General features: G+C 38.1%; 1 long non-coding RNA gene across 1 annotated transcript; it reads right to left on the bottom strand.

The window, feature by feature from the left end:
- Positions 1-46,159: 46,159 nt before the first annotated feature.
- On the bottom strand, positions 46,160-60,560 carry LOC125328213. The gene is made up of 5 exons (XR_007204593.1): positions 60,383-60,560; positions 58,319-58,407; positions 50,192-50,294; positions 49,273-49,457; positions 46,160-48,404 (listed from the first exon to the last, which is right to left on the bottom strand). It is a non-coding gene; the product is annotated as an uncharacterized LOC125328213 (long non-coding RNA).
- Between the last annotated feature and the right edge of the window lie 11,529 nt (positions 60,561-72,089).

Raw genomic sequence — 72,089 nt, 5'->3', positions numbered from 1 at the left:
CCTTCTAATAAACACAATGATGTAATGACGTATTTAACATTACTGGTTTTTGTTTGATTCCAAATAAATTGCCGATTTTTTTTTCTGCTGTGATACTAAAACAATTACCATTTTGAAAAAGGATAATTAATCTACAATTTTTTCACATTAGATCATATATCTCTAAAGAGTGCCCACAGATTTGATGGTCTTCAGCTGCTGTGTATTTATTTTTCATTTTTTCTGGTGCTGTACCACCCCATCAGTGCTGACATTTAAATGAGTGAGTATTCAACACAAATGTGATCGTTTGTGTAGCATCCAACGCAGCACCATACTGAGATGATTGCTTCTGGGAGCCATCCATGGGTTCCCGAATAGGGGGGAAAAGCCAGGCAAAATTTTATCAATTTACATTTTTCTGTGATTAATTTTTATGCAAATCAGGGCCCGACCGTGCTCCCATCTCACCTGAATCATGTGGATCATCAAAGACAAATTGAGCATCACTTATTTAAAAAATAGGCTTTAAACTACTCTACAGCTGTGTTGGAAAATGCTAAGAGCGGGGCATGAACTTTTCTAATGTAACAGGAATAGATAAGAAAATGCTTCTCTTTGCATTTTTGTCCACACTGTGATAAATATGAGTCTTAACAAAATCCTAAAAATTGTCTTTGTTTTATATTCCTTATGCCCTTGTAAACATTTGACTATGGGAATGCTACATAAGGGGATTCTTCCAATTTCAGAATAAAAACAAATGGGCTTGCAAAAAAACATTGCTTAGTGATGAAAAAAAAATTATATTGGTTAGCATGCTCAAAGTACAGATTTTATTTACATTTTTAGGTACAATTCAAGAAATCATCCAGTGGTATACTGCAGTGGTAAGGGCCTTACATAAACAATCTTCTAATGTTAAAGCTGTTAAGACACACAAGTAGGTAAGTTCTGTTTACAAATGAGCATGTTCTGCCTTATTGTACAGATCTCTGTGTATGTATCTACAGATAAAAATTGTATAAAATCAGGTATTTAGACTTCGTTAAACAACAGACTTTGAAAAGAAATTTAGGACGGGAAGGTTACACTGATGGGCATTTTATAATTATTGATACTAAGATTGAAATGTGTAAATGTGAAGAGCTACTCTTATTTACTTTTTAAAAAATTATGTTTATCTTCTTTTAGGAAAGGGACAAAAGTGTTTCTTTATGGCATTAAGGAATAAGGCAATACTGTCAGCCACAACTGTAATTTTGACAGCTGTAAGAGAGCTAACACTCAGGAATATGAACACTTGTGCCTCTAATTTTCACTTGAAATTTGTATCCAGGTGTAAGAACATGTTCTCACAGAAAGCATTCTCTTAATAAAGAAGCTGAATTTTGAAAAGGCAGTTTCAGAACACAGCTCTTCAGAGCTGTGTTCTGAAAATTGTAATATGTAATGTCAGTTCAGAGAGTCATTTTACAAGTCTTTCCACAAATCCATATCCTTAAAGCTAATCTCAGAGGAGTAAATGTAATGTGTAATAGAGAAAAGACAGTCTTTATCAGTTAGAGTTGGAAAAGCAGAGGTGTGAGTACCAGATGATCTTGTGGCATTGGAGCAAAGATGTCCCCTTATGAATTACACACATGAAAGCTGTGATTTTACAGGTTTGATTAACCCACAGCTTAATGAGGTACTTTTCATTAAGCTTCACAGCTGAATGTATATTACTGCACACCCAAATAGAATATACATTTGCAGACGTGACCAATTTCATGCTTAGCCCTTCCCCTGGAATCCTGTGAGTCTCATGTCACCTGTTAAACCCTAACATGTGAGGTCATAGCTGCAGCAAAGCCAACAAGGACCCCCATATTGGTCTCAACAAACCCAGACCTCTGCCTGGTCTCCAGCCTTCAGCCAAGACCTTCTGCTCCTAAATATCTCAGACAGATGTGACCCTTTGGGTTTGATGTCTATAAATTCATTCCTTGTCTCTCCCAGTTATGATTTTTGAGAACAACTGTATTGTGGCAAGTTTGGGGATACCTAACAGCTTGACTACATAAATGATACAATTCATCTATTCAGAAAAAGAATTGTGAAACCTAAAGTTTGAGGACTGAAGACAGTTAATTATAAAAAAACCACCAAACCTGACATTTCCCTGAAAAAATGGTGTTGAAGAAAATCAATTTATAAGAGAGCAAAACATGTTTAAAATATTACTAGATCAATTGACTTATATAGAATCCTCCTAAATGGAACCAAGTTTAAAATAGTTACTATTCTCTGTCTTTCAATGAGCTTTAGCATCTTCTGTAGAAAATACCCTCTATGATTGCATTAGTACAGAAATACAATAAGAGATCTATCAAGCCCTCCTTCTCTATGTGACAGGTTTCTATATATTACTCTGTCACAGATATCCATATAATTTCCTATAAGCTGTAGTCATCATGCCCTACCGGAATAGTTCTGCTATTATAATAAATAATATATAAAAAACTACTGTGTAACAGCTGACAATGAGGATTCTGAATCAGCTGAAAATGGTGAAAGTGATATCCTGGTGTTTAATTCCAAATACTTACCACAATAATCTTACGGGATATGAGAGGCATAAAGAGATTATTTTATGAGCCATGGGCTCATCTCATCTGAGGATGGAAAATACCAGTTGTTTAATAGCACATGGTCGCACAGGACATGTTTTAGGGCAAGGAATGAATGATTAAGAAAAACACAATATATGTGCATCACCGCTCCTCAAAGACCATGAGCTGGTACTTCCCTTGCTGTACGAAGGCAAACAGTGCTAAAAGCAACCAAAAATTAGCATTTGTAAAAAATAAATGCCTGTATTTGCAGTTACAATAAAATGTGGAGAACAGGAGGAGGCAAAAATCTTGTCATACTAATGATTTCAGCCTTAAAAAGAAGTACATATGTGTCCCTTAAATTCAAAATTTAAAACAAGCAAGACACATATGTAAAAAAGATATTACACATACATACATATATATATATATATGTAAACACCCATATACATAATTCCTATGCAGACACATTGGCTCACAAGGTCCCTTTTTCAGCAATCTAGGAAGCAGACAGGGAACTGCTAAAAGGTGCTTTAAGGCACCCCCAGAGCTGTCAGCGGAGGTGATTTCAATGTGTTCAGCTGCAGCTTAAAGTCAATTTCCCCTCTAAGGTAGCTCATCCCTTACAAACTGGCCCCCCTTGACTCAGAGTGATGCTCTCAGCTGCAGAATGGGCATGAGGGGGTGGCTGGAGTCCAGCTTTGAAAAATACACAAATTTTCTGAAAGTGCAAGACAGAGGTATTACTAAAAGTAATTAAAAAGAGCAAAAGAATAGGAAATTGTCAAGGCTACACTGATGCTGTGACACATCCCTCCTTCCAGAAGTCAGGTGGCAAGTTGCTCCATTTTTGCTGCTGAGGTACCAACCTTTGGCATTAGGCCCATGTTCTGAAACCACAATGCTCAGAGGGAAACATTGCATGGAAGGCAACAACAGACTTTGCTTTCTGGGTATGAGTGTAGTGACCCAGAAGCAGAGAACTGAACTTAAATGTCCTTAAAATATCTTTTACTGTGGTGGATGTGCAGAAAAGTATATTTTACTGAGTTTTCATGTGCAGAAAATAAAAATGGGTATCACAAAAAGGAAAGATTTTGAAACCAAGGTACAATATTTGTTGGAAAAAACCGAAATAATTTGGAAATGGAATGGTACGAATCAAGACCAAAAAAAAAAAAAAAAATTGCATGCAATTCTCAGTGAGGTATATATTTGGTGACACTATTTCTCCTTTTACTTATTTTCCTGAACCCTGCTTCTGTTACCTGGAGTCTTAAATGTTTATTTTTATGGAGTTCCTAATACTTGTCAGATATTATATTACCATAGGCTCAGCCAAGCAAGTGCCATGAAAATAATGAGAGATGGCTGCTGTTGACAGAACAAACTTGTCTAAGTTCTTTTGTACTGTCTAAATGACTTTTTCTGTTTGGTACCCACATTGTAAAATTATGAAAGAGGTCATCCTAATTCCATTCATAATTTTCTAATGAACTGGAGGAAAGTTTACTTTGAAACATTGTCTATCTCCATAAATTAAATCAGACATGTTTAGTTACAAAGAAAGAGCTCAAAGATTGCTCTATACAGCTTAGCTCTTTGAGTGATTACCTGCACAGAGATTCTTGCAGCAGAAGATAAGCAGTGACATACTGCTATTGGAGCTTTTCTGGGGTCAGGGATAACACAAAGGTTGGGGCATAAGCACGGAATGTTGTGGCAGGACACCTGGCAAGGGGATCTGTGAGGGACCCAACACTGCTCTGGCTCTGTAGCCAGAAGCCCACAGGATACCTTAAACCTACCTGGAACAACCCTGGGTTCCCACCTTTGGGCATTGTTATTATTCCTGCAGTGCCAAGCTGAAACAAAGAGACACACACAGCCTATTCCTCAGTCTAGCATGGATCCTTACTTACCTTACACCTTGCATCTTCTGTGCAAGGATACTGTATAAACACTGCTGGGGAGTAGAGCAAAGAGAACACGAATACTGAAAATAAAACTTACGTTGGTAGCCTCTGTTTACATAACAAGATAATTTACAAGCTGTCTCTATTACCTGGTTATGACAGTAACATATCCTGAGCTCCCTGAACTTCATGGAGATCTGCTATTGAAAGATACCCAGATGGATGCAGTGAGCATGTTGCAAAGACCAGCACACACCCTACCATAAGCTAAAACACGATTTTCAGATATATCTAGGATACAGTTCAGATTCTTTAGTTACCTGCACTTCAGCTGAGCTGACCTTTGCATTCTTGATGCAGTGCTTCCACAATCCCCCCCGTGAGGGTGTTTTGTCAAGTTCTCTGGATTCTGCAAATGCAGACTCACAGTTCAAGCTTAAAGGGATATTATTTAACATATGTCATTATTCATCACTTTCCTTACCTTCGATTAGAATGGGAATATTTTAAAGGACAACAAAGTATTCTTATCCCACCAAAGATGTGTCCAGAGAGGGGCAACAAGCCTCATGAAGGGTCTAGAAAACAAGTCTTATGAGGAGAGGCTGAGGGAGCAGGATTTGTTTAGTCTGGAGAAGAGGAGGCTCAGGGGGACATACAGCTGCCTGACAGGTCTCTCCTGCCGTGCCTGCAGTGAGAGGACCTGAGGAAATGGCCTTAGGCTGAGACAGGGGCGATTCAGATTCGGAATGAGAAAAAAGGTTTCACTGTCAGGGTGGTCAGGCATTGGAACAGGTTGCCCAGGGAGGTGGTGGAGTCTCCACCCCAGAGGTGTTCAAGAGGTGTCTGAACGTGGTGCTGGACAATGTGGTTTGGGGGTTAGAGTGGCAGGGCTGGGTGGATGGTTGGACAGGATAATCCTCTCTTCAAACAAGATCTCTTCCAACCTTGATGATTCTGTGATTCTATGAAGGATATCACACCAAAAGGGAATAGGTTCAAGAATAAAAAAGAGAAGCAGAAGATAACATGAAATATTTTTTTACTGATGAAACATTTGTTGATAACTGAGAAGAAATATCTTATTCTTCATTTCTTTACAATTTTCTTTAAAGAAATCACAGACTGACAGAATATCTGAGGTTGGAAGGGACCTCTGGATGTCATCTTGTCCAACTCCCCTGCTCGAGCAGGACCACCCAGAACCAGCTGCCCAGGATTGTGTCCAGATGGCTTCAGAATATATCCAAGGATGGAGAATCCAAGTTAAGAAATATGGACTTTGTTTCTTTCTAGCCTTTGATGAATCATTTAAAATAACTTTGCTTCAGGTTTCCCCTCTGTAAAAACAAAGTACTACCTTGATTTGTGAAGTCCTCTGCAGTTGTAGAGAGAAAAGTTCTGTTGAAAGCTAAATATTACTGTCAAAATATCAGGAGGATAAAATTAATATTCATAATCTGTCAGAAATATTTTCTTTGAAATGAAGGAGACAGATGTTAATAAGTAGCAGAGAGCCCTGTGCCTGTATTTAAAAATTGAGTGATACTGAGAAGCAATGTCAGAGGAAGTAGACATTTATATTTTTCTGCATATTTACTTCTAACTATAGTTCATATTTAATAATTTTGCCCAGAAATTACATATTATAAAATATTGGTGCAATAGATCTCTAAGGAAAGTCACATTAAGGGAAAAAAAATGAAAAGTGGGAGAATCATTTAATTAGTCCAGAGTAAACCACAGCAAAATGAGTTTTAATATTTCCTCTTTTTCCATTTAGCAAACTTAAGGGATGTCCTTACTACTGACACAGCACCCTTGAAGAGTAAGATGCCATGATGGTACAGCCTATTGCAGGAATTATATATGAATGGAGTTGTTTTTTAAATTGTTGATTGTTTATTTTCCCTGGGTTTGTTGTTGTTGTTGTTGTTGTTTTTTTGGGTTTTAAAAATATTATCTCCCTGTATTCCTCTTCTGCTTTGTCTGGTCTTAGATATGCTTTTTCACTCTCTGGTTTTTCAGTTCTGTTATCTCGACCCTTCTTTTAACTCAGTTCTTGCTAACTGATTTTGAGTTCAGGATGAACTTCTGAAACTTCTGAACCCGTTGAGGTTGAGCTTCCTAGAAACAAGCTACTCTAGAAGCAAGATCCAGAGAGGCAAATGTACTTATTACAGCCTGGCTGTTTGGAATCTTCTTTCTCTAGTCACAAACCACACCCGTCACACCACTCTGCTGCCAGTACCACGAGTCAGAACACAGCAAGAATTACAGAAGTGCAAATTAAAACTCTCCCAAGTTTCCCACTGACTTAAGGTGAGTCTTAGCTCCCACGTGGCTAAGGCACCTTTGAAAACACTCCTTGAGTCCTAAGGAACTTAGCAAACGTCACCCTAAAAGGAAATCAAAATTTTTCATTTTGTTATTCTTCTGTAACTAATGTAATCTGATACCTACACATCACCATCTAGAGATCTGTTTGTCTTCACTGCGGCACATCCAGACCCGCAATCACCTCCAAATATTAAGTGAAAAGGCTAAGTCAGCTCAGCTCTCAAATACAAAAATTAACACTGGATAATAGAGATATTTTTATGACACTTTAATCTGAGGAACTAATTTTTAAAATAATGCAGTTGCTCTAACATTATTATGCAAATCCAGTGGCATTTTGTTCCTTCAAATAAGAGTGAGAAAAAGGAAAACTACCCAAATGATGGGCCATGTAGGATTACTCTGATAAATCGAGGAAGTGTAGTATGGAAGAAATGTGATTTTTCTTTTTCGTGTCATAAACCTCATTGCTATTAATGATGAGGATAAGGCCTTTGAAATTCTGATATTTAAAGACTACCATAACAACATTTCCATCCATCAAGTCCCACTACTGATGGTGGTTGCTGCAGAAGAAATTCAACTACAAGCAACTAGAGAATGATTTTCCTCCCCATAAAATTTGCTGCCATCTTTATTAGTTAGGGGTGGTCTACACCTTGACTGATGATTTAGGTGTGTTACATCAACCTCCTGCTCACCTGTTTTATAAATTTTAAGAATTATCACAATGAACAGCTTTTTTTCTTGATAGGTTTTTACATTAAAAAAATATGGTGCTGAAAGAAATACAAATCTATAGCAACAGATCAAATCCTTCTAACAATCCAAAGTGTGTCTCCTGCTCTCCCACCAAACTACCACAAGCAACTCTGTTAATTGTGACACTGTATGAAAATCAAAATAAATCCCAGGGATACACCCACATACTTTCTAACTTTATACAGCTGTTATCTTAACACGTTAAGAAGGCATTCAAATATTCAAAGCTGTCTTTTCTTCTAGTTAGTTTTTTTTTAGGTTTGGTCCAAGAAGGCTTCTCTGAGTAGCATTCAGTGTAAGGAGAATGTGGTAGGTGCTTAAAGTATGCAAATTGTCAGACTGCTGGCAAAGCACACATGGGGCAAAGAAATCACCAGGGCAGGAGTCTAAGGAAGCATAATCACCAATTCTCTCCCGTGAATGCGGGCTCTATCAGATGTAAGAGCAGAAATACTGGGTATTCAGATTTCATATAGGGGTTAACTCTCCCAAAAATCTATGTCCTTGGTGTAATTTGAAAAAAGGACGTCAACACTTTATTCTCAGTAGCTAAAAAGCTATTTCCTCTTGAAAAAGAAGAACGACAAACACCAGCAAACTCTTTTGCAGTTTAAAAGCTCCTGTCTGTGCACATTACTCTTTCACAAAAAAAAAAAAAAAAATATATATATATATATTAAAAAAACCCTCTGTTTTGCTCTGTACACAAGGCTGCAACTAATTACAAGAAGAGACAGATGCTGAGTAGCCTTAAGGCTTTCCCTGCCACCACAGTGAGTCTGTGTGCTAGTCAACAAGCAGGTAGTGAGTGAACTCAAATGTTATCTGACAAGGCAGCAGATCCCATCACCTAGGGTTAGAATACAGACAAGCAACTCCGTGTTCAAAAGTAAAGACAGAAAAATTTCAAGCAGATTGTTTCTGACAGAAATCATATCACAGCCGCACTTTCTGACAAAGTCTCTGTGAATGAAACTATACACTTTCTGTTTTCCATCCTCCTCTTTAAGAAACAGCCAGGATTTCAAAGGTACATTGAAGGTGACAGCTCAATGCACAGTGCTTAGCAAGTGCTTCTATGCTTGCTTTCTCTTTGCAAGTATTAGGGGACCTCTACTGCTTATCTGTGGGGGAGCAGAAGAGTGCCCCACTTTTTCCTACCTCATTCTTTGTTTCCCAAACACTTCCAGCTTGCTCACAGATGTCAAATGTCAGTCTACAACATAAAATCCTGGCATGAAAAAAATTCACATGACTACTTGGAAGCTTTAAAGAAGTTGCACCACCCTAAAAAGGAAAGTTAACAAAAGGATAAAACCTGACTATAATTGCCAATACTGTTTGCCCTGAAAGACAAACAAAATCTCCTAGCTGAATCCTAGGAAAGAGTTGCTTATTAGCCTTGAAACAGAATTTTTTGCCCTTCCTTCACAATAAACATGATCTCCATACATTTTCGAGTGTTACAAATCTCTGCAAAGTAACAGATTTGAACAGTTTTCTTGCTTTCCACCAGAAAGGATTGAGTTCATCTAGATTGATTTGGCTGTTTCACTGTGAGTAATGTCAAAACAAGACAGGAGAAATACAGTGTTCAATGGAGCACAACAGATTTTATGTACATAGGTTCTAGCAGTGCTGTGGATTTTGACCTGCAAGCTGGGCATTTGCTCCCAACGGCCCGTGAAAACCCTCAGGGAAGTTTTTGGGCTCTAGTGACTAGCATTACAAATACCACTTTCTTTTGCTGAAGACGAGTATTTTCCAGCCTTAAAAATTAAATAGAGAATGTGAGGCACGCTTGCTTACCCCGTGGTATCATTAAGACACTGAGGGTGAATGAAGCATTTATTTCTAAATATTCCTTTCAGCAGAATGGGATGGGATATACACACTGCTAATTACCACGGGTGAGGGACAGAGGACTGTGAACAGAAGCAAGTAAAGAAGTACCAAACATTACAGACAGAACATGGTCACTGTGTTAAAGTTACTTTGGACTCCGGATTTCTTTTGCATTTCCATTCCTCCCACTAACATTTTTAGGAAAGACATTAAGGATTGTTTAATACTGTGAATTCTCAGAACTGATCTCTTCCTTTACATTACTAAAATGGCTATGGCAGCATATTTCACTTGAGATTATACTAGAAATCTAGTGGCATGGAATATAGAAAATATGTCTTGTTGGGTTCAGTCAATTTTATAATCAGTGCAGCACAGTGATTTCTGTGCAAGATACTGGCTTTAGCCATAATTACATTTACATGGCTTGGGATGACACCTTCCACAGTGGGATAATATGTAACTTACATAATACTCTAAATTACTCAAGTTTTGAGCAGTCTCTGACAGATACTTCTAGGTATTAGAGCCAATAGACCTATATTACCTGCAGTAATTCCCAATTATATAGTACTACATTAAATTTGGTTTATTAAGTCTTCATACCTCATCAGAGAATTTTTATCATAGGAGTGTTTTTCTGTCTTAAAGTATTTTACAGAAAATCAAATTCTTTGCTAGCAGTAATAATGTGTCCTTACAAGCCTAGCCAGCAAGACTGTGCTTACTCTGAGGAGGTTTATCCTACCAGGGCTGCTTTAGTCAGCTCCTCGCAAGGTAACGCCTCTGCTCACTGGTACAGTAACAGCAGTGTCACACAGTTTATGAACAATTTAAAAGCACTTAGACTTGGGGGCCAGTCATGCACATCATGTGTGGATTTGAGTGTCCTGCCTGAGGTTATGAAAGACCTACAGTCCACTTCTCTTTAAAAGAAGTCTGAAAAACCAAAACAAGAGAAAAAGCATGATTTGCAACAGCAGTGTATTCTACCAGCTTATTTCCCCGTTTCCTCTGACAAACTCTTTGGATCTCTGCTAGGGAAATCAACAAGAAACCTTGAGTTGTCTTTAAAAGGGATTGAGAAGAATAAAAACTTGACAGCTTTTGTAGTAGTAGAAAATGAACAAGAAAAATCAGACCTAAAAAAATTAACCAAAACCTTGATGGTTCCAGACCCCTGGTACCTCAAAGCTGATATAGAGTTTAATTCATCCAGGCAGACCCTGGATTTGAGAGCCCTTAGGCTTTGGACATTACTGCTTCAATGAATGGTTGGATGGCAGTATTAATAATAATAATAATAATAATAATAATCTTTCTCTAATCAAATGAGCTGCCTTGTCTCTGTGAAATCATTATATCATGAGTGCCTGAGCATCATGAGTTCTCCTTGATTAATGTGACCATCCAGGAAGGCAATGTTCACAGAAGGGTGAAAATTACAAGTGAAAATTACAAAGTGATTACTAAAGAAAATGACTAATATAACCAAGTGACTCAGTTACTCTGAGTTTGCTTCAGACTTGCAGTAGGATGAAAAGAAATTACTTCAAGCATTAGCTCTTTTTCCACTTTTTCATCCTGCTCCATGGAACAAAAGCTGTTAGTTCCTGCCTTCCCAGACACAGGACCAGTTGTTTTAAGAAGCACTGGGGAGCTGCACACAGAGAAGTCCTGATGTACTTGAGATATGGTCTCCACGAGTTTGGGAAGGGCTTTTAAAATTCTTCATGTAGCCTCATCACCACGCTTTGTGCCTGCATAAAATTCCAGCTACTTCAAGCACATTTTGATAGTAATCCTCCTTTACTTTCTTGATCTTTTGTCTGATGACCCAAAAGGCCTAAAAAGCCTAAAAGAAACTTTTTTGAATCTGTTGATACCAAATTATGTAGGTTTTCCAAAAATAGTCACATATAAAATTAAATTAAAACAATAAAATAAATTAAAATATCTGATGAAACAAGTGTTTATGGAAATGGCTTTGCATCTGGAAGTTTTCTGCCCCTCAGTAAGAAAGCATTGGGCAGAATGGTAGATACCTTCTATTAATAAATTATGGCTACTTTATGAAAATTATAAAGGAAATTATTTAAAACCAATTTGTAAGTGTGCAGAAAAAGATATGTATAGATTTTGGAGCATGACCTAGATGTTCCTGGAGGACTCCCTAGAAGTTGCCATTGCTGCATGCCACCCCTGCAGCAGGAGGGCTTTGCTGTAGCTATTGCATGACTCCACATGAAGGAGACACTGCACATCACTCAGTGCCCTACTCAGAAGTTAACATGCCTCTGGTGCTCTGAAAAAAAACCCCCACACTTTACTTCTAAAGTTAGAAATACTTTACTTAACAATCTGAGTTCCTAAACAACTGATTGGGGAATTCTGAGGAAACAGACCCTGTTGACAGTGAATTAAGGATAAGCAGCTGCCTGAATTCTCTCCCTGGATTGCCTAAGGGTCCAGAAGTCCTGTTGTCACACAAGCTATAAAGCAACAAGAGCAGCACAGGTACTCAGGAGAGCCTAAAATAAAATTTAAAAGTGTGTATGTACTCCAAGTGCATATCTGTGCATTGAGAACTTATTTAAGGATGGCACATGCCTTCTCAGAAATTATTCACTGAAGGTGTTGTCTCTGCAGATGAAAACATACACAAATTGTCTCTTAATTCGGTGATAAAGCCTTGTTGCACAGCACAGAATGGCCAATTTAATGTGCAGCCTACATAAGGAATTTTAATTATCCTAATTTGTGGAAAAAACAACCAAACCTGCACAATGGCAAAGAGTGTCTTTTTGTCCTGCTACAGATAACTAACTACTAGTTATGTTATAGGAATGATGAGTTATTTTAGTGTAGCTAATGAAAGAAACCAAGGAGGTTTGCTTTGTTTCTCTCTGCTGTTTCTAGGTAGCTGTTGCTAGTTAGTCCATACAGTTAAATGATTTTTTTGTGCATCAGGTGCTTACAAGGGCAGGAACTTTGCTTTGGTACACATTTGTAAAGTGCTGTGGGTACTTCTGGTCCTTTAAAGAATAAACAACACTAGTATGCTTCATTTAACATGTCTAAAAATATTTTTCCCCCAGGAACAGCATGCAGGCACTCTGTAACTGGCCACAAGGCCAATAAAGTGTGATGCACAGAGACATTGAGGGTTGTCTCTCTACATCTCACTGTCCATTGCAATGATCTCTGGCTCCTGCTTAAAGCCCTAACACACTGGGAACTGGCTATTCCAATAGTTAATAATCAGGGTTAGACTGGGACTATACACATCTTGACAAGGCAGTACTCATTTTGACATAAAGTAGCTATTGAACTTGCTTTTTTCCTCACTGAGGTCCTTTGCTAAAACAAAACAAACAAACAAAAATTGCTTTTTAGCCCTCAAGCTGGTAAATTAAAGAAAAATACATTGTTGTATAGAAAAGGCAAACAATCATACAGAAGGGTATGCTGTGTATAAAGTGTTTTTACACCCTTCTGACACAGCACATGCCAAAAAGCAGTATTGCTAAGCCATACCTTCCCCGGTTCCCCTTGCTTCCCCAGCACTGACATGATTTGCTGCTGCTGCCCGTGGTCTCCCCGGGGCACCCTCCATTGGCAGAGGCCGGCTGTTCCTTTCATGGGCACACCATTCCCTCTCTGGCCGCCCCTGCAGGACGTTTGATCATCATTGACAGTTGCCCTGCTGCTCTCAGAAACGCCAGGAGGGAGAGCTGAGGGGCAGAAAACTTCCAGATGCAAAGCCATTTCCATAAACGATGGCCACAAATCCTGCCTCTGCAGAAACCCACGAGCAGTGCAGCATTTACAGAGCTAACAGAGCTTCCGTGTGAGGAAACCAACATATGCTTGTTTATCAGCAATTTTGCATCTCAGTTGCTTTTGTTAGAAATTCCATTTACCTGGTCACTGCTTTTGGTTGGGAATTTTTGGTTTTGTTTGTTTGTTGGGTTTTTTTGTCTTTTTTTTAATATACACTTTTTAAGAGTTCTCCCTATTGAAACCACATGTTTTCTAGAAGAAATCTCCCTGCCAGTCAGATAGCACCTAGTCAGGTATTTGTAATGACTCAGGTCCCCTTACTTCTTCAGGAAACACTCTGAAAGAAAAATCCAACATATCTAAGATAGTGAATAGGAGTGCATAAAGATGTTTCAGTTACACAAGGTGCACCCCACCCCCCTGAGCCATACTTAGACCTCACAGTTATTCTTAAAGAGAGAAAAGGACAGAAAAATTTGGGTTGGTTTTGTCATGGGGTTTTTCCTTTGTTTCTTAGAGATCAAATGAGAAGGACCATCAGGAGGCTTCCCTGAAAGATCTTCAAAGCTGGACGTGGATTCTCCATGAGGAGCCACTCCATAGGAAATAGCAGGAAGTGTCTGCTTTGGATGCCTTGGAGTAAATCAGATATGCTCTACCCTATTGCTGCATCGTTTCAACTCATTTCCGATGGAATGGCACTTCTTTGCAATCTTGCCCTTAAAGGAGGCAAATCCCTACAGAATCCCTCAGAACAGCAGCCAGCAATGTGGAGGACAGAAGAGAGAAGTGCAATTAAGAGTGGTTTTACCAGGCTTTGGCAGTGGTGTTAGTCAAGCTACTGGATATTTATGGCAGCACAAAGGAGCCATAGGTAAACCATAATCCTGTGACACGTGTCCTGCAGGGTCAAACATGGATCTGCCTTGACTTTCTCAGGATTCTTGGGGACAAGGAAAAAGTCAGTCATGTTACAGATCCTATGGCCAATTCTTTTAGATAATATTTCCTGACCTCAGTTATTAATTCTTAAAAATATACCTAAACTATTCTATTAAGATGTATATTGACTGAATCAGTATCCAGGAGCATGCTGGGGACAATCTGTCCCATATACTAAGATTATTTGTTCACTGCTGTTTATTTTCCATAACTACCAATAATTTACCCATCAAACAGCAGATAAATATAACCATTTGTTTGAAATAAATATTATTTAAATTTTACACAACTTAACAGGAAAACAGTATAGGATTAAAACTATTTTCACTAACCTCCAAGAAGAACAGTTCAAGGCTTTTGGGTGTTTAATGAATTAGCTTTAGATTGTTGTTAAACATGATTTTTAGCCACACTAAAAATTGTTTCTTGGTAATAACAGGTTTTGGACAAAATGTGGGTTTTTTTCTTTTCTGCCTCTAATCAACTGTTATTTTGTTTCTCTTTTTCTCCCCAGCTGCTCATGTTATTACTTGCTTAATCTTTCCTGTTTCTCTTTCGATCTTCCCTCCCTCTCGGTGTTTCAATGCTAGATTTCAACTATTCTATTTGTAGTAGATTTCTCTAGGAGGTTTGTTTCAATTGTATTGCTAGGTTTTATGTACTTATTGTTGCTGTTTCAAATTAAAACAATCTTATCAAATCATGATTATTCCTGTTAGAGTGGTTTTTGGTTGGGGTTTTTTTGCATAAATATACATTAGATTAAAGTATGGCTGAACACAGCTTCATTTTACAGTATAGTATCTTTCTATTATATGATTACCACCTCAAGTAAACATACCATCAGCTCACCAAAATCAATATAGAGTTGGAATTTATATTTGAGAATTGCCTGGTAGCAAATAATTTTTCTCTCTCTGTAGAGTAAGTGGCAGATGATCTGCAGACTGGAAACCATATTCAAGTTAAGTGTTGGAATAAAAACTGCACAAGGTACATGATACAGCTTCTTTCTAGAAAATGTATTTCCTTCTGTAGCAGTAGGAAAATCCATTCAGTGACCAACCCTAGTGGTCTAGCAGAGCTTCTGTTGCTGGAACAGTTCCACAAGTGAAGTCAGACATGGACTAAAATGAAACAACCTGCAATTGCAATTGGAGTTATATGAATAACTATTTCCCATGCCGAATGTACTCTCTCAGATACATAAAACCCAACTGTTTCTGTAGAAATAATCTGATTTTCTGTTATGCTTCCATTGTATTTCGCCACATTCTTGTGATGACATATTCACTGAAGAGCCACTAGAACTTAACATATTTCAGTGGTAAAAATATCATCTTAGAGTATTTTTACATCAGTGAGAACAACAGGCACAAATGTCTGAACCTAGTTTGACTCTTTGTAGATTGGGGAGCTACACAGGGATGGAGAAAAAACCTGAGCAGCATTAAATTTGCCTCCTTACACTGATTTTATATTTGTATTTTAGCAAATAAAATTTCACCAAAGTAAGAATGTAGCTGAGATTTAAGTTTGCTCCACATCTGTTGTTTTTGTAGGCATTACTAAGAAAACTGATGAGCTTCCAGGACCATAAAGGTTTATCAATATCAACCTGGTAATTTCTCCATAAGGCTTTTCAGCTCTTTTTATTGAGTTCCTGTGACAACACAGAGAAACAAGAGTCTGTGAAAAGTTAGTCCCAAAAGTAGTCTTTAGTTACAGTGCCTTAAATTGACTAAAGATACAGTCTATATCTGCTGCAGCCAGACTGCATGAATGTTTAAAACTGCATTAAATGTTACGTGTCTATACACCAGTTCTACCCATCAATTCTTAGTGCAGAGGGATTCCCACGGACTCACACAGCAATAGAAGCAGTAGGAAAAACTGGTTGCCTAAAAAACCCAGCTTCAGTAGAGGAATCCCCTCGTGGTCTGCCATGGGGCTTCCTCCTCTGGGGAAACAAACTGCCATTATCCTACCTGGGATTCAAATCACAATCAGATTACACGCTCACTGTATGCAATGCTCAATTTTTTCTCCTCTGCAAGTATTTATAAGACACAGGGTACCCTTTACCAAAGAAGAGAACATGTAATGATAACATATTTATGAAACTTAAGTGGTTCAATTATTTTCATCCCAGTAGCTTTATGAGAGGTAGAAGTATGAAACTCCACGAAATGATATAACTCAGAGGAATTATTACAATGCTTGTGCATTACTACTAATTCCACCCTATTAGATGATACTATATCTTTTCATAATGAAGATTAAATGCAGCAGAAACCATATAATGGCAGAACTGCTGTAGATCAAATTGAGTCTACCATAAGAAAAATGATCACTGATCCCAAGACGTTACGGAATAGTAAACTTAAATTGTGCCGCTTTTCAAGTTTATGTGACTATGATTATTTAATTTTCCTTTGTGCGTGCTCAAGTATAGCTGTTATGCGACTACACATGAGAGAACCTGAAATTAATTTGTCTGTATAAGATCAGTGACTGTACAAATTCTTATGAAAACTAACATGCCATGACAATAGTAATTTTGATAAAATTACAGCAAGAACTGCAATTCTCTGCCATCTGGCTGTCTCATCATAACTACTTTGATGTGCTTTTTATTACTTATTTACTTACTTCAACTACTTTAGCAGTTGTTTCGGAGCTTAGAAACGTTAACTGCAGAACAGTATTAAAGAAACAGCATTGCCAAAGCTTAACATTAATTCCTTACAGAAGCTGAAAACAATCTACAATCATCTTTAATTAAAGCCCTAAAAATAATAGATCTACTCTATAATAGATCTAATTTATGAAGCAGACACGTTTTCTATTTCGTATTTTAAAATTCAAATATGTATCAGTTTTCAGACTAGTCTGATTAGTTTATTCAAAAGTCTGAATGAACTGCCAGACCCCTTTCATCTTCCTAAATAAAACCTTTTGATTGCTTTTGGAATTGAGTTACATGTTTACTTGATATATGAACACAATTAACAGACTAAAAGAGAAGTATATCTAGGTACATTTCTATAAATAAGGAACCCATTTACTTGAGGTCAGGGTATCAGTACTGTGCATTTCTAATTCAATCATATTTATTTCAAGGCAAATCATCTCTTTGCCGACTTCTTATGAATACTAACTAGCCACCATAATTTGTTTCCTTGATAAGGGGCGGAGAATGGTGGAGAAGGTCAAATATTGCCTTTATGTTACCACTGCAAATTTGTTTGCTTGGTAAAGGTCCTGATCTGAAAACAAAAAACTTTTGAAATTTTGTACTGTAATCTTTCAGATCAGATTTCTGAGATAAACCGTAGCACATCCAAAGCTCAAAGAATCTTTGCTTTTTTCCAGGAGATATGGATATTTTCCATATCCCTCAGAGAATTATTAGATCATAGTATGCAATATGGTTCCAAATGTGTGCACTCAAGGTATCATCTACTACATGATAATTTAGCACGCATGGATCTTATAGAAATGTTGAACTTCTGAAGCCCAAGGCTAAAAAAAAGATGTTACAGAGTACACAACTACCAAGAGTCACACCATGTGCCTGAGCGAGATATTCCAATGCTCCTTGAGTTCTGGTGGGCTTGGGCCCATTACCACTTTCCTGGGGAGCCTATTCTGGGCTGTGAGGGGCGAAATCCTGCCCCACAAAAGCCACCTCGAGCTAACCCACATCGGTCTGGTTTGGCTTTCACCCATGAACCTGTAAAGTTCACTTCCACTTTGAAGGGGTGGCCAAGCCCTCTCCTGGTGTAAAGTGCCAGCTCATTGGATTAATTGAGCTCAGGGAAACTGTAGGAATTAATGCCATGTTAGAGTTCAAGTCTGTATCTTGGGGTCAGGGTAAGGAACAAGAATGGTGGAACTCCCCTAATGATGCTGAACTCCACCTTCTGTGAGCTCTAAACTCACAGGGAATTGAATTTTAAAAAGAAAAAGAAAAAACAACAAAACCACCAAACACAACAGATAGAGCTGCCACCAGAAACTCCTTGCAGATGGCATAAAATAGCTTAACTACAATTCACTGGGAGCTAATTTCAGTCATTGCTAATACATGCTGGGTAGAAAATTAGTGTCAAACAACAAAATGGCATGATTTTTTAAAAGCATTTGGATTCAAATTTCAAATAATCTCTATTAACCAGCATTCAAGTTTCCAGATTCAAATCTCCCCCACAGAATTACACAGTACCAGCTATTCTTTCAGTTTTAACAAAAAAGACAGAGGATGTTGAACATTATTGTTAGATTGTAATAATTAGAGCAGTGAAACATATGGCTATATAATACAGACAGATATTTATGTAGTGACTGGACAGATACAGCATTTTGCTAATTGTTTGCTTATCTGAGTTGCTTTTCTCTGCTGCACAGAGTGGAATGTTTCTGCACAGTTTTTCCTTTTTTTCTGTATTTGATCCCTCCATAGATTTATTAGCAGAGACCTGCCTGAATAGGCCATGATACCAAAATTATGGAGACAGAACATGATATTCAGATTTGTTTCCCTGGGTCTGTTTACTTATTTTTGTAAAAAGCTTTTTTACTTTTTACTCCAAAAAGGCTATCAATTGCACCATAAATGGGTATATCAGACAATCTGCAGATTTATCTTGGAGACAAAAAATAGACTCGTTGCAAAAATACTTCTCAAAAGCACCAAAGCTACTGCTTTGGTAACACCATGTAGGAAGATTTAAGCAACACACCTGGATTATATTTTTATTGTGCTTTCAAACATCACAGGTTAATAACAAGTTGAAACAGGCAGTAATGGAGGTAGTCTGTACATCTAAGACATTAAACCAGAGGTTGCATCTGTATAGGGTTAAGATTGTAATACTGTTAATTCTACAGGGTTTCCAAAAGTTGAGAATTTTTTTTTTAATTAGAAGGCGAATAGTTTTTGGAAAGAATAATGGATTTATTTTTAAAAACATGTAGGTACTAGTAAGAGTCAAGCAGTTGGTTGCATAAAACTGGAGATAGGTATTTGACATTAAAAAAAAAAAATTTTGCTTTCTGTTACTGTAAAATTAGAGAGCTTTCTGATTTGCTTTGTACTAACCCACATTCCTAAACTTGACCTGTGTTTATAACAGACAGAATACATAACATGTACACAAAAAAATGCTAAATGCAGAGGCCAGTTAAAGGATCTAACAACAATTTAATCTGTAACTTGTTAAGACCTTTTGAATGTAATACATTCAACACTAATCTTTAAGGCCAGTATTGTTATTCCAATTAAAAGAGCATTCTCAAGTCCATGGTTTAAGTGAAATCTCTAGTGGGCTTTATATTTTCTTCCAAGCAAACTGCAGAAGGATAAATACTTGTTAGTTAGAAAGCCAAAAATGTGCTAACTCTAAATAAAATTATTTGTAAAGTGAGTTTTTGCTACGAAAATAATAATTACATGGCAAAACCGTCCAAACAATTGTTCTGGGACGAAACTATGACTTGGGAGATAATGGATAGAGCCAGCAGGGACTAAAATGTGCAGCATTTCCTGGTCATTTATTCACTGGAAGATTTGAAAATCAGTTTATTCATGGGAGAAAAATAACCTATTGCCACCAGTCCTTGATCATAAAACACATAGAACTTTAAACACTATGGGCAATATTGAAAAGAAATAAATGTGCATCTAATCAGCTTTGCCCTTCATAGCAGGTATCACTTTGGCAATCAGGAGCACACTGTGGATAGCAAAAATAATGGGAAGACAATGTTCTGAGTGGGGAAAAAAAAGCCTACACACTTTGCAAAATACACAGAAAGACTGTAACCACAGGTGGCTATTTTTGCTGACCTAAAACAATTCCCTGAAACGGTGGCTGTGATGCAGCCAGAACACGAAGGGCATGTTTTTATTTTAACTTATGCATTCTTCTGGAATCCTGAGGTCTGAGTAAACTGCACCATCCCAAATAACCCTTCAGGATGCAAAGGCAAGCTCACACTGACAATCCACAAAGAGGGTGCATGAAATGACTGCCTCTTAGTACTGAAATCCCAAAGAACCATTTCTCTTTACACGTCTGTATCAGGAATTTTATTCACTTCCACTTGAGAGAAGCCTGACAAAATGAAGCAACCTTAGTGAACAGAATGGTAATTTTCATAAAATGCACAGTCAAACTGGTAAAGGCAGAATCATTTAAATTCTCCAATTTTTACTTCAATTTGAAATAAAATAATGTGAAATACAGTCATTGTGAGTTTCTTATAATAAGCCACATTTTACAGGTACTAACACCAGTAAGTAATGTATATGAATTTGCTGGCAATTCTGAACTGCTTGTCTTTCATAGGATTTCTTATGGCTATTTACATTTTCACTCAGTGAAAATCAATTACCTTCCTGCAATAAGCCTCATTTGCTACCTTTGAGTATAATAGAAACACCATTAGGACGATGACATTACCCAAAAGAAGGGCACCACACAGTTGGTAGACATAAATTAAGGACCCTTTCACATATGCATTAGAAATACTGCTGTGACTGAAATATGCATAAAATCTGTATCTATTAGAGCTATTAGCGTGTGCCGGTGATGATTTTGAAGGAGGAGGGGGAGATTGTGATCTACTACTTTGGCAAAATTATGTATTTCCTTTTTTTTTTCTCGGGATGTGCCACTGATGCAATAAGCAGAGGCCCCCAGCTGAGCTGCATTTGGAAATGCCACTGAGCATGGCGTGCGCGCTTCACTTGGCTTCGCCGGAGCCGGGCTCTGTCAGCGGCACCGAGAGCGCGGGCGCGCCCGGCCGCTCCTCCTCCCGCCCTGACCTCCGCTGCTCCGCGGATGTACGCCTGGCTGCGGGCCGCGCTCATGTGGAAAACAGCTCCTGCCGATCAATTCATGGGATTTAGGGACGTTTAACTTCCATCAGGGCCGCAGCGTCTTATTGATATGTGGAGACTAACTTATTACCGAACGTTAATGGGACTAACGCAAAGGGCTGTGTGTTTGCATGGGGGGAAGAAACTAATTTAGAGATTCCTCCCTTGGAGTCTGTTAAGCAGAGGAAGCTACTTCTGAACGCAGTTATTTTTACCTGGGTTCTTATGAGCTTAAGCAAAACAAAATTATAACACAGTATGATGATGTATTATGTATTAAAAGTGTAAAATGCAATTTCCTCCTTCCTACTTACATGCTCATTTGACATACCAATGAGCCCATTAGGAATAAGGAAAATATTGGGATGCTGTTTCTCTTACATAAGGACTGCTGATCATGGTTGTCATGTGGTTTTTAACAGGAAAGCTTGTTTCTCTTGTAGACATATCAATAACTATTTAGTTCTACCAGTACTCAGGAGAAAGGCAGGTTTTAAGATTGCTCTCACAACTTAAAAGCCAGGATAATCTCTGCTGGAGTGCTATGAATAGAGTTAAATCCACCAAAACCCCAACATAAATGCACAAATATGCCTAATTACCAAAGACAGAAGCATTTAATATGTAGGAGGGTGAAGCAGGACTTTTGACATTCCATAATGAAAAACCACATTCGCCATACAACAGAAGTAGTAACCTGGGGCTCCTCTGCCTTATAAATTAGTCAGAAAAAGGTGCATGGGCAAAGGTAAATGAAGAGGAGAGGAATCAGGTCTGGGCACCACTCTGAAGTTCCAAGTTCCCTGTTTTTGAGCCTCCTTCTCCACTGCAGTTCTGCACCCTGACAGATCAGAGATAGTCCTACACCAAGTGCTTGGTGCTGAGCAAACGGGTATCATGAGACAGAGTCTCCCTAAAAACCAAACATTAGTGCCTTTTGCTTAGCCAGTTGCACAAAGGTTTTACTATATTTGAAAAAATCTGTGCTGAGAATCTTGCAAGGTAAAGCCCAGAGATCAACAGTAGAGTTAGCAAGATGTTTCCGATTGCTAATAGTAAAAAAAGGATTCTCCCAGAATCCAACATATTTATAGTACTATTTTCATAAAATTGCCATTAAATCCTAAACACACTGGGATAAAGTGAACATGGAATATTTCCTAGTTAATTTCCCTTCTAATTTATTTCACTTTTCTGTTAGGTACAAAAATGATATCCATATATGTTTGCTACATGTTATTTCCAAATAAGCTTGACAGGAATAAGGTGTTACTGAGTTCTTAAGGAAAATGCAGTAGGGAACTAACCTTTTCTATTTGTTTTTCCGAGGGAAAAAAGACTACATGGATGAAAAAGTAATCTTACATTGTCTACTTACAATGTATCTATTTACTTTAAAAATTCTGATTGGCAGAGGAATGCTCACATCTCTTTGGGCATTTCTATTGCTACAATGTACAGTAGAAAATATGCAGAATGGATGTGCCTTCAGATTAATCAGTTAGACACTATACATTTCATAAGGATAAAGGTCATAACAGCTGAGCAAATAATTTCCATCAACATTTTAAATAAGATTATAGGATACATAGAATTTTCATTCAAACTAGCTGGGCAGAATCTGTGCAAGGTATTGTGGCATTGTAGGAAATTGCCTCTCTGAATGAAGAAAACACCACAGTGGAAAATACAGAATTTCTTTAAATAAAAAGCAAAAAAACCCACCCACTTAAACATTAGATGCTTTTTCCATTATCTTGAATAGAAGTAATTCTAAAGACCTGTTTCATTTTAAGGACACATACAAGTGTTACATCTATTCAAACCCTAACTGAGTTTTTTGAACATATTTGATCTTTTCTTAAAACATAACTATAGAGTCCTTTAGAAAGGATATTTAAGCAAAATGTGAAAGGAATGTCATCTCAGAAGTCAATGTAAGAAACTAGTAAGAATATGGAATTCCAATAAAATTTACTATTTATTGCAAATTTATGTATCTACATAAAAAACTACCAAGAACACTAAATACACTTCTCTTCTTCCTCAGATAATTACATTGTTCTGATCTTTACTGTGTAAATACATGTGAAGAGAAACATTTCGTGTTTTCTGCTTAAGGTGTTCTTTTGCATCTAATTATTAGCAATGCTTAATAAAGTATTTGATAAATGCCTTAATTAAATAACTGATGGATCTCAACCTTGAAATTACATAATCTAGCTTGTAATCATCATTTTTCTTGTGAAAATTTATCTCTATATTGGAAACGAGGACCTGGTGAAATTGATGAATTTCCTTCCCTGCTTCTCCTTCATGCCAACCTCACATTCCCTAAAGTAGGGCAGAATGAGTAAAAATTCTGGCAGATTATGAAATAAATGTTCTAAGGAAACACTTGTTCTGTCACAAATATATTGCAAAGACCAAAATAAGTATGCTTGATACTAAAATCAGGGAATAAGTCAGGAAAAGCCCCCGGAATTTAATCTTTCCAAAGGATTTGGAAGAAGAAAATATGTCTTTTTACACTTATCCTAATTTAAAGCTATTGGAAGTGTTTAAGTGTCTGGCATTATTTGAGTGTTTAGTGTCACTTCCTGCTGAATGGGAGACAAAGAGAACAGAAAATGGAAAGGGACTCATCCTTCTCCACCTCACTGCCACTTTTCAATTTCAATCAGGAGCTGTGCCCAGTCCTTTGAGCTCAGCCAAGCTACCCCACAGAACAAAGGCAAATTGCAAAAGCAGTCTTGATGCAAGCATCCAGTGTTCCAGCAATGCTGGGATCCCCCAAGAACCAAATTCACCACCTTCACAACTACTCTGCAGTACCAGACAAGTTTAGAGCACAAAGAAAAAGACTGAGGTCTCAGGGCTTAATTTTATAAGGATAACACTAAATTCCTGCAATGTCAATAAGTTGATGTAAAATGTCATCTACAATCCATGAAAAATGAATATTTTGGAAAATAAAACTGCGCAATTAAAGTTAACAAAGGAAAATAAGTCTGAATGTGAATTCCAACCTTCAGCTCCTTTGTTTTACACAAGGGACTTTCACCTTACTCATTTGTACTAAGAAAAATTCTTCCAAGTGATTTAAAAGACACCCGTGATAAGTTTAGTCTAGATACTTTGATAACTTAAATGTTGCTTCTTTAACTGATGTTTTATTATTTTTCTGGCACTTTAGATGTGCTAGAAGATTCAGATTCCAGGAAATTTCCCTGATAGTCCTGTAAATCTGCAACTGCTCAATTTGACTGAAGTATTTCCAAACCCCAGAATTGCAGCAGTCTCTTTGAGAGACATAAAATAGAAAGGAGTGCTTTCTACAATGTCTCATACTACCCCTCTCCTAGCTTCCTAGCACACCTCTGCATATCACAGCCATCAGTTTTAGTTTAGCTAGATGGTGCAGAAATACTTCTACAATGTTTACTAAACTTTATCCTTGTTAGACCAAATCTTCATACATAAAGGGGAAAAAAAACCCCAAAAATAAGTCCTTTGCTGAGGCTTATGCTTCTTTAGAATGCTACATTACTGTGTTTTCTACAGCTTTTGTAATTATTTAACTCCTCTTGCCTGCTGAAAAACCAGATATTGCAATAAAAGAAGACCCCATGGTAGCCTCACCTGCACAGTGGATCAGTGCCAGGACAGCAGATCATAGTTTGGGTATTTTTAGAAAAGAAGCATTGAACAAAAATGAAAACATCCCTATGCCACTAAATCCATGAACAGAAGCAGTTCTGCTTGTTGCCATACGAAAAAGAATGTAGAGGAAAACTAGAAGTGTAAGGAGACACAACAAGAGGTGTGCAGTGCTTTCTTAAGAAACTGAGTGCAGTATGATTCTTCAGGTCGGAATGAGAAAGCAGGGAGGATGATGGCAGTGGATGAGCATAGAGAAGGGACTAAGGGATGACTGCCTGGCTGTTCACTGTGTTTTTCAATTTAAGAAGTAGCAGTTCATCAGCTGAGCAAGCTGTTACAGGTTTCAGAACAAAGAAAGGAACAAGTGCCTAATTAACCTGTGGAATAACTTGACATATAATGCTGCAGTTACTGAAGGATTACAATTTTTGAACAAAGTCACAGTGGGCTTTTAAATTTTTTATGCTAACAAATCCTTGTAATGTTTCATTTCAACAATATGAAGCAAATTGAAATATGTATGTTCCAACACGCACAACTGCAGTATTCCTTCTAAATATTTCTGTTGCGGATTCACTGTGCATTAAGCAAAATGTTTTTTAAAAATTCTTTTTAATGGGCTGGAATAATCATAATTGTCACCACGAAGAGACACCACCACCCCCCTCAAAAATCTAAACACATTATCTTCATCTGCCTCAAAACATATGTATACACTGTAGTTCAAGACACTGTCATGGTACGGTTATCTCACATTCAGGGTACTAATAGGATGATGGTACTTGTTCCTGGGTCAATGAACAAGCCAAAGCTGCCTAAAGTCACACTCGAGCTTTGAGAGAAAAGAAAGAGGGGTTTGCCTTTTTTCTTTGCTTTTTTCAGCAGAGGAATATATAGAGAACTGGTTAGATTTTGCTGGTTCCAGCCCGTTTCATCTTCGCGTGCTCTCTGCTTTCTGCCCCAGCATGGCTGTGCTGGTAATATTCTTGCCTTCAGGCCAGAAGGTCAGGGGTTGAAGGACAACATAAAAACTTAGGCTCTAATTCAGTGATGACACAGAGGCACAGTGCTCGTAGGGGAAGAGCAACCACACTGTCAAAGGTGTCTTCTTTGGATGAAATGCTGAATAGAGGTCCCTACTGGCAAAGTCAAATGAAAAAGGAATAAAAGCTCCACTGTGAAAAATGTATTTTAAAAACGACTGCCATGGAGTTCAAAAAGAAAGCTAAAGTTCTGTTAGTTTTATTATTTAGCTAACAATTTTTTTTACATCCATCTTTCAGTATTTTTGGGGGCCTGGCAAAATAAAAATATTTCTATTTTCAGTTTCATTATCAATTCATATTAGTATAATTAGACTATAAAATCTCTATCTTATTTACATTGATGTGGCTTTGATTAATAAAAATTAAGGCATATAACCAAGTAAAAAGCAATTTCTATGCTTTTTTTGGAAACAGACTACAATGGAGTCTTAGTTGTCCCATTTTAAAATTTGTCATTTACCATCTTCATGTTGGCAGTGGGTTATTACTGCCAAGTGTTTCTGCTGGCAAGAAAATGAATTAACCATTTTCGAAGTGGGATGAAAAATATAAAAAAATAGATAATTCAGTGAGCACTAAACAAGGAACAAAGCTTTACCTGAAAGGGAACAACCAAAACTATTTTGAAACTCATAATGCTAAGCTGAAAGAAAAAAAAAGTGGTGAAATAAATTAAGCAGAAAATGTACCATTCCTGCTGTATATTTTGGGAAAGATGCAGTAGACAGAAGAAGGAGCAGCTCTTGACAGTTCAAGTGGAACCTCAATAGTTGGATGTAGAAGACAAAAGGAGAAGAGGAAAAAAGTCAGAATAAAAATTAATCTGATCACCAGAAACAGTGAGACATGTGCCACTTACAGGGGATAACCCTTCTAAAACTTGAATCTGAATTTTCTGTTTCCTGGAAAGTTTACAGACCTCTTCAGGTGCCATACTGATATTTTGGAAATGCCCCACTGCTGCTGCCTTTATTGAGATATTTCAGGGGTTATTATCAAGTGGAAAGTGTCCCAAAGACATTAATAGAAGTTACATCCTATTAAATGTTCACTTCCCCAGAAAACCTTGGAAGTGAGTGACCAGATTGAAAAATCTGGATTAGACCATTATAAATCCATAAATCCTTGCTTGCTTGCAAAGGTGTGGGTCTGCAGAGGCACTTACCTACAGCAGAGACTTGCAAGATCTGTCCCCGTGCTATTGGCCTAGAAGTGCCAACATACAGGGAATCAGCAGCTTCCCTGATTCTGAGGATTCTGCAGGATTCTGAGCACTTCCAGGGAGGCTGCTGATTGTGGAGTTTCTTGTTCATTTGTTTCTCCCCTGATCAAGCCAACTATGGTGACAAATGTTTACAGGCTTGGCACTTTATCTATGCACTTTCACCCACACACTCAGAAACGCCAGCACCTATACACATTTATTTTGATAGCCAACTTTGTAAATGGGTGAATGCTTTAGTATTGGGCTTTTGGACTATTTTATTTCTAAAAATACCACACTAAATTTTAAATAAAACTCCATACTCTAGCAATCAAATAAAAGTGCATCTGAAAGCACAGTTTGACTTTAATACATTTATAAAAAGCTGTAAAGATATCGGTCAACAACAACAAAAAAGAAATGTTGGGGAAAACCTGATATTATTTTATAGAAGAGAAAGAAACTCACATTTGTCTTCTTTAATTTTGTTTCATGTAGCTGTGGCAAATTCTTAAAAATCAGAAAGTAAACTTATCAAAAAAAAAAATTAAATCTACTAGCTGACTTTATAATTTCTGAGTAGTTTTGTGTAGAAAACTGTTCTGTGCAATACTGTGACTCAACATGTGATTACCACCAGACAGTGCTACACAGAGCTCTCCACCTGCTGTAGCACTAAAGAGACCCCTGTGAGCTGCAAGACCATGTCTACACTCCAGATTTCTGCTAGCAGAGTCAACCACTCTAAATTAAAGAAAGCAGACCTTTGATAGACAACCAGCATTGAAATTAAAGCAGAAATTATGCTTTCATCAGCATAGTTTTTTCTTGAGTGTGGAGGGAAATAAATAAAGGACTTTTATGTTGACACAAACCTTAAGTGAGCTGTAATAAGTGTGTTTGTGCTATGAATACTCTCCTAGTAGGTACGGTTCTCTCATAGGAAGTAATAGACAGAAAAAAAAGATGTACTGAGGCCAAAGTTTATGTTAACAGAAAAAAAAATCCAGTTAATCTAAAGATGTTATTGAATGGCATTACAACAATAAAATATTGGCTCAGGCCTGCAGTGTTTTTGATAAGAGGTGGTACAAGTATTTACCAGTCCTTACCATTTACCATTCTCTTTGGATATCATACTAATGTTTAAGACCCTATACTCTCTTATGGAAAACTCATTAAAGCTGTTCATAAGTGTTGACACCACTTCAGGGTACTGAATTTTGGATCCTACATGTTCCAAGCATGTTTGGAAACCTGAGATAATAAAAAAACCCTTTCCGCTAAAGCTCTTAAATACCAGAATCACTTCTCAAACAAACTTACTGTGTAAGAGAAAAAGTATGTGAGTTGGAGTGCAAAAAAAGCAGGCTAGAGTATTTCAGAATACAAACTTTTTCCTGGCAAGCACCCTTGGAATGAAGTGCAAGAATCTCCTGGAACTGAGGCGAGCCAAGGTAATGCAAGGAATTTAGAAAGAGGCTTTCCTCATTAAAGAGGCTTGCAAACTAACCATGTACAACTAAATTAAGCTTCACCATTGCATAGAGTGGGATAAATTCCTATCAAAAATATGGGAAAGGTGCAAACCTATGTAGTACAAAGGGAGTGATGGGAGTAAATTGAGCAGACAATATTTTTTGGCTGAATGTCAGAGAAAATATTCCTAACAGAGAAGATGACTATTATACTGCAGAAAAGACACCCCCAAGGGAAGTGATAGAGGTCTCATTCCTTCAGTCCTTTAAAAACTAATTAGGTAATGCAGAAGATACTGTAGAAAACAGTCCTGTGCTTTTTAAATGATTTTTAATATGACTTTTACCTCTTTCTCATCTCTAATTTCTGTCATTTTAGGAATATGACTGGAGGATCATAGACCACACATAGCAAGGAGGGAAATCTCAGCCTGCCACTGGTTTCCCTCCCTGCTCACCTCCCTGTTTCTTGCCACTCACACCCTTTTCCATCATGTACAGATGGCTGGAGGAGCAGGGGGAAATTACAAATTACCCAATTACAAATTAATCTCTCTTTTTGTTGCAGAAGCCTTGAGTTGTGCTCCAACAGCACAGAACTAATTTTCTTGTCTTTGGGAGTGGGAAGATTGGTTGTGCATTTGTCAGTTTTGTCTTTGTCAGGGTGTTTGTGGCAGTTATGCTCAGTACAATGAGATAAGTGAGTAAAACAGCATTTCTCAATTTTAATATCCCAAGACTTTGCACTGTCATGAGGATTACTGGCACAAAGCCTTCTTATAAAATTCTTTTGTCACATACTGCATTACAAACCTATCAGATTGTCTCCATTTCAGTCACTGACACATTTTCTAACCTTTTTTCACTGTAAGTCTCAGCGTTTTCACACACCATCAAAAAAGAAAGAAAACACCCACCAAAAACCAAAGCCAACCCCATTCCATCTGTTGCATTTAAAAGCTTTATCTCAAAAGAGATTCAGCCCAGTTCCTCAGACACAGTTTCACTGTCACTTCCAGATACACATACTTTTAGCAAGAAACAAGCGTGATGTAGCTCTTGTTCAAGCTGATATCAACTACTTTTCCCTGTAATTTTGGATAAATTCTCATCTTTTACCTTCATTGATTAAATTTCATTTCAATAATGAGATGTGATTACTTCAATATATAAGCTAAGAATAAACACACTTCTCTTTCTCTCTTGTATCACTTTACCCAGAAATAAAATATCATTTTTAAAAATAAAACCAAACCCAAACACACAGAAAAAACTCCAAACTACACAAATCCAAAAAACAGTTTACAAAGAGAAACTTAAAAAAAAATCCCTCAGGAGAGTGTTTGTGCACTACTAAGTTTATTTACTATTTAGTTATTTTGCATTCTATACATCCCATCCTTCTTCATAATTAAATCCCTTCAGTACTTTCAATGCCCTCTCTATATCTTTGGGTGAGGTTGTGTTGTTTTAGGTGTTTTTTTAATTGAAAAGAAGAATTCCTTTAAATGCAAGTAAATAACTTGGTTTTGCTGTTACTGGGTAATGAAGTGTCACAAATCCCTGACTGGCGTGGGCTGAGAGGGTGCTACTCACCTCGGACAAGAGCATGGTGAGATTGTTTGTGAGCATAATTCTCTTCCACAGTCACCAAAGCAAAAATAGCACGTCCCTTTCAATTCTGCCAGATCCGTAAGGATTAAGCAGTGCCCTGGTTTATACCTGACTGGGAAACCCTTTTTTTTCCCTGTCTGTCCCATATTCCAACACGTTAAGCATTAAAAAACAGCAACCTTTGGTAACCATAGTTCTGTTGCCAGTGACTCAGTTCCCGCTGTGGTCTTGCTTATTCAAGTTCATTAACTCCTTCAATTTGGTTTTATTATCAGCTGATAACAAGCACTTGATAAATAGATGAACCTGGATGAAGATAGGTCTATGTTTTCAAGTAGAATTTACCAATAAAAACTGACTTTTTAAAAGGAGTTTGTCTCTTTGAAGCTAATTTGAAAGAAGAGTATTTCATACTATTTAAGTAAATTACCTCTGAACTAGTAATTGTGAACATGATTGGACTCTGTGCAGAACCATGATGAAGAATAGCTTGAAAGTTGAAAAATATTTGGAGGTTAAAAAATTGGACTGCTCCCTAATCAAGTCATATTTTAGTTCATATGGACTTATACACTTATCTATGGAGGAATTGTGTCCTGTAAAAATATAAAAACTTCCATTGAAAGACATTTCACACTGTGAAATTTTTGAAATTTTTATGGGATCTCAGATTCTATCTTCATAATTTTTTTAATACAGGAAATGTTTTACGTTTTCATTTTATATGAAAAAATAAATTTGTACATAATATAGAAATGTGCCCAATTGTTGTGAAAAAATAAGTGTCATAAATTTTCATTGAAGATTTTCATCATCTTTTTATCCTTCAAAATTGACTGATCAAAGAGGCTGTTGTTGCACTTTCTTGGGAATTGAAGACTGATTTATGCTTTTCAAACAGCTGATATTTTATAACTGGTGGTTAATTATGATTGTTCTACTAAGACAATGATTGCAAAAAACTAAGTTTCTATGAGCAAGCGTCCAACCAGCAAATAGAAGTTGCATTTTCCCTTCAAATGCATTATCTATATAACATTTTTAATTCATATTAAGAAATTCTATTAAAATTGATTGATTTTTTTGTTTCCATAAGTCCATTGGACCTGCAACTCAAATGAATATTAAAAATCTCTGAAAATGAAAGGATATGGTTTCCAAATAAAACTGTCAAAATGTGTAAAAGTTGAGGCCTACCATCTCCACAACTTTTCAATATTTATGAATACACTACTATTATTTTTTGAATAGTAGTTTAGCAGGACAAATAATGCCTTTAACCTAGCATAGCTCTCTTAAATGCATACAGATACGTGTAAATCAATATGATAGCAGGGCAATTTCTCTGCAAACAATAAGCAAGTTCTAAAATCTGATGGAAGTTTTTCTGCAAATCCACGGCTTCAACCAGTATCTTTGGCATTAACCCCTCTTAAGAGGAATAACAGATTTCAGTGAGATTGAAAAAAAGCTTTTAGTGCCAGAGCTCTCATTTGCTTCCACCAGAAATAGTAATGTATCATTTCAGACTTTTGACAATACATTCCCCTTCCTCTCACAAATGTTTGTAGAGCTGAACAGCTTAAAGCAGAGCTGTGGAACTGATGAATTGTTTCATACACTACAGAGAAATGCCAGAAGCTGGAAGGCACCTGCCATGCTTCCCTGAACTCTATATGATGTATTGGAGAATTGTGCTGTATTTGCACACCTCCTGTTCACCACAAGCCTTTGCACCACTTTTAAATAGGAAAGGACACAGGGTTGCACTGGTGATAAGCAAAAATGGAGCAAGAAGAGCCATTGTTTGTGTGTATCCAGTGGCTCCATCACCTCATAATTAGGCAAGAGACTGTGACCTGTATTCTAGAGCAGGTTGCATCCAGTTCTACAGCCCTCAAGGAACCAATTCAGAAATCTGTGTCCTCAGAGGTAAATTACAAGGGTTTTTTTCCTTGCATGTGACCACTATCGAGGACAGCTCAGACTTCGGACATGAATCAGCTAAAGAGAATAAGAAAAAAATGTGAAAATAAAAAAAGATGACATAAACTCCCCTAAACCTGGAGTAAAAGCAGTAAAAAATAATTCATACTAAAAAGATTTCAGTTCCATCACTATGTACTTTCAGTCTAGTGAGTGCAGGCTTGAATATTCAACTCCTGCAAAGTAATTTGTACCAACCTACTCCAAGCATATTAGAACTTAAAAGAAATAAGGTATATCAACCATTCAAAAAACTTACACTTTTTTGAAACACCTGTACACTTTTAAAGTAATTTTTTGATCATTCATTTTTCAAAAGTCATGATTTCATGTTGTTCTTAACAATCATCATTCACAGATCTGCTAAGAATCCCATTATGAGAGCAGGGATGCCTATATTTAACAGTCTCCTGGCTGAAAATGCTCATAATGTGAGCAAAGTTTCCCAAGATTTAGCACTGCTGTACCAGAAAAGACCTGCAGTTTTTGGTCAATCTGCAATAGTAATTGTTTCATTTAACAGTAAATAAGTGGGCAGGTTGCTTGTTTGTTTTGTAATATATCATTTAGCCATGAAAAGCTGCCTAGTTTCATTATACAGTGAATTATTTTAAATGTTATTACCATAAAACTCAATATTTCACTCAGAATAGTGAAGTATGGCAAAACATTAGGATGGAGGGGTATCAACAGACACTGAACACTGCTGCAAGTTCTGCAGATAAGACAGAATGTTACATGAATACTGGTAACAGGTCTTATATGGATATAGAGAATATTTTCATTTACAACAATGTTGTATTTTAATTTAATTTCTTGTCTTTAATGCTATAAATGCCAAGCAAATTGTTAAAAGAAATGTCAGCTCTATCAGTGGCAGCTGCTGTTACTACTGAAAAAGGAGGGGAAGTGTAGGAACAGGGCAGCCAGCAAACCCCACAGCGGTCTGCAAAGTCACTAGTGGGAAAACAACAAAGGCCTTTCCATGCAACTAACACAGATGTGCCCATAGCCAAACTGTCAGAAGCAGTTAGGATGACAGCTACTCACAGTTCATTATTTCCTTCTCACAGGTCACTGGGTGACAAGCTGGGTCACCATGCTTTGTCGGCTGCTACAAACTTCCCCACACCCCCTCAGCCCCCCAGTTCTGATGCCAGTTAAATAAAGGTAAGCTGCTCAAATTAGTACACTGATGTAAATAAATATCTTCAAGTGCTTTTGGAAAATGGGAATGTAATGTTTATTATACCTTCATTTTCAGATGGATACGTGACATTTCCTCTCAGTGACAAGCAGGGAACTGGATTTGTATCTGTAGCAGATACATCTATTAGAATAATTTTGTCAAGATGTGACTAAAGCAGATAATGAAAGCTAATTTGTCACCAAATCGAAGTTTTAACCTTTAGAACACTTACATGCCAGATACATCATGAAAAATCATTGCATCTCAGTGAAAAGATGTTTTTCTGAGAGAGGACTTTCCTCAAATAGAAATCTGAGGGGGTACTTAAAATGAATGCAGACTTCTAAAGTGCAGAAAATACAGTCTAAAGCATGTTCTCTTTTTTTGGTGGAATGTGTATAAATAGATTTTTAAAATACTCTAGTAATTAATTAGTGTTTCTAATACATTCTTATCTGTCTTCATGGAGTAATCAATTTACAATACAGATGTAGATGATGACTTTTACCTATGTTTTGCCCATGTGGAATTTAAAATGAATGAACAGAGTATCAAGAATCAAGGTCAAGCATTTGCCTAGCTGTAACAATGGAAGCGGGAGAACATTTCCATTTCCTTGAGGCTATTCCTTAGTCACTCTCTCTACACTAGCAAGACTTAAAAAATGTAACAACTGAATTTGTCCAAGTGATTCAGAAAAATTAAAATGAAACCAAGTGCCCCAGATGGATCTGTCTTAGTATTAAATATGACAAGGTTATAAACATTCTGACTTGGATCCAAGAGTGCTTGTACCTAGCATGTACTTATCTTGGAGCATACTTAAATGCAGGTCTGGATTAGAGACCAAGTATCCAGAAACTTGTGAAATCAAGCTTACTTATAGAAACAAAGCGATCCAATAAGGCCTGAAACCAAAACTGCACTAAAACTGGTGATTAATTTTAGAAAGGTGACCAGTACCTTTTAAAGGGACAATTCCCAAACTGAATGTACTGTTAGAAGAGCACAAATCTGTTGCAGTTGATGCAAGAGCACTTTCTTACTTTCCTAGTCACCCCCAACATGTAATATCATAACAATGAGAGAAGTAATTTAAAACACTGCCAGAAGTTACAGGGCTTACATTTCCACACCACCTAAAACATGAAGTCATTCTTTCAGCCCAGTGTCATTTTTTTTATGGAAGTGTCCATTCCAAACTATTTTTGAGTGAATGGGGGCAATGGATTAGCCATTTCTCCCACATGAACAGCGAGAATGAGAATAAGGATGGCAAGGAAATCAGTTGTCATTAGTTACTTAGTTAAGTCATTAGTTCTTGTGCACCGAGGGGAGTACATAAATCACAGTCACACAGCTCAATGCTCTACTCAACCTTATCCTAAAAGCCAAGTCTTCTCAGCAGCTTGGATCCTCCATGTCTAGCAACTACCTTGTGTTGGATGTTGGTCTGTTTGGGGCAATACTTGTCACTTTTTCCTCAATGATATTTGCTGGAATGGAAAGGATTTCACCTTTCACGTGGAAACTCAGGGATTCAGTCAGGTAAATCAGAGATGAGGTTCATGTTTTTATATCTTATAGGCATCACATATCATGCAAAGAGTTCAAAGTGTGAGGTGCACTAAGGAAACATTGGAAAGAACGTTCAATAAGATGTCTGCAAAGATATTAAGGACTTGCTAAGACCAATAAGACAAGACACACAAAAAAACCCCTAAAACAAAGCAACTTCATTTCATTGTTATCTTTACACATATCTTGATGCATTGTTACCTTAACACATATCGAAGGAAAATGTGCAACTTGCTGAACAATGTGCAGGTAAGAAAGGGACTGACTGCAGCCTTCAGCCGGCAAAAATAAATAAGGAAAGAAAATCTGAAAGTATGAAAATTATGCAAACAGACAGCCTTGCAATCTAATTAACTTAACAGCAATTCAATTAATCTTTCAAACTTAATTCTTCTCGTAGGGCTCTGCCATCCCATCCTATAGAAAAATGTTTTCTTTGGCTGTTGTGGCTCACTATCAAAGTGTCACTGTTCCTCAGAAACCAACTCAAACACTAAGAATGACGTCTCTGAAATGCATATTCCTACAAAACTAAGCTGGAAAACAAAACATTTAGGGCAGGACTCAATAGCTTAAAGGGAGTCACTGGCTTGTATTTGAGACTGTCAGTGTACCCAAAGGATCTGCATAGCTGCCACAGATCCATCACGGTACTGGCAGGAGATTTGCAGCATTCCAAAGCAGCTGGATGCCTGGTAATGCACCATTTAACACCTCAAAATTACTCGAAACACCTGTGTCTGGGCAGCTGAGTCTCCTTCCCTCCCTCTCAGCAAGCCAGAGTTTTACAAAAATCTACAAACCTGTTGAGCAGGGCCATTAACCAAAAGAGGTTCACAAGAACTTTGGGGGAACAGTGATCATAATCTTCACTTTATCAGCTCATGTAGCTGGACCAACTGAAGCAGTTCTAGAACACAGATGTATTTTCCTCTACCACCCAGGTCATACCTCATTTGTGCTAATGACAGATTTTCATGTTATTTTGTAAAGGAAGGCAGAATTCTTTGCTATTTGGAAATTGAACAACTTTTCAAATCACAGAAGATAAAACCCTGTCTCCTTATCTTACATCACCTTTCAGTCACTGAAAGGATTCTACAAACTGCAGAGTGGGATGTGGCAACTGTTTAACAGAATACATTAGTATTTATCACAGTCTAGTGGAAAATTGCAGTAAAGAGAATTTAAATCACTTAGTGCTTCCCATAACAGAGGTAACTGCAGAAGTTTTGAATTAGTTAGAAGTGCTATTTAATGCCAAATATTTCTGAGAGAAAAATCATGTTATTTTGGTATTAAAACATATTTTTCTATATTAACTTCAAGAAAAATGCTCCAAGCTGCAGAAGTCCATTTTTGGAAGACCTTGACTGCAGACAGCTTTCTAAATCAAATGTGTTTGTTCTGCAAGAAGAGATTTTTAGCTTAATATTTATATCCTGTTATCTGAGGCTAAAAGCATAGACATTTAGTTGAAAACTCATTTATTCCATTGTACTTAAATGAAGTTAGATAGTTTTTTGGTGATCATGAAATCACATGACATATTTAAGGCATAAAAACTCATACTCAAAGCACAGAGGAGCAAATGATGGTGGTTAAATCCTCACATTACTTTGCAGATGGCACCTTTTGAAAGAGCCAATATAGTCAATATTAGCATTAGTGCTTGAATTTACATTTTAAACATACAAGATTATTCAGTAGTAGTTTAATAATTTATTTTTAACAAAGTTTTAGAGTTATTTGATTCATCAAATAAAAATAAAGCCACCCAAAATACAGGTAAGCTACCTCTACCTACGCAGTTCCCCAAAAGCTCCTGACAGCCAACACTTCCAAACACCTCAGTCATGTCACAGTCTTCAGGCACATTTTGAAAAACATTTCAGATCTAAAAAGAGTTAATGTTTGTAAAACAATATTATAAAGGAAACACCTGAAATTGTAGTCCTTGAAGGAGGAGCACAGGAGCGAATCTGTGGGTTCTCTAAGGGGAATTCTTCCAAGGGAAGAGGTACAGTAACTTAGAGGAACCAAATCCTCTTGTTGCATGAATCATCTGCAAATTACTGTCAGGAATTTATTGCCAGTAGTAACAACAACATCAGAAGTTCAACTTTATTCCTAATAGCAAGTGATCTCTTGTGGTCTTTCATCTGAATGGGAGCCCATTTTTAATATGTTTTGCTTTAAAAATACCCAAAACCTCAAAGATAACTAACCAAATGCCATTTGTAAAAGACAGTTCTGCCTGCCATAAGTAGAAGCAATTAAGAACACTATATCTTTTATTGAAATTAAAATACGGTCCTACATTGAAAGTGACTGTCACTTGGTATTTTGGCTCAGCATGGCTTTCAGGTTTCTAACAAAACCTTTACCATTTAAATTTAAGTCTTGTGGCACAAAATGTGTCACAATGTTGATACAAGTCCTATTTCTTTATGTAATTTGCACGATGTGAGGTTTGTAGATAAAAATTTTGAAAGTAAACTTGCAATTACTACTGAATATCATCCACATCAATCTTCAAAATAATAAAAAAAGAAAAAAGAAAAAAGCACATAAATGTCACCCCTTTTCATTAATTTTGGTCAAAATCCCTGTTTGCTTATCAGCCAGAGGGTTTCTGAGATATTTCAATAATATCCAGGAAATCAATCTTACATGAAACTGAAGGAAAACATCTAATGTCATTGAACAATAAATATCAGTTCTGTCAGTGGCTTACCTTTGAGCTGAGGCCTTAGGATGTTTCTCTTCTAGTTTCCTCACCAGTGCCACTGTCAGCTGTGTAGTCTCCCCCAGGGGATCTGCAGGCATTAAATGGGCGTCCAAAGGTCCTGAAAGTTGTTTCTGATTGGGGTTGCTGGCATTTTTTGCAGAACCTAAGAGATGAAAGTACAACCATGTAATTTATGTATCGCTAATTAAAATAATGTGTGTCTACTTTTTCAAGCAAGGCTGTTGATTAGCAGAAAATGTCAGAAATACAAATAGCTATGTCAAGATGCATCAAGAAGCACAAATCTAGAGATCTAGTGGGGTTTTTTTTGTTTCTCTTCCTTCCTTAAGTTTTTCCACATAGAAAATAAGAAATTTCAAAAATTTGTCCTACATGGACTATAAGATAACCTGTTCTGAGACACAAATATATATAATTTTTGTTCCTTTATAATCCCATATATAAATATTATTTGCCTAATATAGAAATATCTTATTAAATTAAAAAATCAAATAGGTTATTTTTTTAAGGAAATAAGCTGACTTCCACACTGATATTTCTCTTTTCAAAATGTGTTTTTGAAAGGACTGTCTCTGACCTGCCTCTGGCTTAATACTGTGACCTCTTCTGCTGAGCTGCTGTCTATCTCCTGATGAGCAGCAGACCAGGCCCCATGGTGAATACGGTTTTCTGTCTGGGTCACCTCCTCTCTTTCATTTAGTTCCTCTAGGTAGGTCAGGACAAACTCAGGGTAAGCCTGTAGGAAAGGACAAAAGCAGAGGAATAATGAAGAAAAACATCAGCTACATCAGCAGAATCACAACAGTCTAAACACCAGAGAACAATGGGAAAAGTGGCTGTTGATGTACCAATGTCACAGGAGCTCCTGCATGGACACGACTTTGTGTTTCACAAACTTTTCAAAGTCAGGGTTAAATAATCACCTTTTATATGTGCTAAAATGAAAACCCAAAAATATTTGAATATTATATATATATCAGTTTAAGAATAAAGACCAACTGCTCTCAAAATGAAAGTTCTTATAAATACAAAGAAACAAAATTTTGTATCCCTGTCTTTTGGTAATATATAATTACTTATAGGTTACATTTTGGTACATTTCCATGTATTACATTAAAAGAATTTAAAATGCCATATTCTGAAATCAAAACACATCACACACAGAAAAAGCCTTCCTGGTGGTTTTGAAACCTGAGTAAATTTTACTGGTTTAATTCCTCAATTAAGTCAATTTGCCTTATTAATGCTCTTTTCATCCTTGCTTATGTGGCAAAATGTCCCAAATAAAAAAAGACAGACAATCAGAAATTACATCTGTTGAATTTGAGGCATTAACATCTCATCTACTCAGCCTTGTAAAATCCAGGTTTTGTACCATGGAAATATGTTCAACGTTATTTCTTTAGCTCGGTCCATGAAAAGGTGCCATGGCAACTTCTCAGGTGCTGCTTCAATTTAAGCAGTGCTCAGTCCACTGGCTTCATAATGAAATGGGCAGAACCTTTACTTACAGAAAATATTTCTTATTTATAATGAAAATTTTAGTTTATGGTTCTGTGAGCACCTACACTATTTTTTGACAGGAAATGTATGGATATTAGCTAGACTAAATTAGACCAAAAGCTATGAAAATGACAGGTAACACTTCAACAAATTGAAATAAATAATCTATTAAAACCTTGTGGTCACAGAATGAAATGTCTCACAAGTACAAGAAAAGCCATATTTTTCTGTTCCATCCTCATTAGTGAGTAACCATAAGTAATTTCATTTATAAGGCAGGTAATACCACAGTAATTAAACACTTGGGCATGTTTTCCAAAGCCAATTCTGAATGGGTAACCCACAGATTCAGTGAAACATCTAAGCTCAAGTGGAAAGCAAAAAACCAAAACTTTGAGTCCTGAGAAGACTGCTTGTATCTTAACAATGCTTAATAATATTAAAATATTTAGTTCTTTTGATCTTGATTTGCACTGGAAACTCCCAAAAATATAGTCCTGGTTTTAGCTTCAGTTGCATGAGGTTTTCTTGAGCCTTCTCTCAGACTTTTCCCATGAATGCAGTTATTTTCAATTTAGGACCACTTATATATTACTTTAAAATAAATCCTTTCAATAGCAAGAATACAATAAACTGTGGGGTGCTCTTATTTCTTAAGGAAAAAAGTTCTTCACCGATCAATAACAGTAACTATCCTGCTGCTTATGAGCTTGTACAGACAATATATTATGAAACATTTACCTCCTGCTTCATTGTTCCATCCACATTTTAATTCTGACTAAATAAACTCAGATTTATAGTATATTTTGCAGACTTGTCTGTATGAATAAAGAGGTAAGATTGCATTTCTTTAAACAAATTCTTCCTCTACAAGCACTTCACACTCCCTTTACCACCACTGCTGCTAAGGAAAGTGGTTCTGGTTGGTTTCCACATCCCTTTTCACCTTTTCTGCCTGAGCCTGTGCCATCACTGCTCATGTGACAGGAGAAAGCATTTGGCAGGCATGCAATGAATGCAAACAGAACACAAGTTAAAATGAACACAGTGAAATTATAGTTATTACCCATATTTTACTGAGATCCAGTTCCCTGTGTGGCACACCTGTGCCAGAATGCCAGCAGCATGGAAGCTGGGCTGGGAATCCCTGTCTGCCTGGCACAGGACCGTAGGTCTGCCTTGCCTTTATGCTGCACAACTCCCACAGGTATTCCAGGGAACCTCTCTTCCCCAGGAAAGAGAATAAACAAAGCAAACTCCCAGTGCAGAATGCAACAAAAGCCTCAAACCTTCCAGGATAAGAAAACTCATTTCCCAGTTAGTTAAACCCTTAAGCAAACACTATATTTTGGAAATTTTTTATTTCTAGTCCAAAATATATTCCACCAGATCTAGCATATATTTTTCTTTCATTGCACACCCTTATGATGTAATTCATTGTGAAATACATGTTCAAAATTCAGAGCATGTTAAAGAGCTTGATTAGCTTATCTTGCTTCCTTTCTAGAACTGATAATTGACTTATAATTTTATTTATTTATAGTTTGAAATTTACTTTTTATTGACTTGTATCTTGTTTAAGTTGTCCCTAAGGTTTACCTGAATGACAGTACATAACATTACCTTCCACAAATATGTATAACATTAAATATTCATCTCTTAACCAAAATGTAAGTGAAAATATCAAGATTAATTTGTTGTTTCTGAATAGGAATAGTTTGTGAATAAGGAAAAACTATCAGGATTGAATTATGAATCAACATCTGAAAAATGCTTGATGATTTTACTGTCTTTTTTTGCAAAACAAACCAGTATTTTGTGACATAAATAAAGCATATATTAATTGCCTAGGGAAGGGAGAGTGTATACATGGAGGAGGGCATGTTAATGGTAAACACAGTAAGTGGTGGATATTAGCTGCAAGAAAGCGAGTTTCCTTCTCAATCTGGATGTGTCACATAACATTACCCTGCATTGTGCTGCTTTCCTTTATGTCAGTTTTTGTTGGCCTACATATGCTGCAACTTAAAATAAGATGACACTACAGATAAAGTGAATGTGAAATATATGGAGAAATACACCATTTTCCAAAGAGATCTGCTATTAACTATTAACCTTTTTTCCTGATAAAAAGAAACACAGGCAAGAACCAAACTGTGTTAGTTATTAACTCTCAGAAACTTTAGAAATCTCTCTCCTTGTGATATGCAAACTACAATATTTTTTGTATCAATAACAATCTGTACATAGAGAAATAAAGAATTGTGCAGCTGTCATCTGAATTTTTATTTACTAATCTGGATTATTCTGTCACAATTCCAGATAACAGACAAAACAATGGGAACATGGTCACCATTTCGTCAGACTGTTGGAGTTGTGTGAGTAACAGAATCTGATCTGATGTCCAGGTGAAGGGATGAGGGTTGGTGGCAGAGTGGCTTCCTGCTGGACAGTGGATCTCTGCAGTTTTCTCCAGGCTGAGAATATACAATGCTGCAGATAGCCCCAGCATGTCTGTGAATGTCTTCAAAATGTTCCAGTGCTCAAAAAAAAGGAACAATTTAAAGAATCTTCAGATGCTCGAATCACTGGATATAACCCACTGCTCTGCTAATGCAAAACCACTGGATATTTACTTATTTATTTATTTACTCAGCGATAACAGGGCTACTGGGCACAAAAACACACTTCTGCCACCCTTCCATTGGTGCCCACGGATTCCTGACAGTACCTTGCATGAACCAGCTGTGCTGCAAACATCCAGCTTCAAAGCTTCTGCTGACAGATGCCTGGCCAGGACAAACACCAACAAAGGACAGCCTCTGCCAGCCTGTGCACTGCAGGTCATTGTCCTCACACCCTTCACATTTTCGCTGCCATTTAAACACTCAATCTGACCAAACGTACCAGAAAGGAACCTCTCAGCAATTTATTTTTTCCAGGAAAATATTTTTTTTTAATCAACAATCTATTTTAAAAGGGTTATTTTCTTCAACTATGCAAGAGTAAGGACAGCCAAACTTGATCAAAGCACATTTCACTATTTACTAAAGTTTTTCCATATTTGTTCAATAAATGAATTCTTTGTATTTTGTGCTTGTTAACTGCTAATAGAAGGTGTTAGTAACATATCCAGCTTAAGCTCAATGGTCTTAATTTCTATCCCAGGATGTGTTTTAAGATTCTGTTAACAAAGATATATAAAAGCAGGAAAGCAAAAAACTCATTTTAAATGGAGTCACTGTTTAGATTTTTTAGAGTGGCCTCACTTCTAAACACTGACTCTTAGTCATCACAGGTTACTACACAGATTAAAGAATAAAGCCCATTTTTGCCACATAACTGAAGTAAATAAATAAGAAAGGCACCGCAATTCAAGAAACAAAGAATTAAAACCAAAATAAAACCAAAAATTCCCAATTAAAATGATGAACACGTTCTGTTCAATTTGATTTTTTTAATAAAACACAGTATGTTTCTATTTATTCATTAAATAGAAAATATTTATGAAAATAACATGAACAACAAATAATGTAGTGACATCACAACATTAAAATAGCAATTTATTGAAAGCTTCATTTAGAAAAAGGGAACACAAAAACAAACAAAAAAAACCCCACAAAAATCCATTACTTGGCAAATGCAAATGTAATGTAATATGTATACTGTTTCCAAAACCCACATTTTTTCAAATCTCAAAAATAAATTAGCAGATAAAATAGTATTTATACTTCAAATAGCATGATTTCACCAGGAAAGAACATGTGATTTCTGAAGCTAACATGATAAATAAGCATCTATGCAGTAAATAAAGATGCAGAGAAGAATTAAGTCCTCTGCAGCTTATTGTATTGAATAAAAGAATTGGGAAATGAGTCATGCCTTAAGACTTTTTGGAGTGAAAATGAATTAATGTTAATAATAGAACAAATTAAGTCAGAAGAACTACCTCAACCAGAAGAGTTTTCCAGCTCTATATGATATTGACAACACTGGAATTTTTAAATCATGTTCAAAATTATTATATTTCCCATTACTCTTTTACAGCATTTGAACCCAAACCACACTCATTAAGAGTGAACAGATTTCTGAAAATATTGTTTTCTGCCTAAAACAGCCTGGTTCTATTGGAAATGACCTACAATGCTCCTCTAGTGCAACCCCCATAGCACTTCTGGGCTGACCAAAAGTTGAAGCATATAGGAAGGGCACTGTCCAAATGCCTCTAAACCATGACAAGCCTGAGGCATCACTTACCTCTCTAGGAAGTTGTTCCAGCATTTGACCACCTCATCATAAAGACATGCCTCCTAATATCCAGTCTGACCTTACCCCAGCACAGCTTTGAACCATTTCTACTCATCACTGGGTCCCAGGGAGAAGAGATTGCCATCCTCTCCTCTTACCTTCCCCAGGAAACTGTGGAGAGCAATGAGGTCACCCCTCAGCCTCCTTTTCTCCAAACTAGACCAACCCAAAATCCTTGTGGCTCCTCATAGGACATCCTTTCCAACCCTTTCACCAGCTCTGTTGCTCTTCTCTGGATGCATTCAAGGATCTTCACATCCAGACTGTGGGGCTCAGAACTGCACACAGCACTGGAGGTGAGGCCTCACCAAGGCTGGACTCAGCAGGATAATCACCTCTTGTGCTTGGCTGGCTGAGCTGTGTTTGGTGCCCCCCAGGATGGAGTTTGCCCTCCAGGCTGCCAGGGCACACTGCTGGCTTCCAGTGGGCTGCTGCTGACAGACACCCACAGATCCCTGGCTGCAGGGCTGCTCTCCAGACCCTCCTCTCCCAGTTTACACCTGTGTCTGGTGTTACTCCATCCCAGATGCAGAATCCAGCATTTGGACTTGTTAAATTCCATCACACTGATCTTTGTCCAGTTTTCCAGTCTATCTGGATCCCTCCAGCAAGGCGTCTCATCTTCCAAGAGAGTCAACAGCAGCAAACTTGCTAGTGGTGTGTTCAAATCCTGCATTTGGGTCACTGATAATGATACGGAACTGAAGTGGCCTTAGAACTGGACCCTCAGGAACACCACTGGTGACTGCTTACCAGCCTGATGTAGCCTCACTCATTTTCTCAACATATGTAGATAAATATTTGTGAATCCGAAGATACATATGTGTATACTTGCGTAGCATTTTATTTCACTGTCTGTGTTAGTGAAATACTCAGTAAATACATCAGAAAGTAATAAATTTCCCTAGAATAATAATCTCAACCTGATTTTCAACCTCAGAATTGCCTCTGTTTCTGAAGGTTTACAAAAATAATATTACAGAGTTTTGAAAGTCTAACATATTGGAATGCAAAGCCTTTCTAGTAAGGTTCTTGAAACCAGTCCAAGTTTTACATTTTTATATGTTAAAGAAAAGGTGAAAATCAGCTCATGAATCAAACTACATAAAATGAATAAGTTGTCCCTGACTAGTTTCTTCTGGTCACTTCTTCACTAAAACCAGTCTTTATATATCAAAAGAGAGACAAGGTTTTTAATCCCAGATATGAAAGTTGGGAACAAGACATGCTAAGAGGAAGAGGCAAAGTAGGCATTTCTGACAGTAAGGCAAAACTGAAATCTCCCTGTCAGTCTGACGAGCTCTACAACAGTAGATAAGTTTTAAATTATTTTATCTATATCAGCTGAACAAAAAATCAGATAGTTATAAAACTTAATTTCCACGGGCAGATCTGCTTAATTTGCTTGATGTAAAGAAAAATTTACCTACAGGTTTTTCAATGGACAAACAGCTTCAAGAAACCAAAAGGTACTGCACACATACAGTGATCCTCATGCTTAAAATACAGTTTATATTCCTACTTTCTCTGAGATCTAAATAATCTATGTAACATAATTTTTTCTCGAGCCTTGGGTGAAAAAAATTCATGTAAAAAAATCCTTTAAAATCCCTGGAAAATTCCAAAGTCCAAATTCCAAATAGGATTTAGTTTATGCTGGTTTATTTTTTCTTAATTTCAGTTTTCCAGATTTCTTCATTCTCTGTGAATTTTGTCATTATGTGGTTTCTTTTTAACATGACAGTTGAACAGAGGTTGCTTAAATAAATGCAGTTTTATCAAGTCTTCAGATAGAAGCTGTTCTTGCCCTGTAGTTTCAGGGTGTTTACAAAAACACATTTCCAAAGTAGTGTCCTACATCAGGCAAGAAAGAATTCTTCACATGCCAATATGCAGACAGTTGCTTAAGGATATATCAGCCAGCCAGGATCATGCGTGTCTGACTTGTATAACACTTGCTTTAAATGTAAATAAATCAAAACTAGGTCCAGTACACAATCTTATTCAGCTGGGACACATCTAGGGAATGTCTGGCAGAGGTAGAGGTTATTTTCCCCCTAAGTGTCAGTGAGTGACAGATCTCAATGACACCCCACGCTATTTTTCTACAGGGAGTACCAAGAAGTAGAAAGACAGAGACTTCCTACAAATCTTGACATGTCTAACAGTCCCAGGGTATCACATCAGCCCCTTTAGGTTATTTCAATTTGATCTACATATCCATGAAAATAAAAATCAATGTGCCCAATGGTCTAGTAAAACATTCATCCTATCCTGTGCAGTCATTTCTTTTCTGGAAAGTCCAGGCATAAAAGGCACAGTGACCCTTGGAGCTATGCCACAGGGAACACATCCATCCTAGCCAATGATGTCATGCTGAACAAGGTAATAGGTATAATTTATTAACCCATCTCCCCCTTGACTCTTCTGGGATGGCATAGGCCTGCTTATAGCGAATGTTGTAAATATTTGCAGGTGTTTTTAGAGGAGCCACATAGAAAGACAGTAAGCAGATTTTTTTCAGGCTCTTGAAGGATATGACATCAATACTTAAATGAATATATATATATATTTTTTTAATAATCTCACCACATCATAGAGGCTTCAATTTACCAACTGAAAAAGTCAGAGCATTTCAATGTGTGAGACAAAAATATTGATTGATACAAGGAGAAAAGTCTTCAGATTGAATATTAGATCCTCTCTATTATTCAATATATGGGGCCCAGCTTTCAAAGTTCTCTGAAAACAGCAAGTATTTTCTTCTATTATAACAGTGACGTTTGGCAAGATTTACAGATTTTAATGAGGGAGTGAGGCATAGAAAACACTACATAAAAGAGAGCCAGCAGTGCTGAACATAGGCAAAATATTTATACACCTGACATATTGCAGGTATACACAAACACACTCCACTCCTTGTTGGAGGCAGCTAACAGAGCCCTCCAAAATACAACTTGCTCTCCGCAGGGCCAGAGAAAATTTGTAGCTATCCAGAATATACTGTGCAAATAAAAACAAGATAAACACTGTTCTTTTGGTGGGGAATCAATAGAAGAATAGACAGGCATGGGTCCAAATCTGAGATAAAATTGTATACTCTCACTGACTTCAAATTCTTATAAGCTCAGAAGAAGGCAGGTCTGGATTAAAGTCTGGAAACTAAATGCTGTACACTGCATATAACCCCTGTTTTATTTTCATATTTTGAAGTGTCAAAGTTTTTAAAAATGCAAATCTTTATCAGCATTTAAAATACTTAATACCTTAGGTATTGAGTGTAATTGTAATTTAGTGACCAGTTATAAAGTTGGAATTTCATTCCAATCAGTTTAAATACCAACTTTCAGCTATAAAATAACATAGATCATTGTAGTATGGATTATTTACTATATCAGAACTAATGAAACCAAACTGTACTGCAGATACACCAATATTATCCAAAATACATGCATTACCCTGTATAAAAGAAGGGCTAGTGCAGATGTAGAGCGCCTTTCCTTCACACTTTTAAGTTTGTATTCATTTACAGATGTGCCGCCACCACCACATATTTCAACTGTAATTGGCTGACCAACAGCAAGGCAGCTCTGTACTGCAGCTCAATTCAGAATCCTTCCAGCCTTCCAATGAATGGAGAAAAAGAAGAAGAAGGGGGGAAAAAAAGGTTTGAATAAGTTAAAAGAACCAGAAAATTCAACAATGTGTCACAAATAGAGAGGTCATTATGCCTGGATAACCCAGGATATTAACAGTTGCAGAAAGTGAAACACTATCCACAACTTAGCAGTCAATGAGCCCTGCTCAGAACCAGTGATCTGCTGTACGACAAGGGTGGCATTTTACAGTTCAGTGAAAAATGGAACAGACCCTTGATATCTTCATTTGTCCTTTTTCTGTGCATATTTCACAGTGCAACGATTTAGGGTCCATAACGTGTCACTTGTTATAACTACAGAGTTTACTTGAAATATGTATGCACAGAAAAAAAAAGTTCAGTGAACTGCAATGATTGCAACAAATCTATAGTCGTTGAGCCAAAATAAAGTTTTATTCCAAGTCTGAAACAATGTTAGTTAAATGTGCCAAAAGTCCAGTTTGAATTATTTTTGCTTCCAGTGTGCACATTTACTACAGAGGTATATCACTTAAACCTTTGCTACAGGTCAACAGCTCAAAAATGTTTTTTAATTAAACCCCATTTTAAGATAGGAATGGCTACAGCAATAATGTAATTAAAGTGTTTTGTCTTCAACATTTTACTACACTGAGTATAAAGTGAGAAAAATTACGAATGGAGGGAATTATTTTTATAAAAGACACTGCCAGTGACAAGTGTCAACATTGCATATTTCAGTCCTTCTTAGAAAATGCCACTAGCAGCTATTCTAGATTGGGAATACTGGTGGGTATTTCTATATATATTTCTAAGAACATTTTCTGCTTGTACATTTTTTCTGCACAACCATAAATAAACATTCTGAACCACTGATTAAGAGGTAACATTAGGAAAATGTCAGTCTGCAAACATAGTTTACAATTTCTAAGAAAAATTCACTGTATGAATACACCTGGAAATGTTTCAGATAACATCATGTGACAGAACAGCAAGGGACAAAACCAATTATAATTGAAGTGTACTGTGTACTGCAGAATGCCAGCAAAACATTATTTTGTTCAATTAAGCATGAAAATAAATGTTTCAGCAGCATATACAAGAACTGGACTATATGATTTTACAAGTTCTGATAAAGATTTGTATCTAAACTTTCACAAGTATTCCACTGTCTTCTGCTACCTGAGGCCAGAAATGGAAACATCTTAATTTTGTCCTGAATTGCTGGTTTGACCAGAAAAGGAAATACCAAAAATCACAAAAATACCAGTTTCATGAGTTTTCCATATAAAAACATTTTAGGTGGATTCCAAGAAGCCTTCAGACTGTCTTGTGCTGATGTAACTCAACTTCTGAGGGTCCTATGTTCAAGTTCATCTTCCTGTTACATGCTTTGTATATGGGTTGGTTTTCATAACTCCATAAATAAAGGTTTTCATGTGAGAAAAAAAGACAGGTGAATCTCAGTTAAGCAGAATATTAAGATGAAAAGGGAGTCCTTGAATTAATAGGGGGGGAAAGCTTTTAAACACAAATATTAGTATTTTCATTACTCAAAGACTATTGATCATATCATACTCAAGTCTGTTATGGATAACATATTTGGAGAATGAAATGAGACATTGTATCTTGGAACCATAAAAAGACCTGTATTACCAGATGAACTCTTTCAAAGACAAATTTATAAAATAAATCATCTACTAAAATGAGTTCAAGTCATTTTGCCAATAGCACTAGAACTCCAGTAAATGATTGCCTTCTTCTTTTTTTTAAGTAAAAAATTAAAAAAAATAAAAGAAAAAAGATTGTGCTTAGGTCTTTTCAAAAATCTATCAATATCCAAATTTAATAGGATTATTAGAAACTAATCCAGTTTACTTTATGTGTTTCAAGAGTACTATGGCTCTCCCTCTTAAACTGCAGGAAGAATGTAACTAAAAATAGTATATTTAGAAAGCACATACACTGAGGTTTCAGGAATGGACTTTAGATGGTCAGTTATGTGAGGTCAACAAGGAGAACGTTTTCATTCAGGTGTATCAGTACAAAAGTTCTCCTAATAGCAGAAATAAACAATTTGGAGTTTAACTAAATTCTGCAAATCCCTTAGACACATAACTTGCTGTGTGCACACGTCACACACACCCCCCCCAGAACAAGCTATTTGTCCTGTAATTCTTGGCAGGTATCAAAACTCCAATTAATAGTTAGTGTAACGCTATCCCAGGCTAAAACAGCTAATTGGGTAAATACTCCTTGTGCTGAATGAATGATGTGCTACTTACAGTATCAGCACCTCCCTTCAGATGGATCCCCGCAGCAGGAGGAGCTCGCATCGAGCAGGGAAGTTGGCAATATGTTAATGCACTTGATGAGTGGGGAAAGGTTCTGTTGTTGCCAGACCTTTGACTTGAACTTGATAGGGCTGATTTGGCATTCAGCGACCGGTTACATTCATCAGGAGGTGAAGCTGCAAAACAAAGATAATGTGGTGGAAGCAATTAGTATTCACAACATCAATAATAGGTCTTCAGCATTTGACCGTGGGCTAAGCAAAGCTTTAATAATATCTGGTATGTAACATGCTTTTTAAAAAGTAAATCACAAAACTATTTTGATTTTATGCTGAAATATCACCTGGTTTTCATGTAGAATTTCTTGTTTAAATGCAGTTTTTTGTTTAATATTCACAAATATATATTCACAAATATATATTCCAAGGCTTTTACAAGCTTTCAATGAGGTTAAATACATTTGTTTCAATTGAAGTGCATGATAAAGTGGCATAAGCCAGGTTTCTCCTCTTCTTCAAGAGTTCATTTGAAGTTCTTCACATTTGCAATTTATGGCATTTGATTCTGCTATATTGTTCAGGGAGGGGAAGTCAAGAAGAGGACAGCAGTGGTAATTTCTGTCCTATTTCCATCTCTCCAACAGGGTCCCTGCCAAGAAATAAAATTATCACTCCGTGCTAGCTGGTAACTTGGTATCCAGGATCCTGTCTTGACCCTTCTCCCTAGAATTTGAATCTCAACTCTCATTTAAATTCACTCCCTCTGTTGTCTGTCAAGAGAACAGTCAGCAATTCCCCTCGTTTCATCAGGAATTCTCCCTGTTTGGTCAGTAATTCTCCACATTTGTTCAGAAATACTCCCTGTTTGGTCCACGTAGGCAGTTCAAGGTATGGCAAAGGCCCTGCTTTACCCCATTCACGTGCTGGCAGAGTAGAAAGCCCACAGGGAAAAGGAGGATTTCATCAGCTCCATTGCTTCAGAAAATGTTTCATCAAGAAAATGCTTCTGTAAGTCTGTGGAGAGAAATGGGAGGGAAAAAAAAAAAAGATTAAATCACAGAATCATTCATGGTGCAAAGGACTTTAGGAGTTTATCTACTCCAAAGTCCTTTTCAGAGCTGGGGCAGCACTGACTTCAAGCCTGTTTCCTCAGTGGTGGGTTCTTTCAGGTCCTGAGAACTTCCAAGGACTGAGATTCCATAACCCTTTTGGTGCTGTGTTTCAGTGTTTAATCCTTAATGGGAACGCTTTCTATCCTACATCACTAAACCTCCTCTTTCAAATTACGACCCTTGCCTTTCATTCCCCCAGCATGGACCTCTGAAGAGCCTGTGGATTCCTCTCACTATTAACCTCCTAAAGGTATTGCAAGGCGGCTATTAGGTGTTCCAAAGCTATCCAATGAAACGTGACAGGAACACGGGGCTGAATTACAGAGGGAAAAAAACTTAGAAATTAAAGCTAGTAATTGAATCCTGACTTTGAACAAAAGTTATTTGGAATAGAATCCTAGAGTCAAGTGAATGTTGTGCTAATTTTAGTCTTCTCTAGAAACACTCACTGACCTAGGAAATTTACCAGAACATCTGAATAGTTTTAAAGAGGTATTTTAAGTGAATAACGTTTAAAATAAGATAGGAGTGGTTGCAATTTCAAACAGGTTTGCAGTTTAGAAATTGTCTGATATTCAGTTGTTTCATTTCTATTCTTTATGGTATTTACAGGGCATTCATAAGGACAGTGAATTGCCTGAAATTCTATTTTCTGCCATGTCCTAGACATGACAGTTCCTTCCAAGCATAGTAAAGCTTTCTCTGTCACTGGACCAGAGTACAGGGAGGGAGGAAGGGAGGAAAGGGGGAGAGAGGAAGGAAGGAATTCGGAAGGAATTCGGAAGGAATTCGGAAGGAAGGAAGGAAGGGAGGAGAGAGGAAGGAAGGAATTCAGAAGGAATTCGGAAGGAATTCGGAAGGAAGGGAGGGAGGGAGGGAGGAAGGAAGGAAGAAAGGAAGGAAGGAAGGAAGGAAGGAAGGAAGGAAGGAAGGAAGGAAGGAAGGAAGGAAGGAAGGAAGGAAGGAAGGAAGGAAGGAAGGAAGGAAGGAAGGGAGGGAGGAAGGAAGGGAGGAAGGAAGGGAGGAAGGAAGGAAGGAAGGGAGGAAGGAAGGAAGGAAGGAAGGAAGGAAGGAAGGAAGGAAGGAAGGAAGGAAGGAAGGAAGGAAGGAAGGAGGGAAGGAAGGAAGGAAGGAAGGAAGGAAGGAAGGAAGGAAGGAAGGAGGGAAGGAGGGAGGGAAGGAAGGAAGGAAGGAAGGAAGGAAGGAAGGAAGGAAGGGCTTATTTACACTAGAAGAATTTTAAGATCATTTTTCCCCATGATGACTTTTACAATCATCACATTGGCAAAATTATAGAAACTGGAGCTTACCTCATAGCAATTAAACTAAGGAGTATCGTTTTATGATATCTTGTTTCTGTCTTAGCCTATTTTTCCTGCCTATTATAAACTCCCATGTTATAAAATTGAATTTTCTTTGAAATTCAAATCAATCCAGCCTTTTCAACTTTAAAGAATCCACCTTGGTTGTTATGAGAGAAATATCCAAAATCCAGCAAGAGTGCAAATACAGTGGAAGTAGAGTCAGCTCTCCTTGTTGCTCTTCCATGGGCATTTCAAAAATTACTATTAACTTTGTTTTGGGGAGGCCTAACATTTTGCAGTTAATTTTACAGCTTGTTCAAGACTAGCATCCCATCAATTACAGGGGAATTAGATGAGATAGAACAGTCAATATTGCAAACAAAGCTGAAAAAGTTTGTTAAGTTTGCAAACAGAAAGAAAAATTACACAAATTGTTTTATTGTGCCATGCAAAACTGCTGTATCACACATCACAAACAGGGTGCCATTATGAGACTTCTGGGGTTTCCCTTAATTATTCGTAAGATAATCAAAATCTCTTAAATTAATTTTTAAAACTTAGAAAAGAGAATAAGGCATCTAATAAAAGCCTACAGGGAAAAAAATAATTAGAGAATAAAAAGGATTTGTTCACTATTTTGCTAAGCAAAACCTTGTAATATTACAAAATATCAGGAGGGAAAGGCTTCAAAAAGAATGCCAGTGCAGTCAAATCAAAACTGGAGGCAGTAAAAGTTTTTCATCTTATTTTTTTATATTAACAAAAATTCATTCTAATAAAAATAGTTCGACAAAGTATTCATAGTAAAGGACTAAAGCACCACTTAATGTGTTTAACTCATAAATGAGTCTGAATTATTTTCCTCTATTATGCTTTCTTCTATGCAAAATACCTTGACTATTGAATGGTTATACATAAAATACAACAGCATGATGGAAAATCAGACTGGAATTATGCAAAACACTGAAAAATTCCCAGTATGAATTACAGAAATTAGTAATCTTTAGAGATTTTATATTGTTCCACATTCTGCAAAAGATCAAGAACACGGAAGTGTACACAACAATGCTTCTAAATCTTAGCAGAAATAGACTGCTGAACTCTACAAAACCCAAACCCCCAAAATAACTCTCCCTCCAGGCCTCTAAAAAAAACCCCAAAACAGCTGACAAATTCTGAGAGATTATATCAGCTGATGATTGTCTGTCCCAACTTGCTGGTTTAGAGATGATCTCTCTCAGTGATAAAAGGACAACAGGCTGTAATTGTCAAGGTTAGCTACAATCCCAGGCTTATACACAAGGATTATACATCCTGAATTCTCCTCTGCTGGATAGGTTTTACTTGGCAATAAAAGATTAAAAGTAACAGCCAGGGGCTCAGCTCTAATACCTAAATCTGAAGACGTTTTTAAAGTACACACATCCAGAACATGCATCTGAGCCGTTTCCCCTCAGTGTAATCCTCTTAGTGTTTTCTGTACCTCACTGAACTTTAAGCTTCTGAGAATAAAAATGTACTGTATCTGGCACCTTTATCCTACATTTAGCTTCAAAGGGCCCCTCTTGAAGATACCACATCACAATTTGTGATACAGTGTTCATTCCAAATGCATAATTGTTGGATCCATTCATCCTGTTTTCTAATATCAAAGCCAGAATATACAAGCACAATTTCTGTGTTTAAGTTTGTATTAGCTATTCCTTTCATATTATAATATATTTGAACTTGGAATATTCAGATGTTCCAGATCATAAAATAGCTCTGAGAGACATTAGATCACTGTGAGCTGACAGAATATAAAACCACTGCACCATGAATAAACAGCGTTTAAGTTGACTATCTTGAAAAAATTGCTAAGCAAATTACCATTCAGTTTCCAAAATGAGGTTGGGTAAAACTCAAGTCTTAAGTCATGGACATACTAATCACTTCATCTCCTGCACGCGCCCTCCTTGTGTCCCACCTAGAAACAGAACCAGCAGTCCCAGTGCTGCCCACCAAAGTTGTACAGTAATGCAATCAGACTGGGAATTTCTCCTAAACGGATTGTGTTACTGTGGCCATAGTGACAAACTGCTGGGTAGAGACCCTCTAACCAAAGTTGTGGACATTCTTCCAAGACAAGTCAGCTGGCTTCTCCACTGTGGTCAGAAGCAGCCATGGAAGTAAGGTTCACTTTAGATCACTTGAGATATCAACCTCTGAGCCAACCCAGCTCTCCAGCTGATGATGAGAAATAAACACCAATGGAGTGTGTTGCAGGAAACCTGTCCAGAAATTTACTTTAGGATGAAATTGATAGCCCTTTACAAATGTGCACTCACCTCAATTAAACACAGAAGTAGTCCAGATAACCCACAGTAGATTACTTTATGCCATTATGGTTACCAGTTCTAGTTCAGTACCTGTTCTTAGGGATAAATGGCCTCTTTATTTGACATGAGTTTAATTTGTACCTAAGAATCATTGTGACTACTTGTTACACACACAAGTATGAGGTTAAATAATCATATAAAAACCAAATCTGCTTGTGCAAACTTCAACTATTCTTTAAAAAGCCAGCCAGTGAGCAATAGCAATGAAAGACTTAAAGATAAATTTAGGTTATTACTGTTGTAGATAATTGTCTTTCTTAGTACTTAAGACTCAATATGTACATATGTATTTAATATAGACCCTAATTCTGCAAATGCACATACACTTATGGCTGCTTGTTCTGACCCCACAAACATTGTCCTGGAATCAAGTGAAGCTGATCGAATACCCAGTGTTGCCTGCTCAGAACTTGGAAGTGCAAGCACCACAGGATCGAGGTTGTACCAGGGACAAAAGTGCACATGAGACATCATAAGGCATTAATAAACTCATGTAGCCTCAGGTTTATCCTATTGGGAATTTTTACTTAAAATACATTTTAGCAAATTTCAAAAGAAGTGTCATTTTTTTTCCTCAATTTCCAGTAAGCACTGAGTTGAAATAACCTACTAAACTGTTGTAAACAGGAATGGAGATCGTATTCCTATTTATTGTAGGACACATCCTGTTATAAGAAGGCTGCAGTAAGATTACTTTTTCATCAGATTTTCATTCCTTTAACAGGTATAATAATTAGTGGCATTGTGCTACATTCTTACCAGTCAGCAATTATCTCCAATAGGGAAAATCATTCTCAACACCAGCTTTTCAATGTTTGAATTTTTTTCTTTTAAGTCTCTTTCCCCCACCCTGTTCCTCTAAGCCCAATTACTGTATTATATCAGAGAACTTTGACAAAGTAGTAATTAATGCACTTGTCACATCCAATCAGCAAATAAAAATTAGGACTCAGAAAAGTTGTATAAATAAACTGTAACATCACTGTTTCCAGCCGCAGTTGCTCTGCCAAAGGTCGTCCTCAGAACATGATTTAAGGGAGACCTGGATATAGAAATAACATCAAAGCTGACCTTTGAGTAAAATCAAACAGCTGCAAAGCCAGTAATGAGATTATCCACACAGAGCCCTACACATGGCAGTGAGTGCTCTGCAGAGGGAATTAAGAAAGGAAATACCAACACCTGTACTGCGTTTTTATATGGTGGACAGAAAACTCACAACCTGACACTTGTCTGGGATTAGTTCACTTGCTTCCAACTCAGACACCCTCCCAGCAGCCAGATTTTTGTCTTTTTTAACCTATAGGTTATGGGGAGCAGTTCAATGTGATTGATATCTTTGTGCTAGATTTATACTGTCAGAAACGAAAACTGTTTGTAAAGAGACAGATTTGAACTATATGGTGTTTACACTGATGATAAAGGTGAAGATTAGCTACTATTCATGATCTATAAACATTAAAAATGTCTTTAGGAAATTATGACTATTTTAACATTATTTACCTGAATACAATGAAGAAATATCCACTGAAGACTGTCAGTGTTCAGTGACCTATTGTACAGTTATATATCTGAAACTATTCAGTCTGTTAGAAAAGAAAAGGAGGAACAACGTGCTCTCTTTTAATTAAAGGATATTGTAAGAGAACTTGTCTGAAAATTCTTTGATTAGTTTCAGACACAAGTCAGAGGTATGAAAACTATAATTCAGATGAATTTTAAAAACTAATTTTCTACGTCTTTTCCTTCAACATTTTCCACTGTGTACATTTTATTGTATTTTGTGCCTAAATTACTTCCACCATGCTGGTATTTATTTTTGTGTTGTGGATTTGGGTATTTCAGGCAGATAATCAGAAAGTAAATGTTTTGGGAGCTTCTTTGGGTTTTTGGGTGAGGAGGCTTTTTGTTTGTTTTTAAATCCTCTTTTTTAACTTGTGATTATGTAGTATGTTTGGTTTATTTTTACTGCAGAGATATTGAGAAAGGAGCCTAACTTAAAAACCAAACAAACCCAATTTTAATTAAAGTTTCACTGTGGTGAAATTAGCTACTATTAGTTGTCAGTTTGACTTTATAGGAAGATTCGATGGACTGAAATATAATTTCATAACACACTAAAAGAAACCCATCAAAATGGCTAAAATATCAATTTATAAATTGTACAAAATAAAATAAGTTATTTGCTCAATATATTGCTTTCCTTCTGAGTAAACCAATCATAAACTGATGGGAGAAGAGGGGGGAGAGACAGAGTAAAACAGCTTTTGAAATTAGGATACTGTAACTACTCATTATAAATCATGTAATAGTCCACGTCTGATTTTCCATTGAATTATGAACTCATGTATTTTATTGGTTTAATGCAGGTCATTTGAGTATGGATAAAAGAATAGCCAAAACAATCATTTCCTGATGTACAAAAGAGTCAAATAGCTTATATCAAGTATGAAAGTTAAATAAATTATATGTTTCAGTTAGAATCTTCTCTGAACAGTGACTGGAAGATTTGCCACTGAGTAATTTTCGGCTTGCTTTCCAGTTCTAATTGATTCCGAATTTACCCAGAGTATTACTGAATCTAGATGTAGGACAGGCATTATGGAAAAAAACTCAATTAAGTTGATCACTGCTGCGGTCAAATATCCAGATCACAGCCAGGTTTTTAAAGGTCTTGAGATTCAGATAAGTACCAAGGAGTACTTTTTTCAAAAGTGTCTCATCACTTAACACATTTAATTTCACCAGGTGTAGGCATTTCACTGTAATAGCAAAAATTAACAAACAAAAACATCCCCACGAAAATAAAACAAACCCTCAAGTGCCTCACCCCTCAGAGTGACATTTTCATCTAAATGGAATACCCTACAAAATTATTTAATTGTTTCTCCTGTACCCTGAACCTGCTTTCATCCAAGATTTTAAGAAATTAGCTTTGCTTTGATGTTTTTCTTCACTTTCATTCAGCTTCTGAGTAACAATGAAGATAATTAGTGTATGCTTCCATTTCAGCTTAAGAAAGCAGTTTATATGTTTCAGCCAAAATATTAAATAATTTGATTAAATAGTTCTGAGGCTGGTAAAACACACATTTAAAAAGGTATTGGGGCTAAAAAATTCTAACATCTAAAATTGAAAAAAAAATAATATTATTTCTGCATGGTAGAAGGGACATTTAAATCCACATACAAAGTATTCTTCACACCTCAGAACTGATACCTTCACTGCAAGACATCACAGTCCTGGGTTTCCAAGGTTAATTTGTGATCCAATAAAACTGAGAGCTTGTAATTTTTCCTCTAGAGATATGAAGGGTATTTTAGTATCATGTGATATTAAACAAAAGTTTGTATATAACTAAAATTTTCTTTCACTATTCCATTGACATATCACTTTCTGAAAGTTGTGATGATTTTATGGCTTTCTTTAGCTAAAAATCATTACTAACACCAAAATCTAATTTCTGACTGATTGTAATTAAACACAGATTTTGCAAATCAGATTAGGGAATCCTAATAAAAAATAATCCTAAAATGTTAAAGTGAACAACACGGAATTTATGAGTCTTCAAATCAGTTTTAGGCATGAGCCTAGAAGTTTCTTGTCAATATGCAAGATCAAGACACATAGCACAGCAATGAGTTAACAGTGCCTATAGATTCGTCCTTAGGAAATCGATAAATCTATGCAAATAAAAGATATATTGAAGGAAATAAACACACGCCAACCATGATAAGGATGTAACACAGCTTGGATATATCCCGAGGAGGGAAAGGAAAAAGCTTTGGTAGGCCAATCTTTATAAAGCTTTACCAATTTAGCTTGCTTTCTACTCTTATTGGTGCTTAAGAGGTTAAGACTTTATTTGTGAAAACAGAGAGAGTGGGGAATCGTGTTGTCTGGAGCTTCCTAAGTCTTGCTTAAGATCCTTTTCAATTACGATCCATTTCTCCTTTAAAAAGGGACAAAAAAATAGAGGAGTGGAAGCAGGTCAGGGCAGCCTGTGACAATGACAGTGTGATGGGCTCGGGCCCCCCGTGGCGTTTCCATCTGCTATCATTAAGGTGACTATTCAGACATGAAAAAATCCCTCTCGCTGTGCTGACAGGCAGACATCAAGAACTATGACAAGGCATTAAGACAGAAAGTAGAGACAGAGATGTCATATCCCGCAAACAATCCTGCCTCAAACAAGACCTCTAAAATTTTATTGGAATTTAAAATCAAAATCAAAGGGCTTTTACCTGGGGGTTATCAAACTTCCCCTCGCATTAGTTTGCCATCGAGGATGCTGCTGACAGCCACAGACACACTTAGCTCCTACCTGTAGTCTCTACCAATAAGAAACACAATTTTAAATGGTTTTCTCTTTTCTCACTCTTCGATTAAAGCAGAGTTTTAATTTCTGCCCTTTTCCCCCCAGGAAGCTGAGCGGTAAGAGCAAGGCCTGGCGGTTTGAAGCTCTTTAAGCGCCGAATCCAACAGTGATAATAATAAAAAATAAACTGACAAGGCGAAGGTCCGTGATAAACCGGCGCTGCTTCCCGGCGGGACAAACGGCCCCCGGATTCCCGGGAAGGCCGACCAGGGAGCGGGCCGGGCACAGCGGGCGGGCCGTGAGGCGCGGGCGGGCCCGGCAGGGGGCGCGCCAGGACCGCTCCGCTCCGCTCCGAGCGGGAACCGCGCCAGGCCCCGTTCCACAGCCCCGCTCCACAGCCCCGCTCCACGGCCCCGCACACAGCTCCGCACACAGCTCCGCTCCACAGCCCCGCTCCACGGCCCCGCTCCACAGCCCCGCTCCACAGCCCCGCTCCACGGCCCCGCACACAGCTCCGCACACAGCTCCGCTCCACAGCCCCGCTCCACGGCCCCGCTCCACAGCCCCGCTCCACAGCCCCGCTCCACGGCCCCGCACACAGCTCCGCACACAGCTCCGCTCCACAGCTCCTCACACAGCCCCGCACACAGCCCTTCACACAGCCCTCACTCCACAGCCCCTCACAGAGCCCCGCTCCACAGCCCCGCACACAGCCCCGCTCCACAGCCCCGCACACAGCCCCGCACACAGCCCCGCACACAGCTCCGCTCCACAGCCCCGCTCCACAGCCCCGCTCCACGGCCCCGCACACAGCCCCTCACACAGCCCCGCACACAGCCCCGCTCCACAGCCCCTCACACAGCCCCGCACACAGCCCCGCACACAGCTCCGCTCCACAGCCCCGCTCCACGGCCCCGCACACAGCTCCGCTCCACAGCCCCGCTCCACAGCCCCGCACACAGCCCAGCACACAGCTCCGCTCCACGGCCCCGCACACAGCCCCGCACACAGCCCCGCTCCACAGCCCCGCTCCACAGCTCCGCTCCACAGCTCCGCTCCACGGCCCCGCTCCACGGCCCCGCTCCACAGCCCCGCACACAGCCCCGCACACAGCCCCGCTCCACAGCCCCGCTCCACGGCCCCGCACACAGCCCCGCTCCACAGCCCCGCTCCACAGCCCCGCTCCACGGCCCCGCTCCACAGCCCCGCACACAGCCCAGCACACAGCTCCGCTCCACGGCCCCGCACACAGCCCCGCACACAGCCCCGCTCCACAGCCCCGCTCCACAGCTCCGCTCCACGGCCCCGCACACAGCCCCGCACACAGCCCCTCACACAGCCCCGCACACAGCCCCGCACACAGCCCCGCTCCACAGCTCCTCACACAGCCCTGCACACAGCCCTTCACACAGCCCTCACTCCACAGCCCCTCACAGAGCCCCGCTCCACAGCCCCGCACACAGCCCCGCTCCACAGCCCCGCACACAGCCCCGCACACAGCCCCGCACACAGCTCCGCTCCACAGCCCCGCTCCACAGCTCCTCACACAGCCCCGCACACAGCCCTTCACACAGCCCTCACTCCACAGCCCCTCACAGAGCCCCGCTCCACAGCCCCGCACACAGCCCCGCACACAGCCCCGCACACAGCTCCGCTCCACGGCCCCGCACACAGCCCCGCTCCACAGCCCCGCACACAGCCCAGCACACAGCTCCGCTCCACGGCCCCGCACACAGCCCCGCACACAGCCCCGCTCCACAGCCCCGCTCCACAGCTCCGCTCCACAGCTCCGCTCCACGGCCCCGCACACAGCTCCGCTCCACAGCCCCGCACACAGCCCCGCACACAGCCCCGCACACAGCTCCGCTCCACAGCTCCGCTCCACGGCCCCGCACACAGCTCCGCTCCACAGCCCCGCACACAGCCCCGCACACAGCCCCGCACACAGCCTCTCACAGAGCCCCGCTCCACAGCCCCGCCGCGCCCTCACTCAGGCCAGCCGCGGCCGGGGCCCGGCGCGGGGCAGGGGCTGTGTCACTGCCCCGGCCATGGCAGACGGTGCTCCCCCGGCAGATCCCTCCAGCGCAGCACCCATCCGCGCTGCGCCATCCCAGCGCTCCCTAAAGGGAACCCCAAAGCAGCGCTCGGCGACAGTCCCTCTGCCCTGCCCTTGTGGCACCCAGCCAGCGCTGCGTCCAGCTCCGGGCTCCCCAGCGTCGGGACACGGAGCTGCGGGAGCGAGCCCAGAGGAGGCCGCGAAGATGCTCAGAGGGCGGGATGTGGAGACAGCATGGAAGGGTTGGGGTTGCTCAGCCTGGAGAAGAGAGGCCTCCAGGGAGACCTTGTAGCACCTTCCAGTACTGAGAGGGACTTTTGACTAAGGTTTAAATTGAAAGAGGGTAGGTTTAGATTAGATATTAGGAAGAAATTCTTTACCGTGAGGCCCTGGCACAGGTTGCCCAGAGAAGCTGTGGCTGCCCATCCCTGGAAGCGTACAAGGGCAGGCTGGATGGGGCTCTGAGCAGCCTGGGATAGTGGGAAGTGTCCCTGGCCCTGGCAGAGGGGTTGGAACAAGACCAGTTTTAAGATCCCTTCTAACCCAAAACATTTTATGATTTTATGATTATCTTAAATCTTCTAGAATGATTCTTTGGCTCTTAAATCCTCTTCCTTTTGCCACTCTCTTCTGACTAAAAGGCAATTTTTCTTGCAAATTCTACACACTCTTGAAGCATGGTTACTTATATTCTGTGTTTCTTCAGTCACAATGCTGGTGCAAGCTCTCATCTCCCCTTCTGCTCTACATACTCACATATTGAGCTCTCTCATGTTCCTCAGACCTTCACCTTCATAAATGTTCTTTTGGACATGTGATGAATCAGGGTAGAAAATTGATGCTTTGGGGTTTTTTACTTCAGATAAGAGAGAATGGGGAAATAATATGTGGATGAGGTGCTAAAGACAGGGGCTACTTAAACTTATTTATCACTAAAAGAAATACATGTGTGTAATCATGCCCATCTTATCTACTCACACACCATTTTACCACTTAATTAAATTTTCTCCTAATCACACCTAGCAGAGGCACATTGGGAACAAATGTGGGAAGGATTCTGAGGTAGAAAAATAGATAAAATAGATATATTTATATATATATATATATATATATATACACATATATAGGCTTCTGTATTTTTAAATAATCCACCCATATGCTGATGGGAAATATTGGATATGAAATACTGGAGATGAACAAGACACCAAACAATGTTTTCCACATTGTTATGCCAGTTGTCTTGGTATTCCAATACCCATTAATTAATCAATATGAATCAGTTCAAATCTATATTTGAAGTATGTAATGATTGATCATGGAAGGATAAAGACAATACCCTAATAGTTGAAGTTTCATTTATTGTTCACTTAATCTTACCTGTTTTTTCAGCCTGCAGCAATTTGAAAAAATGCATTTTATTGTTTGAAATCTGAGGTTTTCTATAAACATGTTTCTAAGTTTAGTTCAATCAGTAATTTACATATCATATATAGATATAGATATATGGAAAAGTAAAAAAACCAACATGGATAGTGCATTTTCCACCATCCAGTTAGAGAATGGAGGCATGACGATTTACATTTCAGTAACCACAACAGCTACTTCAGCCACCAATTTCAGATGAGTTCTGGTCTCATATAGAGGAAACGAGATTTTAAAACTCCTCCAGTCCACAATAGTTGTTTAGGATTTTTCTGTAATCTATAGGTTGAGATAAACACCAGCCTGAGGCTATTCACACTGGTTTTATGATAAACAAGGCATTTTGCTTTATTCTCTCTCTCTATTGAGAATAAACAGCTTAGACAGCTTCCTAGTTTATATCAGGAACTCCATTGCTATTAGCAGGAACTAAAACCCATCCAGCCATTATGGTCTCTTAAACAAGGAGGATTGTAGCATAAATTTCAATGCAAAAGTAATTTCCATGCATAATTATTTACTATATTCTGATTATAATGAAAACATTGGAATAATGGGATATATGACACATATTAAAAACAGGTGCCACAATCATAGCTGCCAGTGTAACTCATTATCAAAGGAATAAGAAGCTTTTTTCTTTGAAGTATCCTTCATCCTTCCTCATCCTTCCTCACCTTACCATCAGCCACCCTTTATGTCCCCTCCTCTGGAAACTCACAACAGGCTCCAATACACCCTGTAATACACCTGGATACAGAGAAGGGCGTACAGAATTCTCAGCAACACAGAGACAAAAGGAAAAGCATAAAAGTGCCCCTTCAAGACTGACAGATTACTTCTTAGAGGTCCAAGGTTTAGGGGAAAAACAAGTAGTTTTATTTGTCATAAAATAAATTCAGGACAAAAGCAGGAAAGAAATCTACATCCAGCACAGGAAATCCCTGAGCCAAACAAAGAAACAACCTGCAACATTTGGAATGGCAACCACATCTCCAATAGCAGCCAAAAGACTTGGCCCATGGAAATCCTGAACATCATATTTAATCAGTAGCAGAGACAGAGCTCTTAGCCAACCTCTCTGGAAGTCTGGAACCACTGAGTGGGAGGACATTGAAGGTTTATCAGGCAGCATTTATGGGCAGAGAGCTCCAACCCTCACGTACTTTGACTGATCTGGAATTGACACCTGAGCTGAAGAGGACCTGGATGCCAAACTGGTCACTTAAACCTCCAGAGGCATATCCAATTCATTACTGTACTCTGAACACGAGGAAGGAAAATAGGCGGAGAGAAGGGAGAAATAAAAGGGGAGGAGAAGAAACTCCCCAGTGGGAGGAGGTATGGGATTGCCAAATGCCTCCTTGTCTCCTTGCTAGACAAAGATGACTTTTTCCACAGAAAATGTAGGATTGAATATGGCACACATTAAAATGTTACCAAAAGCAAGAAGAGTTGGATTAAATCGTGAGGGGAAATCAAGGGTGTGTTGATAAAAACAAACACACCAGCAAGGAAACATCCAGGGAAAGGTAGTACATGTTACATAAGGAATAGTAAAGAAGCTGACATGAACTTCAAGAAACCATCAAGAAAAGATCAAAGTGTAAATAAGATCATAGAGGTCCTGCTTTATTTTTATGACTTGTTTTATGTGTCTTCTCTGTGTGGAGAAAATAAATAAATAATCTTTCTTTTGAACCTTAATAAACTCACAGATCTCAGGAACAAAAGGGCTGATAGGTAGCAATCCTTGTTGTTTCAACAAGAGAAGCAAGGGATCTCTTCCCAGAGACTCCTCCTGTAAAATGTGGGGTCATTCGCCTACAATAGCATGGGCTTCATTGACTCTGAGTGGAGCACTGGCTCCCCATATAAAGGAATGTTTAATCTAGCAGATAAAAGTAGAACAAATCAGGCATAATTTGAAGAGCAAAGTAGCGAGTTTGGTTTTTATTAAATGAGTACGTACTAATATGATGGATTCTTTAATACACAAAAGCTGTAAAGTGACAGGTATCTTTCTAAGGGGAGGATTGTACTTCTAGTAGACATTGGGGTTTAAATAGGAATCTCTGGGCAAAATTCTGAGCACAGCCACCATTCTTGGTTTTCTGATCTCTGAATTGAGCATCTGGGAATGATGAGAATCTGAGAATGTCCCTTAAAGCATCTAAAAGTATTCATATGAAGGATGTCTTCACTCATAAACACACCTTAACAATTTCACATCAGGGACATGTGTAGTTGTCCTGTTCTCTGTCCAAAAAGAAAGAGCAATTTAGGATTTTATAGTTTCCAAGCTGTTTGTCACTGCCCTCTAACTGACATATGAGAAGCATTTGAAAGCTCTGGATTTCACACTGAACAGCACACAATGTTGTGCGTCATGCAACATGATTTTGAGCAGATCTACTTAAAACAAGCCTGACACTAATGGCCTGCAAGAACAGAATTTCACTCTACACAGTATTGATAGGGCAGAATTGATATTAAGAGTAGCAAAGCTTAAAAATTTCCCCAGTGAAATTCGTAATAAAACACCATAGGGGAATTAGTGCAAAAATGAAGAACAGCAGCAGAAACCAAGAAATGGTGAAACATTGACAAAAAGAAACAACCTCAGATTAAACTAATGGAATCTGGCAGATATGCATTTTCACAGTAAAAATTCCTAGAAGCCTATTGAGAAATAAAAAGGCATGATTTGTAAAAGGACTTATTTCACCTCACACAGGTTGTTCGTATTTCATAAAATCATAGACTCATGAAATGGTTTGGGTTGGAAAGAACCTTAAAGATCATCCAGTTCCAATCCCCCTGCTGTGGGCAGGGACACCTTCCACCAGAAGAGGTTGCTTCCAGGATGGGGCAGCCACAATTCTGTGGGTAGTCTGGTCCAGTGCCTCACCATCCTCACAGCAAAGAATTTCTTCCTAATATCTAACCTAAATCGACTCTCTTTCAGTTTGAAGCCATCCTCCCTTGTCCCATCACTACGTGCTCTCATAAAAAGTCCCTCTTCAGCTTTCTTGCAGGCTCCCTTCAGGTACTGGAAAGGCTGCTATTACCCCCAAAGCCTTCTCTTTTCCAGGCTGAACAATCCCAATTCTCTCAGCCATTGTAGAGTGCCACTAGGCTGGTCATAAATAGGACACTAGTGGTAGAGCTCTCAATGGTTAATCTCAATTTAGAGAAATAAAATTAAACTACGCAAGTCAGGCATGTAACAATTATTTACCAAAACAATTTTGAAAATGCTGATCAACCACTCTACAAAAGCACTGTAACAATGTGACCCTGGATCTCTACTGGGTAAAATTTTCCCCTAAACCAAAAAAAAAGGGACAAGCAGAATAAAATAAACAGCCTCACTGGTGAAGGGATGAAGAGTCCAAGACATCACAAACAGAGTATTTAAAAGTACAGCTACAAGTTCTTTCTGATATTACTGCATGTTTGTTGAATTCAGCAAGAAGCTGCTTTCAAGTATCTTAAAGTGTATGTTTATTAGATCGTTTTACCCCTCCCAACAGACCTCATTTAGTGTATGCTGTTTGTTATAATTGACTTAGGAGGTCTCACGTGCCACTTTTCAGTTCACCTGGGCATTGCCTGTTAGAGCAAAAATTTAATATTTTGACCTGATTAAAATAAATATTCCCATAGACACCCGATTCTGAAAAAGCACGAAACAGAACTACTGACAAAAATGACATTCATAACTAGTTTATACTCAAACATGGCTATAGCCCTGAATGCAATATAAAAATAAATTTTGGACAAATTTTGTGGTTTGCCAGAAATAATCACCACTGAAAAACACTCCCAGAAAGAAAAGCAAAATTTGTCACAAGCTTAAAGAGATTTCCCATAAAGAGCTCCAGGAATGGAGACAGATTCTATTAACTGCTTTCAAATTAGTTGGATTTTTAACATGTAACTAGAGTGATCACTAGCTAGCTCTTATAAATGAGGGTGTTTCAGTGATGCCAGAGCAATTTGACCTAAGTTTTAATTCTTTAATGGGTGTATTAATTCTATTTTTTCAGAATTCATACTTGAGCATAGATCACATCGGTAGTAGATCCTACCAGGCTTCCCTAGAGCCAGGTTTTACTGATCTAACAATGACTAAGGAAAGACATCTACTTACAGAAAATACGGAAATTTACACAGAAGCTGCAGTCTGACCAGCTTTGTGCCTAAACTGACAAAATCTGACTGGCTCTGTAGTTTAAAGATGTCTCTGCATGAGAATTGGCTACACAATAGGGAGTACTACCAGAACTACCACATACAAGAAGAAAGTATTGTGGTTATCATGGAAGTGTAAATAATTTGTCACTTTTGTAAAAGCCATTGTCAGAAGAGGCACAAAAGGAGATAGAAACATTTTCAAAACTGAACACATTCATCTCTGGATACAAAATTCAGATTAATGAAGAAAGTGATATTATATGACCATCTAGTCAGACAAGGGATGGAATAAAGAGATTTTTTCTGTGTTGTTTTCACCACAAAATATTCTGGTTATGTCAGGAATGAGCTAAGATAACATGGCAGGAGATAAATCAGCTGCTCTCTGACTCAGAGGCACATTGAGAGGAGCTAAGCCCATTATGCTCCTTAACTACCTACAGAGGAGAAATGCCAGTGCAAGCTTGTACCAGGGCTTGGTTCCATTGTCACTGCTCCCCTGAGGATTCTCCTGCACATCAGTGTCATGTCTGGATCTCAGATGTCCAAGCACAGCGAGTCCTGCAGCTCTACCTGGCACGTGTCCAGTTGCACAGGGGATATTGCTGTGGCTCTGATGTGGGACAGGCCCTGCATGTTGACCCCTGTGGGAATCCTGGGGGTCACCAGCCAAAGCTGTAAAAACTCAGTTTTTCTGAGTGAAAACCTAAAATCACTTAATTCTGAACAAGATAATACTTGAATTTAAAGTCATCACTTATTTAGTCTTTTCATAATAGCTCTGGATTGATTCTCAGAATAATTTCCCAGTTCTTTTTTGTTAATAGAGAAGTACTTTCCCCATGCCTTTGTCACCTTCACATACCTGCAAAAATATATGCGAGTTAAGGATGCAAATTAAACAATTAATTCTCAGTAATCCTTTGGCTGCATCCACATTTTAATTTAGATCTAGAGAAGCACCTTCAAGGCAAACATCTCAGCCATCCCTACTTTCCATACTCCATTTCACCCTACAGCCTTGGGGCTGGCTTCCTTTCCGCTGAGCAACAAGACACCTGATGTTCTCCAACCACAAATAAGATCTTCTGCCCACAGATCACATGTGAGCCAGCCAAACACAACCTCCCAAACTGCACTGAGTGCTGCAGGACCAGCAGCATTCACTCCTTCACTCTCTGGAGCCTCTGGGTAAGTCTTTGCTAGACAAAGACACTATCTGAGAAACTCCTAGAATTTCTCTGATACTTTTTGGCTTAAAAGAAAGTAAGGATGGGTTTGAACACTCCATAGATGTTGTTATTGAAAGAAAAAGTTTGCATTAAAATATTCTTGATATTTAGTTCACTTGCAAAGTACTATACTACTGTATAGAAAAAATAACAAGAATAAAGAGGCTTCTTTGTAGGATAGATATTCTAAACTATGTCAGTTACATAAACTTAACATTCCTTAAATTCAGCAGATATTTTGCAAATTTTAAATTCTGTACCTCATAGTTTAGGCTCAGAGAAACGATTTCCTTTTCATATGAAGAAATTTCATAATGGTGTTTTAAGCAGCATGACTGAAGCAGTGCAAGGCCAACACAAATTAAATGCTGACACTGTTAGACATTCTACAGATAAGGATTATCACTGTGCACAGCTCTGCCTTTCATAACTGCAATGTTCACACTTTTCACCCTTTCTTATTTTTTTTTTTTAAACATACCAAAATAGGAAATACTTTGGGAGTGCTTCAAGCAAAGCACTTGAGTTAAATATGGCTTTATTATTGCTTCAACAATCCACATACTGAGAGCTGTATAACCTTTATCATTTAAGTTAATAAGAGGATTCTTTTAAGAGAGGAAAAACAAATATTCGTTCTAACCAACTTAATTTTTCTTTCTACATCTCTATTTTCCCTTCAGATTACAGCATCCAGGAAGAAGAAAAATTAGATAAAATGAATCCATTTACTGCTAGACAGGTCTTAATGTATTCAGAAAAGACCCAGAATATTTTCTATATCAATGACCATATGGCACAAGAACAACAAAAATCTAGATCTTTTAAATGTACTTTTTGATTCAGAAGAAAATTTAAACACTTCATGCAATCTTACAAATAGCCTTAATCCAGAGCATAACTGTGTGTTTAAATCCCTTCTTAGAGAACAAATTCATTTAAGGTAAAACCTGTTTAAGGACCAGATTGGGACAGTTTTCTGTAAAAGGTGAAAAGGTGTTGTTTTAAGTAAGTGCATACCACACACAAATCTATACACACATTTGTATGTGCATGAAAACAGAAAAAGAGAACTCCATTTTTAAATGAAAGTCTAGATTCTTTCAGCTATATGCCCTAGGCTGAACTTTCAGTTGTAATTGATGAGGAGAATCAGGAGGTTAGAGGGAAATGCTAATCAAAATTTACAGTCAGTGCAATAATTTCATTAATGAAACAATGTCACTTCTTGATGAAAAATCACAGCGAAGCAGTGCGGGCCTTGCTCCATGAAGAGCGAAGAAGTTCGGTACTAAACTATGCGACTTCTGGGTGCTTGGAATTCACCTAAACCTCTCTGTGTAATTATAACTATCCTTTTATGTCATACAAAAGAGGATACTTTGTATGGAAATCAGAGACAAACCACCTTATCCCCCAAACCAGGATCTCTATTCCCTGCAGACATGACCTAATGTCTTGGCATTCCAGAGAAGCACTGGCACTTGAGAACACTCCAACCTGTGAGTGCAGGCTCGGGAGGATTACAGGGGCTGTGCTGCACAGCACTTATGACAGGAATGCTTTGTGAGCCGTGCTCTTCATTTATCTCTGTCTTTTCTGACCACACCAAACACTGCTCTACCTATGGAATGGTTTGGTCATGTATGATCGAATTAAGAGTCAGCGTGCACACACACAATGCTCGATTCAAGGACAATTTGGGATGAATAGCCAGATGTGTCTGTGTTGGGGAAGTGGTTAGACAAATATTTAATGGGGACTGGAGGGAAGGGAGGGGAATGCACAGTGAAATAAACTTTTTAACCTGCATTTATTTTGTAACACAGTCATGAACCAGAGAACAATGTTGTAAAGAGCAGCCATAAATCAGAGGTCAAACTTGCAGCAAAACCCAATAAATAAGCATCTCATTTAGCCACACAGCTCTATCTGCAACCACATTTCTTCATCCAGCCACCCACCTTTCTTTTTATAATTAAACAGTTGACCCTGTGAGGTGTTAACTACCTGAATAATCCTTATATGGGAGTTTTCTTAATTTCTACGGAGGAAGTGGAAAAAATTCTCAAGAGAAGAACATTTTGAAAAGACGTGTTGAGACTGGTTGTTGCAACATACAAGTCTGAGAGAGGACATTTTTAGAACTGGATATATTTTTAATAAATTTAGAAAAAAGCTATAACTGAAATACAGTGATTGAACACGAGCATGTACATGATATTTTAAACAAAAGTTATTCAAGCCCTATTCCTGCCCTACTAAAGTCAATAGCAGGGTTCTGTTGTGATCCATAAATAAGTCCAAAATTGTAGTGCTGATGTTTGTGTAAAATACATTTGATTCAATCTGGGATTCTCGTTCATAATGTGAAATCTTTTTCAGCATATTACAATGTCCTCATCCTAAATACCTTAAGGGACTACACTCCTAAAACAAAACAAAATCATAACTGTTTCTTATGGTGGGTTTTTCTTATTGATCACTTCAAGCCTTCCCAAGATTAAATGATCACAGAAAAAAAAAAGCAAAGGAAAGTTTTCTGCCTGCTGAAGTTACCTGCTGACAGGTAATTTCCTTGTGCAGTTTTGAGATTAGAAGTCTTCCCCTGACAAAAAAAAAAAAAGAAAAACTTTTGACAGAAAGTTTTAAAATTTTTGTAAGAATATTCACTCCACACTCAAACCAGGTGTAACACAGAGGTACTCTGAAGTCATCTCAAAATTAAAAAAAATAACTGTAGGCTTATTTTCTTACTGATTCACTCAGGAAAATGCAGAAGTTAACAACCTATGTGTGTATTGATAGGTAAATATTTAACTTCTGCCAACAGTTCATTCTGAATATTAAGAATAAATTTGGATTATGGATTGTGTATATTTGCAATATCCAAATATGAGAGTACAGGTCTGACTTTCCAGTCTGTGTTGCTATGTAGGTGCCACGTTCAATCACTTCACAATCACATGAAGAAATAAGGCAAACTAAATAAGAAGATATTTAACTTGCAACATCTGCACTCTCTATTCCTCAGATGTTCCCAGGCTCGTTTTGACAGGCACCATCACAGATTTCCTTATATTCTCTGGAAAGTTTCTTAAACCCAGAGTATGAAAGAAAATTCCAAAACTGAACACCTGTGGTTGATTTTAACTCTGAGGAACACCTCACATAATATCTCACTCCCTCTTACAGCTTAGCTAGAGCATTATGATCAGAAATAAGGAGGTTATCTCTATTTTCTGAGTGTTCACTAAAGACTTCACCAGAAACAGCTCTCAAACAACACTGCCACATTCTGACCTGCATAAAACTTCTTGTTGTCTTCTCAAGTCAAGAAATGAAGTCTTTTTTTCAAAAAAAAGTCTGTAATTACTAAGGTTTGTGATATAGCAAAATGCCATAATACAAAAAGGAAAGATTCTGCTTTTAGAACCAGGCTTTCCTGGAAGCGATAGATCATACGGCAAGTTGATTTCCTGAGTCATAACAAGGAATTGTGTAGGCTTCCTGTAGATGTATAAATAATGCCCAGTACTCAGTACAGTAATTTGCCATAGGAACCAATTAATATCTAAAACTTGGATATTCACCCACTTTCTCTCTGTGGAAGATTGAAGGAAGCAAAGTAAGACATAAGCCCTGCTGTTATGCAAGAGTTACAGAAACAAGATTCAGAGTTCTCACTATAGCAATGAAACTGCTGAAAGAACAAAAGTCAGGCTAAGCTAAAAGTTAAGACAGCAAATTACAAAAATGCTTCCATACTGTTCATAAAGTTGACCTAAACCCAGAAAAATGCTCCTATTCTCTTCACTTGAGCTTGATAAACTCCATAGCAGGGAAACGCTGTTTTAGGCACTGCAGAGCAAACTTTGTTTGTAAAATTCACCCTGAATTAATTTAGCTCTCACACAGCTATCCACTGGTTAAAGAGAATAGACATACCCACATCTGAAGTGTTATTGATCAAAGAATTTCTTAGAATATCTATCTGTCAAAGGAAGGTTGATTATAGGACAGGATAACAGACTGTATTTTCCCAGATGTATTAATGTGTTTGAGCAGTACTGTAGAACTTCAAGCAGTTCTTTCATAGTCCTGGGAAAACCTGTGGAGCAGTACTGTTTAATTTCATAGAATTTAACTTTCAGAAAGGAGTTTAAGTATATATATATATATATATATATATATATATATATATATATATATGTATATCCTGCTCACTGACTTTTAAACTAATTAGTGAAATTAATTGATAAATTTTATATATTTCAATGACTTCAATTTAAAAACTACTACAAACCCTCTCCAAGCCCTTCTCCCAAATGATGAGGAATGCAGCCTAATTTTGAACAAATTCACTTCAGAATTCACAGGGGTATATATGATGTTACCAAACGGAAGCCAAGATGTTTTTAACCAAGTTATGAGACCATATCAATATTGAAACATACTCTGGATACAAATCCTGTGATGGATTTGTGATTGTAGTGCTGATGGTTTACATCTACAGCTACACAAGATCCTTGTCCCTGCTTTGCCTGTAAGAGTGAAGGATTTCAGGAGATGACCTCCAGAGCTTTGGGCAGCTACATGTAATTCATCACTCAACCTCCTCCGCTGAGCAGTTAAATTGCAATAGTTACTGGGAAGAGCTGAAGTTGTGACACAGGTGAGTGTCACACCTCCTTTGTAAGATTTCTCTCTTAAAAACCTACAGAGCTACGGGGGGTTTACTGTTCCAGGTTGGGGAGGACACATAATTCATATGTGTAACTTCTTTA

The sequence above is a fragment of the Corvus hawaiiensis genome, chromosome 6, assembly GCF_020740725.1.
Source record: "Corvus hawaiiensis isolate bCorHaw1 chromosome 6, bCorHaw1.pri.cur, whole genome shotgun sequence".
NCBI classification, from domain to species: Eukaryota; Metazoa; Chordata; class Aves; order Passeriformes; family Corvidae; genus Corvus; species Corvus hawaiiensis.
Note: the sequence above shows the minus strand (reverse complement) of the source record. Positions and strands in the feature narration are given on the sequence as shown.